The 71,652-nt window shown below is 41.6% G+C and overlaps 3 protein-coding genes across 8 annotated transcripts in view; all 3 read right to left on the bottom strand.

The window, feature by feature from the left end:
• LOC309534172 (uncharacterized protein) overlaps window positions 1-2,497 on the bottom strand; it is a 4,146-nt gene extending 1,649 nt beyond the window's left edge. Inside the window, exons 1-2 of the mRNA XM_082226251.1 lie at window positions 2,201-2,497; window positions 1,984-2,041 (exon numbers count right to left, since the gene is read on the bottom strand). Of these exons, the coding sequence (XP_082082377.1) occupies window positions 1,984-2,041; window positions 2,201-2,335 (193 nt within the window). The 5' untranslated portion in view covers window positions 2,336-2,497. The remainder of the gene's footprint in view (window positions 1-1,983; window positions 2,042-2,200) is intronic.
• Window positions 2,498-16,408: 13,911 nt separating this feature from the next.
• Window positions 16,409-33,052, bottom strand: RAE1 (ribonucleic acid export 1). Of its 3 annotated transcripts, none has more exons than XM_082226358.1 (13): window positions 32,924-33,051; window positions 29,817-29,913; window positions 29,016-29,120; window positions 27,410-27,502; window positions 26,727-26,813; window positions 25,982-26,068; window positions 25,024-25,095; window positions 24,685-24,792; window positions 23,678-23,784; window positions 23,477-23,552; window positions 21,851-22,045; window positions 21,533-21,618; window positions 16,409-16,582 (listed from the first exon to the last, which is right to left on the bottom strand). In XM_082226358.1, coding segments are annotated over exons 2-13 (1,107 nt in total). In that variant the 5' UTR covers window positions 29,907-29,913; window positions 32,924-33,051; the 3' UTR covers window positions 16,409-16,581. The 3 variants fall into 3 exon arrangements, with proteins under 3 accessions (XP_082082484.1, XP_082082482.1, XP_082082483.1); XM_082226356.1 differs by lacking the exon at window positions 16,409-16,582 and adding an exon at window positions 18,753-18,771 and having other exon boundaries at window positions 32,924-33,052; XM_082226357.1 differs by lacking the exon at window positions 16,409-16,582 and having other exon boundaries at window positions 20,144-21,618.
• A 1,514-nt stretch (window positions 33,053-34,566) lies between these two features.
• SPO11 (SPO11 initiator of meiotic double strand breaks) lies at window positions 34,567-58,863 on the bottom strand. 4 transcript variants are annotated; one of them, XM_082226321.1, is made up of 13 exons: window positions 58,543-58,863; window positions 54,317-54,430; window positions 51,170-51,264; window positions 49,772-49,838; window positions 47,024-47,132; window positions 45,068-45,154; window positions 40,425-40,458; window positions 40,111-40,208; window positions 39,893-39,992; window positions 39,154-39,191; window positions 37,488-37,564; window positions 37,101-37,212; window positions 34,567-34,933 (listed from the first exon to the last, which is right to left on the bottom strand). In XM_082226321.1, the coding sequence occupies exons 1-13, from the start codon at window positions 58,680-58,682 to the stop codon at window positions 34,814-34,816; spliced, it is 1,191 nt and encodes a 396-aa protein (XP_082082447.1). In that variant the 5' UTR covers window positions 58,683-58,863; the 3' UTR covers window positions 34,567-34,813. The 4 variants fall into 4 exon arrangements, with proteins under 4 accessions (XP_082082447.1, XP_082082446.1, XP_082082448.1 ...); XM_082226320.1 differs by having other exon boundaries at window positions 40,111-40,220; window positions 58,543-58,861; XM_082226322.1 differs by lacking the exon at window positions 58,543-58,863 and adding an exon at window positions 57,146-57,216 and having other exon boundaries at window positions 40,111-40,220.
• Window positions 58,864-71,652: the final 12,789 nt, after the last annotated feature.

The raw sequence follows: 71,652 nt of genomic DNA, 5'->3' as shown, positions 1-71,652 counted from the left end.
TATGTGTCCTTGAACTCTGATAATGCTTCTTTTTTCTTTCTTCTGCCTGGATGGAGTGTGTGTGAGATCGCGTGTAAACACTAGCCTGCCGCATAAAGGGTAATATTCACATTTCCGCTTTTGCTTCTGGACCCAGTCATGACTGACACGCAGCCCCCAGAAAGTTTACCAGAATGGAAAGCGGACTTCAGGCTGTAAAAGTGGACCTCACCCCCAATTTAAACTTTGTAAGTTAATTTACAGAATCCCATATCAAGCAAAGCCTGGTTCGCTTTCCTGAGCAGGCTGTTTGGTGGAACAAGCAAAGAAATGATAATGGAATAGGGGGAAGGGTCCCAAGGAGAGGGGTGGGGATGTCTCAGAAGTGAAGAGAATTTGAGAGCCCAATTCCCAGGACTCTTTGAGTGAAGCCATGGTAGTATACAACCATAACTTTGTGTCACGGACTAGCTGGATGACAAGGAGTGGTGGGAGGCACCAGTTGGGGAACCCCCTAAGGAAGCCTCATAGGAGGAAGGCTCAGAGGCCAGGGAGTGGTGGTGGGACACTGAGCACAGGTCGGAGGGAGGAGTGGTTGGATGCTGAGGAAGCAACAGGCTTTAGTGAGTAAGAGGAGCCAGGTGCAGAAAGGAGTTCAGACTCAGAAGATGAAGCAGAGGAGGAGGGAAAGGAGGCTGCAGAAGCATCCCAGGAGCTTTCTGGTCCTACTGTACTAAACTCTTCTCCCCCCTTGTCTCCAAGGACAGGGAGGGCTATGTGTGTCACAGAATAAGTGGCACAGATTCCCTCCCCGTCCCCACCCCACATAATCTGAAGCTGCTTGGAAAACATCCAGCAGGGCAGGAGACTGAGAGGGAAACAGCAGGCGGAGACCTTCAGTCCTGGCAGCTGTTTCGTAGGGGCCAGCCCTGTTTGTAGGGATTGCTGCCTTGTATGGTGTTTCCTTGAATAAAGAGTTAACTTCTCTGCTCGTCTCTTGAGTGCTGACCTGCATCTGAACCAGTCCTAAAACTTTGTAGGGGAGGAAAGGGAAGGCTCCGGATTGAATGGCACCCTTGGCAATATGCCCCCTGGTGCACCCCCCCCCCGTATATAGGTGACTGCCCCCACCCCGCTGTCCAAGCCATGGGCTAACCTGGTGATATTGGAAAGAAAGCTGTAAGCAGCCGTCTGAGCTTTCCCAAAAAGCTTTCATTGGGATAACTGTAGGGAATTTCAAGTGGCTGCTTGTTGACCCAGCCACTCTGCTAGGGGTTCAGCATCAGTGGGCCTTGCCAGAGTGTTGGTGATGCAGGGCCTGAGTGCAGATCTGCGCAGGGGTACTCAACACAGATGATAGGGACTACAATGCCCATCAGCCAGGATGCCCAATGGGAATGATGGGAGTTGTAGTCCGTAATGTTTTGGGGGTGGGGAGAACCACACTAGCTATCCCTGTGTGGTAAGACATTTCTTTATTCAGTCTCTCCTCACCACTCTTGCCCTCTTTCAGTTGTGCTAGCTAACGAATTATTAGCAATCGAGTCTTAGCTAACAGACTCCAACTTTCTAAGCATCCCAGAGTAATAAAACTGCACATTTACAAGTATCTAATTTCTCTTTCCAGTTTTCATTCTCTCTCTCTCTCTCTCTCTCTCTCTCTCTCACACACACACACACACACACACACACACACACACACACTCTTCTTTGGCCAAAACACCAGGTTGTTTGGTATTGTTGGGAGGTTTGAGCACCCAAAGATACTCAAGCTTTTCCCACTTTCGACTGCTTCCTTGACTATTAACTTTCCCCCCCTTGATATTTCTAGCTGTGTGGGTACCAGCAGATACTTTTCCAGTTTCAACACTGTGATTTCCGTGGCCTGGGAGAAACAGAAGAGCTGGAAGACAGGACAGGAGCATAATCCTAAGAACTTGAGGGACCAAAGGAAACAGGATATCATCCTCATCATCACACACCTCTTTCTCATCTAAAACTTACCTTTTTTGAAGCAAGAGTCATGTATTTTCCTCATTAATGGAGAGATGCTAATCCAACCCTGGAGAGAAGAAAAAGGCAAATGTCATTGTACTGCTCAGCAGCCACTATTTAGTGGCTGTTCCGCTTTGCAAACCTTTCATTGGCGTTCACCCTTGGTGCTTCCAACAGCACACCCAAGGACACCCATAACGCCCTCCATCTTTGGCCCAGAGCTTACCAAGGAAATCAGTCTGACGGCATATTCCAGTAAAGCGAGAAGTCCCAGCACGATCAGGATGGTGGCTAGCAGCTTCTGGTGCGTCTCGCCAAAAGGGAGGCAGCTGCTATAGACCTTGTCCCCTGGCACAGCCATAGCTGGAAGGCTGGGAGAAACCGGTAGCTGGAAGTCAGTGCAGCATCGTTCCACTCATCTCCCCCTTGCCCTGCTCCCTCTGCCGCAGCCAGAGCAAGCAGCCGCTGCAGCGGTGGTGGGTGGTGGAGGGTGCTCAGAGGGTTGCTAGAGCCGGTGTGTTAGCAGCACAGGCCTTTGTGACAAGAGTCCTGTGTCATGGGATTGTCTTGGATGGACCAATCAGGAGCGTTGCTTTTGAGGGTCACTGCAGTCAGTCAGGCCCTGGTCTATGCATTTTGACAATATGGATATTGTACAATTTTCTCTCTTTTTTCAATTTTTTTTAATTGATTTTCAAAAATTCAAAACAAAACAAACAGACACACAGACAAAAATACATACATCCTATTTAAATCTTGGTAACATTATTAAGTGACTTCCTCGAATCCCCTTGGTCTAATTTCTTTATATATCATTTTAACAGTTTTCCAAAATCGAATTCCTCAAAAAATTAACTTGATCACTTAACATCTTTCATTCTTTCAAATCTGACTTTAAACATCACAAATCTTATCCTTACATATTTGAATTCTAAGCCTATCTATTATTTGCAAGCTTTTCCAATTAAGTTATCTTAACATATTTAGCTAAATAATCTTTAAATTTCATCTATTCTTCCTGGTACTCCTCCTCCTTCTGGTCGCGGACTCTTCCAGTCAGGTCGGCCAGCTCCGAAAAATCCATCACCTTCATCTGCCAATCTTCCACTGTTGGTACTTCCTGTATTTTCCAATTCTTCGCTAACAAAATTCTTGCTGCAGATATTGTACAATTTTCAGCTCATTCTATATATAAACAAACTATCAATCTAGCTCAGACGATAGACTGTCCGACTCTACATCGCAGAATTGTGGGTTCAAGCTCCACACTGGGCAAAAGATTTCCTGAACTGCAGGGCTTTGTATTAGATGGTTTTTGGGGTCCCTTCCAATTCTACAATTCTGTGATTCTATGAAACACAGCGATCGATACTGTCAGGGAACTGACATCAGAGGAAAGGGAGGTGGTAGGGCTCCCAGAGGCTGGGAGAGAGTCAGCAGCTAAAGCAGGGACCAGCAGGGGGAGCGAGGGGTCTCTGGAGGAGGATCTCAGTAATGCTGAGAGAGACGCAGCAGCCCAGGCAGGAAACAGCAGGGGAGAGAAAGGGGTGAGAGACACGTCCAGCGAAAACAGCGGGGAGGTGTCAGAAGCAACCGTAGGGAGACCCATACTTCGCCGGAAGCTGCCACGTCGTGAGTCCAGGAGACGCGTTTCCGTTAAGGAGCTTCTTTGCTGGAAGCGCTTCCGCAGGCAGCCACTGTCAGACTCTACTAGTGACTAGAGCAGACATGTCTGAGGAGCTCTGTCACACACAGAGGTTTGTGGAGCCGCACAAACTCTGAGGGGGCACAATTTTAAGCACAAGCAGCTAATCATCCCCTCACAGCAGTCTGACAGACTTTGTACGCTGCCTGTGCAGGAGAAAGCATCATGAGCAACCCAGCCGGAACCGGAGAGGCAGGGGTTGGAGCTGGTCCAAGCTTGGAAGAAAGGTATCAAGCTTTGGAGGTCCAACTTGCGCTGCAGACGGCGAGGCTCGAGGAGAGAAGGGCTCAGGATGCAGACAAGAAGGGGAGAACCACTCAGTTCCCCAGAAAGGTACCAGGATTGGTGCAGAAGTTTGGGGGGGACCCCAAGGATTACCATGCCCTTAATGTGCAGTTTGATGAGTTCCCTGATGAGGAATCGCGAGTTGCTTTCGTAATTGGGCATCTTGAGAAGGGGGCGCGAGACTGGGTTCGACCCCTGATGGCAACGCACAATGATATCCTAAAGGACACTATGAAGTTCTTTCGTGCAATGGATATCATGTTTTCCAGCGATATTGAGGAAGGGGTGGTGCGCAGACAGCTAATGGCTTGCAAGCAGGGAAGCCGATCTGTCCGTGAGTACTGGACTGAATTTACCATGCTGATTCACAGATTGGGGTGGGATTTATCGGCGGCACCCATTCAGATGCTATTTGAAGAAGGTCTTTCTTCGGCTGTGAAAGACGAGCTGTCCCGGAGCCCCAGGGCGGTGTCTATGGATCAGCTGACCAAATCTGCGCTGACCATTGGAGCGCGCCAGGAGGCAAGAGCCTTGGAGAGGCGGGAAGGGAGAGGGGAACGTTGGAAGGAGTTCCGCATTCCAGACATTCCTGAGCCAGCTTTCCCGCCAGCAGAGCCGATGGAAGTCGGAACAGCGCGCGCGCGCGCAGTTTCAAAGCCCAGTGAGGGGGCTAAGAAGGAGGGAAAAGGAGCCCGGAAATGCTATCTCTGCGAACAGCCAGGCCACTTTGCCAGAGTCTGCCCCCAGAGGAAGGAATGGCAAGGGATGGTGGGAGCTGTTGAGGGGGGAGAGCAGGGAGAAACGGAGCAGGTAAAAGCCAACGCCTGGTTGCCACCGTCAGGGCACTGCAGCCAGGCCAAAGAGCAGTGAAAGTGCCCGTGCCAGAAGCTCCTCGACCTGCTCTAGTGATTGAAGTGTCGCTAGAGCTGCAAAATGGACACCCCCTAAAAATAAAGGCGCTGTTGGACTCAGGCAGCTCCTGCAATTTTATGAGCAAGGAGTTTGCTGCTGAACACCAGATACAGACGATCCCTTTAAGCAACCCCCTGCAGGTGACCACGATCGATGGCAGGGAACTGTTGGGAGGAGGAGTCAGCTTGCAGACCGTCCCAATGATAATGAGGGTGGCAAGGCACACAGAACTGATAGCGTTTAATGTGGCCACCTTGGGAGGCGCTCCCATTATTTTGGGAATGAGCTGGCTAGCCCTACATGATCCGCTGGTGGGCTGGCATCAAAGAGTGGTTTCCTTCGGTTCAGCACATTGCTTAGAACACTGCAGGGGGGAAAAGGGTTCAGCAGGGGCCCAAGCCACCCTGGCAGGGACTGAAGTAATGGAGAAGGGGAAGGTGCCACCACAGTATGCTGATCTCAGCGACGTGTTCAGCGAGAAGGAAGCTGACCAACTACCCCCGCATAGGCCCTTTGATTGCCAGATCAATTTACTCCCTGGAGCACAGCTTCCTGTAGGCAAGTTGTATGCCATGTCAGACAGGGAAATGCAGGAGTTGCGAGAGTTCATTGACAAGAACCTGAAGAGAGGCTTCATCAGAGAGTCCAAGGCAGCGGGGGGTAGCCCAGTGTTTTTTGTGGATAAAAAGCACACGGACAAGCCGAGACTTGTATGTGATTTCAGGCGGTTAAATGCAGTGACAGAGCCGGCGGCTTTTCCTATGCCCAGGATTGATGATATTTTGACCAGGGTGCGGAAGGGAAAGATTTTTACAAAGCTGGACCTAAGGGGGGCGTACAACCTGATACGTATAAGGAAAGGGGATGAATGGAAAACCACCATGTTCACCCCTTTGGGGGCATTTGAATACCTCGTGATGCCTTTTGGATTACAAACAGGCTCCGCGTGTTTTCAATCATTCATGAACCACGTACTGGGGCCTTTGCTCTACAAGAATTGCGTGGCCTTCCTAGATGATGTGTTGGTGTATTCGGAGAATGAGGAGCAACATGTGAGAGACGTCAGAGAAGTGTTGAGCAGGCTGCAAGCCAACAGGCTGTGGGTGAAACTGGAGAAATGTCAGTTTCATACCAAGGAGGTGGAATTCCTGGGGTACCGCTTGTCAGACAAGGGGTTGGCCATGGACCCCGGCAAGGTTCAAGCAGTGCTGGAATGGAAAACACCCAAAACCAAGAAGGATGTGCAGAGGTTCCTAGGGTTTGGAAACTTTTATCGTAAGTTCATCCGAAACTTCGCCTACCTGACGGCGCCCATCACGGACTGTCTCAGCAGTAAAAAGAAGTTTGTTTGGACAGCGGAGGCGGAGCGAGCGTTTGAGGAACTGAAAAGGGCCTTCGCCTCTGATGAACAACTTCTGCATGTGGATTTACAAAAAAAGCTGAGGGTCGAAACAGACGCATGTGACAGAGCCATAGGGGCGGTGCTTCTTCTGCAGCCGGGGAAGGAGGAGTCAGAGTGGCGACCGTGTGCCTTCTTTTCGCGAAAGCTGAACAAATCCGAGAGGAACTACACGGTGTACGACCGGGAACTTCTTGCGATTCATGAGGCTTTCCGGAGATGGAGGCACCTGCTAATTGGTGCACAACATAAGGTGCAAGTGTGCACGGACCATAAGAATCTAGAGTATTGGAGAACTGCGCGAGTGCTCAACCAACGGCAGTTGAGATGGGCCCAGGAGTTCTCCAAATTTAACTTTGAGATTTGTTACGTGCCAGGCCCAGAGAACGTTAGGGCGGACGCTCTCTCACGCAAACCTGAATATTTGGAGGGGGAGGGAGCACCCGAAGAGACCCATGTCATTCCAGAGGACCGCTGGGTGTGTGGGGCGGCATTGGTGGGGCAAAGGGAACTGGTAGAGGGAACGGTGCAGGATGAATACGCCCAGGACAAACTCAGGGGTCTCAGGAGGGAGGGAGACAAACCCGGGGGTTTTGAGGAGAGAAACGGGGCGTTGTACTACAAGGGAGCGTTATATATACCTGAAGGGGAATTGAGGGAAAAGGTACTCAAGCAACTGCACGATAGCCCCACAGCAGGGCATTTTGGGCAACACAAAACCATGTGGCTGGTTACCAGGGAATTCTGGTGGCCCAAGGTCAGGGAAGATGTGCGGGAGTATGTGAGAGGGTGTGACCAATGCCAACGAGCCAAGGGGGAGAGGCGGGCACCGGCAGGTTTATTAGAACCACTACCCACGCCGGAAAGACCATGGGAGGCAGTGGCAATAGATTTCATGACTGATCTGCCAAGGTCCAGGGGGAAAACAGCCATCATGGTTGTGGTAGACCTGTTAACCAAGATGGCCCACTTTATAGCCTGCTCACATGCGGTCACAGCGGAAGAAACCGCTAAATTGTTTGTGGAAAATGTGTTTAGGCTGCATGGCGCCCCCTTGAGGGTGGTTTCTGACCGAGGGAAACAATTTACTTCCAGGTTCTGGAGGAAGCTCATGAGCTTATTGCATGTAGAGGTGAATTTCTCAACTGCCCGTCATCCAGAAACCAACGGGCAGGCGGAAAGAGCTAATGGTGTCCTCCAGCAATATTTGAGGTGTTATGTGAATGACAGAGAGAATGATTGGGTGGAGAAGCTGGCGTTGGCAGAATTTGCCTACAACAATGCAGAGAACGTGTCCACGGGGATGAGCCCCTTTTTGGCTAATCACGGGTGTCATCCCCGAGCCTTCCCAGGGGGGGAAGGGGAGAACTGGAGCGTTCCAGCTGCAGAACAGTTCGCTGAAGAAATGGAAGCGATCCATCGCCAGCTCCAACTTAACTTAAACAGGGCTAAGGAGGAATATAAGAGGCAGGCAGACAAAACCAGAAGGGAAGGGGAAAGCATTAGGGTGGGGGACCAGGTGTGGCTGTCCACCCAAGGGTTACCATTCAAAGGGGGTTGTAAGAAGTTAAGACCCAAAAGGCTGGGCCCATTTGAAGTCACGCAGCAGGTCAACCCAGTGGCTTTCAGACTCCGGTTACCGAACCACATGAAGCTGCACCCAGTGTTCCACAGGTCGTTGCTGTCACCGTATAAAGGGGACAGAGAAGGGAGGGTCAATAGGGGACCAGCTATGGAGGAAAAAGAACACAGCTACCATGTAGCGGAGATTCTCGATTCCAGGTGGAAGGGAGATCAAGTAGAGTATTTGGTAATGTGGGAAGGGGAGCCGGAGTCGGAAAACACCTGGGTCATGGCAGAGGATGTAGATGACGAGGTTTTGATAGAAACTTTTCATCAGAGATTCCCTCGTAAACCTCAGCCAGTGGCGAGGTTCCGGAGGGAATACTTCGCCACCACCGACGAAGAAGAAGAGTTGGAGGGGTTCTCTGATTCCGAGGCGGAGGAGGATTCAGCGAGCCGGAACGAAGACCGATGGAGGGAAATGTTCGAGACGTCTGAAGATGAAGAGGATTCTTTTCGGGGTTTTAGCTCCTCACCGCCCAGAGGAGAGAGTAGGGGCGGGGGGGAAGGGGGCCCTGGAGGGGAGGTGGATGTCAGGGAACTGACATCAGAGGAAAGGGAGGTGGTAGGGCTCCCAGAGGCTGGGAGAGAGTCAGCAGCTAAAGCAGGGACCAGCAGGGGGAGCAAGGGGTCTCTGGAGGAGGATCTCAGTAATGCTGCGAGAGACGCAGCAGCCAAGGCAGGAACTAGCAGGGGAGAGAAAGGGGTGAGAGACACGTCCAGCGAAAACAGCGGGGAGGTGTCAGAAGCAACCGTAGGGAGACCCATACTTCGCCGGAAGCTGCCACGTCGTGAGTCCAGGAGACGCGTTTCCGTTAAGGAGCTTCTTTGCTGGAAACGCTTCCGCAGGCAGCCACTGTCAGACTCTACTAGTGACTAGAGCAGACATGTCTGAGGAGCTCTGTCACACACAGAGGTTTGTGGAGCCGCACAAACTCTGAGGGGGCACAATTTTAAGCACAAGCAGCTAATCATCCCCTCACAGATACCATACCACAATTTTATTACGGCCGTAGGCCCATACAGATAAAAACAAGACATAAATAACAGCTTGTGCACGTGGGAAAAAACAGCCGCTAAAACACTACTATAACAATAAAATACTATGAGATGGAATGGCATACTACGCCTTAATTAGCTTGTGGTGCTCCTTGGCAACGCTTTTGGGTAAGGACAGCGACCAGAAACCTAGCCACTTTCAGGGTCGTATGGGTATCCTTATCCTGCAAGATTTGGGCAAGGTGGAATTTTGGTGGGGTACCCTCTAGTTTCTGTATGATTGATCCCAACAAATTTGCCCGTGGCACATTGAATAAGGGGCAAGTGAACATAATGTGCTGAAGCGTCTCCGGCGTCTCCTTATCACATTCGCACATGGCGGAGGCTTGGCCCTTTGAGAATCTATGTCTCAGGACATTGGAGGGAAAAACGTTAAACCTCGCTTTGGTGAAGACAGCGATCGATACCCGTTGGTTAAAATATAACGTGTGTTACCTTGAGTGCGGGAAATTGCAGTCAGAACTAGTAAGCTCAACTCTTAAGAGGTCAAGACCATCGAGTGAGCTGTTTTCTCAGACTTACCTAAGTCAGGTCTCCTCCTCATTCTCTCCCATGATGTGAAGTTGACCAGGCAACAAGCCCAGGCCTCGTCCTCTTAAGTATTTTTCTGTATTTGGTAACCCAGGAAGTTTCTGCATGTGTTCCTCTTGCTGAATCTGACCAAGAAATAATCTGACCTTTGGAGTTTGTAAGTAAAGCATTTAAACTTACTAATGGTGTGGTCTGTTCATTGCAAGAGGGGTAGTGGCGGGTGGTGGTGGTGGTGGCTGTAAGTGGACCAAATGGGATACTGTATTAAAAGGGTCTAACAGCCTATATTCCTAACACTTCAGTGTTGCACATTTTATGACTTTTAAACTCTGCTGGGGCTCTGTTACAGGGCTTTGGATCTAGGGATACAGCCAAGTCTTTTATTAATTACCCCATATGGGTGATCTATATTTTCCCGCCACACTGTGCTCAGTGGAGGAAGAGGGGGAATTGCAAGGGTTGGGGATCAAGCCTGTGATTTTCTGCATGAGGCGCATGTGTATCAGTCCCCATAAATACGGTGTTTTGTACATTACACAAAGGCCAACTGGCGTTTGCCCGTGAAGTGTATTTTGTGCTTGTAAATAGCATTTTTACTTTGTGAACTGCCCTGAGGGGCGCTCTACAAATTTAATAAACAAATGCTTGCTCAAGAGTCAGTGCTAACCAACAATCGCTTCTGATGTCTTCTTGCACAACACACGTGTTGGCAAACACGTCTCTCTTGCATTCCATTTTCCATTGTTACACTTTAAAGATCTCAGGTGCCTGACGAAAGAAAATGGAATTTGCGAAGTGGTTTTTCCGTGCACCCAGTGTCATAAGGGCAAGCGTGTTCCATGCGGATTGGAAACGCCTGCTGCGCAAACCTGTGCATGTTCCAAAATTTCTGATCCGCACCATCATGTCTGCAACCTCATTTGTTTAAGCCAGACAAAAGATGCAACAGCCGGCGTTGTTGGCTTCCTAAAGGGAGCACATTTTCTCCTACTGACTGATTAATTACTTGGTGAATGCATTCAGCTTGAAGAGACACTTTAATTATTCAGGGGCTGCATGGATGCTAATGTAGAGTGTGTGTGTGTGTGTGTGTGTGTGTCTTTTGAGTCTGCCGGATCTTGTCACATGAAGCCAAGCCCCTGGCTTTTGTGTAGGCAAGGAAATGTTTCTGAAAGCTGCTTCCCTGGACCAGGTACCAGGCGAAAGTAATGCAACAGCTCTAGAGAGGAAGGGCTTTGCTTATTCTTCCACTGCCTTTTGGGAACTTTGAAAGGAACAGCTGGTGTGGGCCTAAAACCCTCCTATGATATGTAAGAAAGTGCCTTAACTCTGTTCGTCCTGGAGAAGCAGGCATGGGGGAGATAACACACTTTAGGGTGGAGAGATAAGATTTCCCTTCCGGATTTACTTATTTATGGTGTATAAATAACGGGTGAGTAGGCACGACCGTTTTCATAGGGCTCGGGTTCCCAACAAATAACAGGGATCCTCCCTTAAAAATGTATTTTCCCCCATTGGGACTGGCGTGGTGGAAAGCATGGATACCAACAGTATTGTCATTATCATCACCGTTATTAAAAAATTGTATACAGCCCTTCATCTGTAGATCTCAGGGCAGTTCATAGCAGCAGAAAAATGCAAGATTAAAAACTCAAAATACATAAGAACAAAAGCAAAGCAGACCAACATTAATAATAATTTTATTATTTATACCCCGCCCATCTGACAGGGCTGCCACAGCCAATCTGGGCAGCTTCCAGCATATATAAAAACATAATAAAACATTAAACTTTAAAACTTCCCTATACAGGGCCTCCTTCAGATGTCTTTTAAGGTTGCAGAGTTACTTATCTCCTTGACATCTGATGGGAGGGTGTTCCGCTATTGAGAAGGCCCAATAACCCGCCCTCCCCCAGTAGCCAATGACAGGCAGAGGCAAGTGTTTCTGCCCCTATGCTCATCGCTGCTGAGTTCTTTAAAGACAACACTTGAGATTTAGGACGAGCGTGCCATACAAATTTAACTACGCAACAAATATAACTGTCACCTCCATTGTCTTTTAGGAGACGTTATTCTTTCTCCAAGCCTTTGAGGCAGAGCTTGCTATCCCGGTTGGTACCCGTGTTGGATTGGAAATGGGTTATAAACTGTTTTCATTGCTTTATATGTAATTGTTAAAAACTTGCTTTTACACATGCAATTGTTTTATATATATTTTTATTGTGTTGCATACTGCTTTGAGATGCCCCATCAGAAGCCATTCATTCGTCAATGAAATAACTAACCTATGTATCCTGTTGTGATTACTGAAGATGCCCCTTCATGACGTTGTAGTTTTTTATAAGGTGGGGTGCAAAGAGAGTAGAGGTCCCTCCACCAATAGGGAGGGCATGTGTCCTACCTTGCAAAGGGCAGTCCTCTATTTGAAGGGTTGTCTGGTCCAAGTCCAGATTTAAACATACCGAACCGTAAGGAAATATTCATCAGAGTACCTTGGAAGTTGTTCATCAACAGCCGCAGGCTCTCCTGCTGCGGTGTACTGTTTTTATATTGATAGGAATTGTTTCTAAATTTGCATCTATACAGATACACTAATACATGCAATTTTTTTGTAAATCTCTCTCTCTTGGTGATGCCTACATGGCCAGCCTGTTCACCAAAGTCCAGACTTTATCACCTTTTGGAAGTGTGGCAAGACCCACCTGCTTAGGAACTGGATTGATTTTATTTTCTTAGTGCCATTTCCCTTTCTGGTTTTGATTTTCTTCTCTCCATATGCATCCAGGGTTTGGTTTTATAAAATAAAAATGTGTATACAGATAGTGAACGCTGTATGACCATCCCTTATATAGCCAAAATAGCACCATTCAAGCATGAGGAGGAGGTAAAAGCAGGCTGTGGGGAAATCCCAAGTTTTTTCTGAAGTGCAACAAACACCATCTCCCTTTAAAAATAGGGCCATGGGAAGTAGGAAGGGTGTGGGGACTGCAAACAGACTAGGGAGGACTGAGCGTGCTCAGCAGTCATGGAATGCTAGCTGGCTGCTTGGGTGGGTGGAGAGGTGGGAAAGCAGTATATAAATACCCAAAACAAACAAAAATGGTGGTGGAATGGAATATCCTGAAAGAGGACTGGAAACCTGAATAGGAGCACCGCAAGTCCCACTTGTAAATATATATTGCTCTTTGAATACATCAACTTTTTTTTTTTTTAGCACAGAGGGAGAGAAAGGAATACTTATAATAGCTGCTGAAGGAGTTGGGAGCTAATCCTGGAACACAATGGGAAAGCACTTGACGCGATTGCAGCAGTCACCTATAATTATCAGGAAAATAAAAATAAGGCATCTAACTTCAGAGGGGGCTTGTTGTTTCCTGGTGTCAATAAAGCCAAAAGTCATGGAAGTCTGTGTTGTCTTTTTTTCTCCTTGTTTCATTTTTTGCTTTTATTAGCACCCAATAAACTGAGCCCTCCCTCCAGAAGCATCAACTCAGTTAAGTTTCAACGGATACAAATGCTGCCATCTTCTGGCCCAAATAAAGGTTTACAACTGCCAATGTAAGGTCATTTATTTACCCAGTGCAAGATGCAGCTTTTAATCATCGTCTGTTGATGGAGAGTCCACTGGTGCCCAAGGAAGTTGGTTCCATTGTGAAACAGCGCTTACCTTTCAAGAAATTCTCCTAAGGTTTAGCATCATGCATCTGACAAAGTGGGCTGTGACCCATAGCAGGTTTTATGCCGCAACAGGCTTATTAATCTTTTGAGGTCCCTCCTGGATTCTTTGCTCTTGCAGAGTAGGAGCGGCTATTTCCCTTCTGCAAAGCTTATAGAAAGCTAAAAGGCAGTCTGGCCATGTGACTGTTCTGATCGCACTTGTGCTTTTTTTTGCAGGGTTTGGGGCTCAATCCACACAGCCACCAGAGGGATATGGGGAGTGAACCGGCAGTTGCTACTGCCAGGAGGGCAAGATGAGCCCATTCAGGAAGAATGCTTGCTGAGGATTAAGACCCACACAAAACTAAGTGGGCCAACAATGTATTAAAAAAATAAACTTTAAATAGCTTAACAGTGCAATCTTATGTCCACTCCAAAGCAAGCCCCATTGAGTTCAATGGGTCTTACTCCCAGGTAAATGAACATAGGATTGCAGCCCAAAAGTCTCTTTAATGCAATATTTAAAGATAACTGGTATTTGTTCACATCTTAAGATTATGTATCTATAAATGCTAGATCAAATTTCCTGTAACTTTTCCAGCAAGCAATACACTGGATTCCAATATATTGTCTTATAATACTTTGTGTTACCGGGTAGGCCATTTTGGCAAACACATTTGGGCGATGTTATAACATGCCTTTAGGGGACACAGGTGGCGCTGTGGTCTAAACCACTGAGCCTAGGGCTTGCCGATCGTATGGTCGGCGGTTCGATTCCCCACGGCGGGGTGAGATCCCATCTTTCGGTCCCAGCTCCTGCCCACCTAGCAGTTCGAAAGCACTCTTAAGTGCAAGTAGATAAATAGGTGCCGCTTTATAGTGGGAAGGTAAACGGCATTTCCATGTGCTGTGCTGGTGCTGGCTCGCCAGAGCAGCTTCGTCACGCTGGCCACGTGACCCAGAAGTGTCTTCGGACAGCGCTGGCCCCCGGCCTCTTAAGAGAGATGGGCGCACAACCCTAGAGTCGGACACGACTGGCCCGTACGGGCAGGGGTACCTTTACCTTTACTTTACCTATAACATGCCTTAATTTTTTGTCTTTAGAAGGTGAGATGTAATTTCATTAAATTCTCTAAGAAGAGGAGATAAATTGGTAAAGAGTTCAATGCAATGCACTCTCTTCTCTCCTCACAACCACTGGGGGAGAAAGCACAGAATTAACGAATCTTGCACATTTTATTTTGCTATAAATTCAAGTGACATGACGGACTGCTTTTTCTAGCAGAAATAGTCTTAAACCAAATAACCCAGGGATCACAGTTATTCCTAGTTGCATATTATATTCACGCCACAGGTCAGATTTATACAAGAAAATCTCATAAATTCAAGTTTTACTGCTTGCGACCAGTCCTGTGATCCATTTCTTTTTGTCATCAAGATTACAATGTGTGGCATATTACATGGGGTGGAGGGTGGGGTGTGTGTGGGCCAGATTTTTTTATAAATGAAGGTTGTTACTTCTCGTCAATTGAAGTCATAAATTTGACTACTTTCAATCTGGATTAAGACTGGATTCTTACATACGTCAAAAGATTGAGAATACTCATTTGGAGTGCAAGATCACTGGAAAATGTGTTTCGAGCATTAATGCGCTAGTGGATAAAACCTTTTCAAAAGGTCTCAAAATTAGGTCTGATTCACACCAATAGTCGAAGAGCTGGTAAAACTGCAGTGGACTGTTTCATTTCAGACTGAGAGCACATGGCTGAACATACCTTCATGAAAGAATAGAAAAATCAAGCACACAGAAAACCAGCATATCAGAGATAAGGGTGGATTCTGATGCACAGAACTTATTATAATGATTAAGGGAAGGACATTTGGTTATGATCCATGATCTACAATCTGTCGTAGTACAGTCCACTTACCACCTCATAAACCCCTTGTAGATCACATAAATGTATTAGAAGGCAGGGCTTACGCAGAGTTGGTGGTAGAGGACCTCAGCTAACCCTTGGACAGCGCAGGAATATTACCATAAATACAACCTAGAACATGTACAATGGATCACAAAGATTGGTCCAATTGTACACCACCCACTTAAATGTGGCTAGCTGCAGAAGGCCTTTGAACATCCAGCCCAGATTAACTAGGAATACTATTTTGAATGAAAGAGCAAGGGAGCATGAACAACATTCTTTTCCTCTTTCTCCTTGCAATAACCCATTTTATGGTAAGAAGCAAGGCCTGAATGATGAAGGGAAGGGAACGCCAGAGGCTTTTCCTCAGGCATAAACTAAACCAATACACATTAGAAAAGGCTAGGATTCAGCTTCGGTGTCTTTTTGTCATGGCCGATTCTTATTGTGACTGGCGTAGAGGGTGGTCGCACACAGCAGACCTTAAGGCAGAGCAGTGAAGATTCAGGAATGTATTGCAACAGAAAATGATTATTTTTGGCGAAGGGAGGGGTAGGGGAAGAGGGAGACACAAGGGATGGCAAGCCTCCAGGCATTCTGCAAGTAGGGAGCCTTCTTCAGATTAGCCAGCTTGCTGAGGAAGAGCTGCTTTCTTACAGCATCCCCTCCCCCTTCATGCAGGGTGCTTGCTGGAACCATTGAGCCTCACCATCACATGAAAAGTTTGTTATGCAATACAGATGATTCTACATGCACATTGCAGGGGAACAGCAGTAATCCTGGGCAGACCATTATTCATCTCTTTAACATACTGTATTTACATCTCACATTTTTCCCATCAGGAAACGCAAGGTGATGCACATGAGGTTCTCAAGCAGTTTCCTATCCATGCAGGCACTGACCAGAACAGGCCCATCATGCACCCTCAGACTATGTCAGGGATAAGGATGCTTTTACACCTTTACTGATCATGGAACGAAGCCCCTTGCTAAGCCTCCAATGAATTTTTCAAGGTGCCTGGGAAACTACAGAGCTAGGGAAACGAACTGGAGGCTGTTTTGTTCTTGGCAAGGATGGAGAAGGCAGATGATACAATTTTGCACCCGTTGTTCAGCTATGTGAGCCTTTGGGTACACATTTTTAAGCTACAGGTGATTGTCTGCCTGTTAATGTTCTATAGCTCAGTTTAAAGCGTCTGCTAGTAGTATCATGTGCCATTACTGTGCAATCCTATGCAAGTTGACTCAAAAATACGCCCTTGTAGAAGTGGGTAGAAACGTTGACATAGGTCAACCCATAGGAGGAGAGTTTAAGGAGAACCAGAGGCAGTTCCCACAGAACAAAAAACATATCGATAAAAAGGTTTAGGAGGAGAAGAAAAATAAAAACCCAGCAGTATAGTTTAAGCATTTTGGCTGCTACAGGTAAGATGACACAAGGAAGAAGCCCAACTGGCAAGCAAGGCTAGCTAACTTCTGGATAGAGAGACACCTTCCTCAGTTGAAGTTCCTGTGGTACCTTCAAAACAAAAAAAGAACAAGAGGACTCATAAGGGTGCTTATTTATAAAACTCAACTCCAGCCCTTCAAAGAGCTTAGATTACAAAGAGAATAGAGGCACTCCAGAGGCTAATTCATTCAACCTTGTTCCACTAGTGTCCAAGCAAACACTCAAGGAGCATGACAGCTCTGAAGAGTTGTGTATGGATAAGATTTCTACTGAAACACTGGAAAGGAGACAGCGGGGAAAGAACATTTTACAGCATAAATCCTAGCACAAAGGTGAACAACAGTGCCGCTGTTTTGGTTTTTTAAAGGAAGCACTAACAAGCCTGTAGGGCTTAGAAATAACTTTGCAGACAGACTGAGCCACACCATGCTGCTAATTCAAACACTTTGGTTTAACAGGATGGCAAAAGGGGCTGGCAGTTCCTACCTTCCCTTACTCACTTTCCTTCTCTGCTTCTGGCTATGCCAGGGATGCTACATGAACTTATTGTTTATTTGCTGCATTTAGAACCTTAACAACTCAATACATATAAGTTTCATAAAATACATTTCATTTATTTTACAAAATAAATAAATTTATTAGCCACAGGCTAATCTTCCCTACTGTATAGGGACCGACTCCTATATGTTTGATTCTTTAGGATATTTCTTATTTTAGTGGTTTTCATGCTGTGTTTGGGAAAATTCTACAGCTCTTTTTGAAGCCAGTTCCTTAAGATGCACAACAGAGAACAACTTTCCTGAAATATAGGTTGACATTTCAAGTGATCTTCTCCCTGAAATCTGGAGTTCCATGGGAATGACAGGAGTATTGATTGATGTGGGGGGCAATGTTGACGTTCAATAGGCCTGGGCAGTGTCCTGCATAAACTCAGCACGCACTGCAGAATAAATTCCAGAATCTCTTACAGCAAGGTGGAGATGTTGCTAAATAGCTGAGAACTAGTAGCTGCGCTCAGAAATTTGGTTTTGGGACAACATGGAAGTATAATAAATAAGCAATGTATTCTGTACCCATTTGCTAAAACACAAATGCTAATTTTTTTTTTAAAAAAAACAGCAATATAGACCCTTCAATATAGCTTAAGAACCTTATTTAGTTTTAAATCAAGCTTTCAGTGATAACTATTTTTTATATGAAATATCTGGTATGCAAATGGGAAACTTGATTTAAAACTTCAATTTAAATCAGTCCACTCCTAGTTTTATCACTTTCATCTCAAAATAACTATGAAGGCTACAGGAAGAATCCACTCTCATTTTCTGCCTCATCCATAAAGCCAAGACACTTATTTTCAGAAAGCTACGTCAGCTAATGCACAAAATGCTCTAACAGCATACGTAAAAAGGCAATCAAACTCTGCTTAACTCTGGACTTGCCCTCAAATTGTTCTCCTCACACACAAAGCACAGAAATGTAATGCAAGTGATACTCCCTGCAGGTGCATCAAAAGGTAAACAGAATATAGATTCCTGAATGAGGGCATTTCTGAAGGAATGTGCTCATATAATCAACTAAAACTCATACGAAAATAGCAGCCTGCTACCTTGTTATAAAGGTCTTTGGGGAACCAAGTTTATCATTTCAGCTCTATCGGGTTCCTACGCTATACTCATAACTTGCTCCCAAGGATAAAAACAAAGAGGGTGGAAAAAGCAAGGAAGATCTGGATCTGTTCCAGGTTCCCCTTTCAGTATGGATTTGCAGAGTGGCTGTAAATAAGTTGCTTTATCAGGCACAGACCTGGGTTTCACATACACAAAAAGGAAGTAAAAGACTGGTTCATATCTGAATGTCAATATAAATCACCACGCGAGTGCCCCATGAGAAAACAGCAACCATCTCACCAAATGTAGTCAGTCTAGCAAATAAGCATGATGCTTAAAACTGCATAATACAAACATAATGCTAAGCTTTCTTGCAAAAGCGAGCCAGAATTACAGAGTAAAAACCAGTTTGCTCCTGAAACTTCACCAACCATTTTGGAAGGAATATCAATGCTGCATGTGTCGATTGTGGGGTTTCACTAAATTGCCACGCCACTCACTAAAAAAGGGAAATATATACTATGCTCAATTTACTACACAGATAAGCAGGCGATAGCTCAAGTGAAGCCAGGGAATATTTGCTCTGCACAGGTCACACACGTACACACACCGTTGTTACCTGCTAGGGCTTCTGACCTCCACAAGATTTAACTGCAAAATGAAAGATGTTGCTTTTATAATCAGAAAGAATAAGCATTAAGTCTGCAATAGTCCATTTGCAGTTCAGCAGCACACGAACGCTTAAAAAAAAACCCCACACACCCAGCCCTACCAAAGAAGGCATGAACTGCTAGCAGCTAAAAGTTAACTGTACATGACAACTAGAAGCAGCACAAGAGGAGCTTGCCTTGAGGAAAAGATTGAGCTGATAGTCAAAGTAATGAATTTGGCACTTGAAGCTTTTAATTCTGTATCAGTTTCACCTCTTGAGATGTTCGATGCTATCTTATTTACTAGCTATTCAAAGTACTGTAGTTGCATCCAAAGTACTGGGTGTATACCACACTGCCATTGTAAATACAGTGGTGCCTCGCAAGACGAAATTAATCCGTTCCGCGAGTCTCTTCGTCTAGCGGTTTTTTCGTCTTGCGAAGCAACCCTATTAGCGGCTTAGCGCTATTAGCGGCTATTAAAGGCTTAGCGGATTAGCGGCTAAAAGGCTATTAGCGGCTTAGAAAAGGGGGAGGGAGCGGGGAAAAATCGGACCACTTGCAAGACGTTTTCGTCTTGCAAAGCAAGCCCGTAGGGAAAATCGTCTTGCGAAGCAGCTCAAAAATGGAAAACCCTTTCGTCTAGCGGGTTTTCCGTCTTGCGAGGCATTCGTCTTGCGGGGCACCACTGTACAGCTATACATAAGCAACATGCATTTCCAAGGCCTTCAGAGCAGAAAATTCTGGGCTGGTTATACAAAATGCAGGGTATAATCTTGTCGTATGGATGCTGGTTCCCCAGGACCTTCACATATAGAATTGGCAGACACGTGATACATGGCCCTATAGGAAACTATTGCCAGTATTTGAAGAAGCCCATGTTGAGGTTAAGAACCTTTTAAGCAAGGTATTGGTCAAATGGTTTTCATGCATCCTTGCATTTTGTGGAAAGTGGCCCTTTTGATCAGAGATTCCATAGAACCTATTTTTTGTTCTTGAATTCAGGCTATCTGTACCATAATGGAACCATCGTAGCTCATGCATAGAGCATGTGCTTTAAGGTCCTGGGTTCAACTCAACTGGCTCTCCATTTAAAAGGACCTCTGGTAGAAGGACTCAGAAAAGCCTTTCTGTTGCAAAGCCCTGAGAGACACTGCCAGCCAGAATAGGGAATACTGGGCTAGGCGGCCAAATAGTTCAACAGCTCCGTATGTTCCTAAACATGAAAAAGGAGCTACTCACATTCAGCTGCCAAACAAAAAACTATTGAAAAAGAACAGGCCTTTCACTTGTGTATCAGTGAGAGTTGGCCACTGAATTCTTTAGCTCAGCAGCAGACATTAATTTGTGAACAATACAAAACAAGAGACTGGTTGAGATTCCATGAAATCATTTAATAAGAGTGGTTTTAAATATTTTGCCTCTGATCCCTCAGTTCACCAGCGCTGACAACTGAAGTACTTACATAAGGTTTTGTTCAAATTCAAAACAGTTTTATTTCAATCATAGCGCATTTTCCTACATATGTGCTTACAGAAAAAATTCTGACAGAAGCGTATTTGCATACAAATTCAGCCCCCCTCTCTTCCATTCATTATAAAACGGAAATCGGCATCAAGCTTTTTGTAAGAAAATCCTTTGACGTTTTGAACAGCAGATTCCCCAATGTGAATAAGCCTGGACTAGATGCACATTACATAAGCCTCTGCACCATTTCTACTTAGTTGTGTTCCGATGAAGTTTACCCGCCTAACGCTATGCAATATTAGTGGAGTTAGGAATGCTTTCTCTACTTGGAAATAGCTGCATCTGCAGCTTTTTTAAGACACAGATTAGGGCACAGAAGTGGTCCTATTATGTGGCACGTGTATATGAAACTGTTAGCTATGATAAGGCCCTTTCTTTTTCTTGCTACTGCAGACATGGGCACAGAGCAATGCAGAGACATCGTATTGTTCGCCCGCTATCTTGCATCCAATGACCAGGCAAGAGTTCACGGAATCACAGGCACAACAGTATTTCTACATGACACAGAGTCCCTGGGTCTGTAGTCACCTTCTCAACTATTGCATACAAGAGAGGGCTTGTGCTACGCAACTCTAGCCCCCTAGTGAAGTTGCCCACATCTCAAAACCACAACCTAGGCACAGTTTGCAGCGAAATCAGAACGGAATTATTCCTAGAATGCATCAAAACTTTATTTGGGTTTATTCTGGGATATTATTTTTTTTGCCTTCAGTACATAGCCTGCATACATGAGTAGAAAAATATGTCTAAGACCAAAAAAGGGTACACATTGGCAGCAGATTAATATTAAATTTACAATTCTATGAAAAAGAAAACCTCAGAAGAATCTAAAATCACAAAAACTGACTTTCCCCAACACTCATTAGCCCGCAATTCTCAATCCAGTAAGAAAAAAAGGTTTGCTGAGAATTATTGCAAAGCACACTTTTTCTGTAGTATTCATAAAATATTGGCAAGTACTTAGGATGCAACAACTGTTTCTTGGTCCAGTGCAGGGATTTTGCTACTATTAAGAAAACTGGCAAGTCTTCATGCAAATGTCAGGCATTCCTGGGCAGCATGGAACACACTAGTCAAAGGGTATTTTTCCAGCCCATAAGAATGTACGTTGGTAATCGTCACAGAGACCCCTGCTGAGGGTTACCAATCCAAGACAGACAACTGGAAAGAGATCAATGGGGAGGGGGCACGTGGCGAGAAAGCAGTGCTACAAGGGTGGTCTGAATTATACTCACTACTTCTTATTTCTGGGTTTTAACTCTTCGGCAGCATTGCGCAGAAATATATAGTTCTTCTTTTGCGGATTATAGAATTCATGCCCCTGCAAACATGGTTAAATACAGTTGTAATACACAGCAGTAACAAATTAAACCTTAACCAAGAATTTTATTTAACATCTTACAAGTCAGTGGGCCTCTGGCTGCCTTCGGATATTGTGCCACAATACTAGGTGTATTTCCTTCTCTTTCTAGATATTTCAGTTTAACTGAGATGCCGAATTTCTCCAACAACACGTATTAAAAGATGCTCTCTTTACGTTTCAGCCAACTCACCTTTGACCAATCGTAACTAGACGCATATGCAAATATATTGCCGTTGTGGTTGAAGGAGCAAGCAGATATTGGCTGGTCCAGCTGTTCTGAGGTTTTTAGCTTCGTCCGTGCATCTTTATCCCAAAAGCTGAATCTGCCATCAGATCCTACCGTTGCAAGGGTGCCGTGGGCAGGGTGAAAGGCGATCCCATTAACCTTCAAAGTAATCATTTAAAATTAAATTTAAGCATTTTCACGGCACTCTCTGGAAAACATTTCGAGTGACTTACACGGTATCAGTTTGCGCTCTTGGGCTTATAACCTAAGAGACATGATAGCAAAAGAGGGATGAGGAAGGAAGAGGAAAATTTTCACATTCAAGCACCAGTTTCAAAAGTGAACAAAAGTTTGACCAGTTTGAAAGTTAACAGCTGAACCAACACACTTTGGAAAGGAAGCAAATGATGTATTTTTTTAAAAAGTTATCGCAAGCTTTTTTAGTCATTTCAGACCAAAACAACAAAGTTCATTCATGTAAAAAAAAAAAAAAGTCTATTACTTGACAGTTTCCAATACTTTCCCAAAACACTTTATCACCCTTCCCTCACCTCCCAGTTTTATACCACTGAAGCAAACCAGACACTACAACTAGCTCTGCTCACAAAGGCAATGGTCACGGGGAAGGACTGGAGGAGGAAAGGAGATGAACTGTTGTTCTTCGGTCCTTCCTCACTCACCCCACTACACTAAGCACAAGGTGGAGTCTGAACTGCTTTTTTAAAGCTGGCCCTACCGGCTGTTATCCTCAACATCCATAGCCTCCAGGCCCAGAAAGAGGGGCAAGGCATGCTTCCCTCTTTCCAAGCCAGAAACTCTCTCACTGCCTATGCTACAGAATCTGGCTCCTTGTTTCGGCAAAGGTGGGGAGAACTACCAGAAACAAGTTTTCCCTCCACTGACATCTGCTAGAGCTGCATAAGATGAATACTGGTCTCTGTTCCCATGGCATCTGCCAAAAGTGACTAGGACACCCAGTTTTAGGGGTGGGGGGCAGGTTTTGGGTCCAACACTGCCACGTGCAACTTTAAGTTTCCCCCCACGGAAACAAAAGGTGTGTGTGTCATTAGATCTTGTGGTAGAAAATCAAGATATACACTCAAGGGATATCCTTGGCCTGGTAATCCCAGTAATTTTTTTTTTGGGGGGAAGGGGGTTTTACCCCTCCAAAATGTTTCCCAAACCGGGTCCCTAGCTGCTTTGTCCATAACTCTAAGTCCCAGTTACTAAATATGCTAAAGTGGAAAAAAATGCTAGGAGAGAATATTGGAAACTGGCTATTATATAGAGAAGTATCTGACCATCTGTCCCAAGGGCATGGGGAAATGTCATTTTCTTCACTCAAGAACGTATTTTACTGGAATAAAAAAAAAATCGGGTTGAAAATGTAGCAGGCACAAATTCTTCAGCGACTCACATTCTGATTGTTACAGATGTCAGTTTTCTGCCTTTAGACAGAAGCAAAATTTCTCTTTAGGGACAAAATGTCAAAGAACGAAGACTCCAGATTTGACATCATATCTATACTTGGTCTGGATAACTTTCAGCAGCCCTGGAGGATCCTTATTGGATGTCGTGCGAAATACTTACAGCATAGATATCCTGAGGTGCAGATGTGTTTGTGCCATTGGAACGATGACATTTGAAGGTGAAGTTGTCTTTGGCACTGGAAGAAAAAAAAGCATTTAAGTTTGTCATTTCACATTGCACACAATAGATTGCCTACTTCTACAAGCCCATGTTCCATGCAAGCCTAAGTGGGCAGTTTGCAGCCCATTTCAAGATACTTACGGATTTGGTGGGTTAATGTAATGAATGGCTACTCTTCCTTCGATGCTTCCTAGGGCAAACCCTGTTGGCTTGTTCACTTTGTCTTTAAAGATAGCAACACAGCGATGCTAAATGGGGGATAGAGGTTGGGTTTTATGGCACCATCTTATACATGTCTACTCCAAAGAAAATCCCACTAAGGTCAATAGGACTTATTCCCACATAAGTGTACATAGGATTGCAACTTTGGTCAGCTATCAAACAAGCCTAAAGCGTTAGCAGGGACAATGTAACATGAAAGCTACTGAATAGTTAAGAGCACACAGAGCATTTACTTATTAGGAGAACTCTAACAGGATTTTTAAAGATTTTGCCTAAGAATTGTGTATGATTCAAATCCCAATGGGAAGAACAGGTCCAAATATTCAAGGACCTTTGGGAAGTAGTTATTTCTCAGACGTCAATTTCTGGCTGCACTCAAAGGAGGAGGGCCAAGTTTCAAGTCACTCACTTTGGGTTTCTCAAACGGTAGCCCACCATGCCATAAGACAAACCTTTTCAGAAACTGAAGAAATTTTCAAAGTGATTTGCATTATGGCATGGAGGTCTGCATGCCAAAGAAAAGTGTTTTACAATTCCATATGTGTAAGCTCAAGTTCTCTTAAACACTTGAAATAGCATTTTTGAATTCTAGATTATCAAATTTAAATTCCTTGCAATAAGATATATGCTGACAAAGTCATTTTGGGGGGTTCTTCTAAGATGCTATTCTTCCAACCAGTTTTGATTCTTATCCCTCTCAAAAGAACAGCTAAGAATAAAATTTAAGATACCAGTAGTGATAATGAGAGCTATTTATGTAAACAAATTATAGAATTTGGCCCATGATGCTAAAAAAAAAATAAATCTATCACATATATAGAACAACTGCTAGAAATACTATTTTTTAAAAGTATTGATTTAGGCACAACTTAAAGAAGGCCAACTTCCTATAAATCAAGACGAGTTAACTCAAGTTTAATTATTACCTGATGCTTAAGTGGAGAGTCTATTCTTCTAAATTCAGAAGGCTGATTCTCTAACTGATAAACTATTAAGCCTCTCTCTGCAGTAGCTACGACAGCCATGGGGTATACCTGAAACAAGATAAATTAAAGTAAAAAGTAGAAAATAAAACTTTTAAATTATCATCTGAATCAAAATTTACATAAAATCAAAAGGAACAGTAAAAGCACTTGCCTAAAATGATAACGGCAACTTTTAATACAAACTCAGCCTGTTAATTACTGTGGTAGAAAGACAGCTAAACAAATGGCAAACGACGGCATGTTTTCATGCAAACACAAGCCAAAAGATCTCTTACTTACTACATCAGCACAGTAGCACCGCTCAGGCAACTGCAGGGTCATCATTGGCGTGGGTGATCGGGTGTCCCAGAACTAAAAAATGAAAAACATCAACAATCCCACGCATAAGGTATTATACAGGCTATCTTAGCAAAACAAGACTACGTCCATGTCCTTAACTAAGACTGGTTCTGGAAAGCCTGTGTATTGCAAGTCAATACAACAATGAATGGGGTGAGGGGCTTTGGTTCAAAGACGGTCTCAAGGATGAACTGAGTGTATGGGTCCAGTTACAGATAGGTAGCCGTGTTGGTCTGCCATAGTCAAAATAAAAAAATTCCTTCCAGTAGCACCTTAAAGACCAACTAAGTTAGTTCTTGGTATGAGCTTTCGTGTGCATGCACACTTCTTCAGATACACACTTCTTCAGATACACTGAGTGTATGGGGTTTGTCCCAATCTTTGCAAGCTGAAATAATAGTAACTTTGCTCAAAGCATTTCAGTGTGCTTTTACACACTGAAGTCATATTAATAACAGATACTACTATATAAACAAGCACTGTATAGCTGGCTAAGGACTTTGGGCATTTCACATGCGTTCTTTATCATTCTTAGAGCAACCTTTTAAGGGAGGAACTGGGATTACTCCTATGATACAAACTAGGGCACCAAAGGACCTTTAACAGTCATTTATTGAGGGAGCTCATGGCCTTGCGGGATTACAATCAGGAGCTTCCAGTTCATACCTGACACCCTCAAGCAGAAATGTTAGGCACACTTATCTGGAAGAAAGGCCCACTGAATGCAGCAGGGTTTGCTTCTAAGTAAACATGCATACAATTGTACTGCATACAATAATGCTACAAACAAAACACGGAACTCACTATTTTCTGCATAATACATGCTACGCAAAATCTGCTGAAAACATTTTCAAATATGTAGAGCAGCATTAATGCAATCAAAATATCCACATCTTACCTTCAGAGTTTTATCCCAGCTTCCAGTCATCACACAGCTATAATTTGGTGCTTTAATCCAATGGACAGTCTTTACAGGAGCTTCATGCTAAAGGACAAGGTTTTAAAAGATGTCTAGAATAAGGCTCATTCATGCATTTTAGGGTGGGTGGAGACATAACTGGAATGAAGACCGCTGCTTTTTCTTTTTTTGCAAAGCAAGCCTGGTCTCGCCTTGTACCTTCTCTTTTGATGGACATAGTTAGCAATGCAAAGTAAACACTAATCACATTGTTAGCCACCCTGAGCTGCTATTATTATTATTATTATTATTATTATTATTATTATTATTATTACCATCATTCTTGCACTTCCCCCCATTTCACACAGGCATGGGAGGATAGAGCAAAGTTCTGCCTTTTGCAAAACTTAGGGCATATAAAGGGTACTGTAAAGGGTACTGCAGAGCTTTTCTCTCCTATCTTCTTACAAGCTCTGTTTGAAGGATCTATGGATAAAATTGATAGGTGAACCTGGAGTGTACTAAGAATTAAATATCCATGGGAAATAGGTTGTGTAGGCTTGGTCTACTTTTTAGTTTAGCCTACCCACTACAGCTTTCTATTAAGGTAACGCAGACCATGCGTAAGAAAGCTTCCCCATTCTGATGAAGATGGATTAAAACTCTTGACATTTATCTGAATGGAACTTCATTTAAATACACTTCTATTCAGCTTTTCTATAAAAGACTATGAAAAAAATCATACCTGTGCAATTTGTATTGCCTGGTTGCTGTTGAGATCCCACATTTTGGCAGTTTTATCACAAGATGCTGTAAACACTTTACTCCCATCCTATATAATGACAAGAGAAGGTGTGGGTGGGAAATACAAATTCCATAGTATTTTATCTGTTTCTAAAATCCATGTCCAAGTGTGACAGCATATCAAGGGCATAGATCTCCTGATATTGTAGAAAAGAACATTAGAATTTTCAGGACAGGATCATGCCATTTAGTGGATGCAGGTTATTCTAAAGAGGTTTTTCCATCCAACTCTTCCGTCCTTCTCCACTGAAGGAGAAGCTATACAGTGGTACCTCGCAAGACAAATGCCTCGCAAGACAAAAAACGCACAAGACGAAAGAGTTTTCCATTTTTTGAGTCATTCCACAAGACGAATTTCCCTATGGGCTTGCTTCGCAAGACGAAACGTCTTGCGAGTTCTTGCGAGTTTGTTTCCTTTTTCCTAAAGCCGCTAAGCCATTAATAGCCGCTAAGCCGTTAATAGCCGCTAATAGCCGTGCTTCGCAAGACGAAATAACTGCAAGATGAAGAGACTCGCGGAACGGATTAATTTCGTCTTGCGAGGCACCACTGTATAGCCTTCAGATTTCCCAAAGAAACATTACAGATCTTTAAGAATATTTCTTGTGCAATAAAAGGACGTACGTCACTCCAGCAAACGTCTAGCACAGGTCCTGTGTGCATTTGCTGTGCTTTTGGAATTGTCTGCCCGTTATCCTGGACTTCCCAACAACGAACCTGAAGTAAAGAGACAGAATAATTTTAAAGTAAGATTCATTTGTACACCACTCTTAATGTACAGCTGTTCACATTGTTTCCCTTAAAACTGTCAGGAGCTCGTCCTACATTTGAGTAGGACCCTGGCAGAGACACATGCCCGACTGGCATGTTCTCTCCCTCCTGTTCGTTTGTTCGGGAGCTTCAAGCTTTCTTCAGCCCGAACATCACAGCGACCGATGCCAACAGACACTGGTACACTTAGGGATCTGCAGAGTCTTTGCAGCTTGCGTAACAGACCTCAGCAACTCAGCATTTTGGCTAATCTACTTTATTTACATATAAACACACACAGAGCACTGCAACACGGCTCCCTCTTTCTCTAGCATCAGACAGCAAAGAGAAAGAACAAAGGACAATAGTCCCACTTCACGGAACACAGTAACACCAACATCCTGTCTCTGTCACTTCTCACTGTGTGGAGTCAAAACATACACCATCATGTGATAGACAACAATCCTATGACTGCAATCATGGAGCAGAAATTCTAACAAAAACAACCCTGAAGTCTTGTGAGTTTTCCATTTTACATCAAGACAATGGAGGTAGTGAGAACCCTTTCCTTAGGTTTTTAATTAAGGCTTTTGATTTCCACCTTAGCCACTGGCCTGCAATGATTCTCAACATTACTCTAAATATTATTGGGGGTTTTTCAGCTGTTTTGAAAACACTAGGCCAAAGAACCTCCTGGTGAACTGATGCTGCTTTATGAAAGCATCAATAAATCTGTTGCTTTTAAGGTGCCACAGGACTTTTATTTTTGCTACAATAGATGCAAACCTAATCCTATGAATGCTTACTCCCAGGAATAAGTACCACTGTTCAAAAAAGCTGATTAAGTATGAATAAGACTGCAGTATAGCATGACTATTATTTTAGAATTTGCCTTTGAAAACAACTTCATTCGCAACAGATGCACCAACCAAAGCAGGATACCTTGAGGCCGCAATGCAATATCCACTTACTTGGAAGTAAGACCCAGTGAACTCCATGGGACTTACTTCTGAGCAGACATGTATAACATTGTACCATTAGAAAAGAGTGAACAATTAATGCACACAAGGATGTTATGTCAACATCTGTGTGTCCAGAGAAATGCAAGCTAAGATGCTACTCCTACCTCTATTTTTCATCAAATTGTTAATGTTTTTAACAATTAAATTATTTTGTAATGTTTTATGGGAAGTGATTCATATACAAAATAAATCATCATTAGTCTCTATTCCAATAACAGGAGATGTTCCTTGTTAACAGGAGGCAACCAATATTTTTTAAAACAACATTTAAATTGTTAATGCTTTTTTATAGTCTGTCAGTATATTGCAACAGACTTGTCTCAAAGAGTGGTACACAGTTGCTTTAAACATTAAGATTATCACATTTTGTCTGCAAGAAGCAGCTGCCCATATTCAGTATGAATAGTGCAGGCAAAGTGCATGATATGCCTTAATACCTACTTTCATTTGTTACTTACATCATTTGCCCATGATCCTGCAATGAGGAAATTCCCCGGCAATGTTGGTGGGCTGAAAGCTAAACAGCCTATGCTGTCATCAGGTGGTGAAGTAACTTCAATATCCTGGAACAGAAATCAAAGTTAGAAGTAATATATCTGCCTGGAGACATGTCTAAGAGAATATCATTACACTGCTCCCACTGGAGGATTTATTTCCAATTTATTTCACTCCCGATACCATGTGCTATCTTGAACATCAAGTGCCCAGCTCAAAGTAGCAATTCTCAACGGGTATTCTATTAACAGGCAAACACCCATATATGTACATCCATCAATTAAACTTAACCTCTTCCAACTGAACAAGCTAGCTTACAGGCTTGCTCTTAAAATCCTATTCCTCTTATATATACAGCAGCATATATAACCACAGGGGGTGCACGAAAAGGGGGCTGCAGAACACGAGGAGAGGAGGTCTATGTGCAAGGGAGAGTTGAGAAAGAGAGGACGGAAGACAAATCTGAGTGAATGTGAAAACGGTGGGCACAAGGCGGGGTTGCAAAAAAGGAGGGACAGGTGACATGGGAATGGGAGTGAAGATGAAAGTGGGATTATGAAAAGGCTGCAGAATAATGGCTTCATAACTGGATGGAAGGGGGAAAAGGTGCGTAGTAGGTGCAATGTGTAGGAGGAGGAAGATGCAGAAGGTTGCCATGGGAGTGGTCTTTATGAGGGAAGGAGTTTGCACGAAAAAGGGAGGTGGCATGGATAAGGGGGTCAGGTGAAGGTGAAAACAAAGAGATGCAAAGTGGGGCTATATACCTTCATAGGGTTGTGATTATCTGTAGCTGTGCTGCCAAACATGCTGGTACCTCCAGTTCCAAACCCTGATGTTGACCCAAACAAACTCATCTTGCCCCTGTAAAAATAATTGAAAATAATTTAAATAGAAGCATTTTCTATGCGGACTATGCAACAATCATCATCCTCATAATACGACCACTTTTCATTCATTTTTTTACAAAAATAAATTTATGCCCTGAATCACACAAATACAGTGGCATAGAAGCAAATCTGAAGGATCACCTTCTCTCTCATGACTTATCCAAAGTCCTTATCTGGGATTCTCCCTCCAGACCCATCATCTGAAGTTAGGCAGATGGTGACTAGGGAGAAGACCTTCTACAGTGAAACCTTGGTTCCCGAATGGCTCTGTTCTCGAACGTTTCGGTTCCCAAACACTGAAAAATCGCAAGTAAATGCTCCAGTTTTTGAAAGCCGAACGTCCGACACGGCTTCTGCTTGAGTGCAGGAAGCTCTTGCAACCAATTGGAAGCTGTGCCTTGGTTGTCAAATGTTTTGGAAGCCAAATGGGCTTCCGGAATGGATTACGTTCAACAACCGAGGTTTGACTGTATCCTTCCTGAGGATTATATAGTAGTTGTTGACATGGCTTCTGCTGGATTTTACTGGTGCTACTTCTGTGACTTATATTGTTTTATGCAGTGTTTTATTGTCTGTTTTAATTTTGTATACTGTACACTGTCCTGGGAGCCTTGCACTGAAGGGTGTTCTATAAATAAATACCACTGAATTAAGTGGGATTTACAGCACAATCATACACATGCTTACTGAAAAGCAGGTCCCACTTTATTCAATGAGATCTTACTCGTTCTTTAAGTAAATGTGGTTAGGACTGAATCCTTCATTCAATATTCAGATAACACACTGCTCTTTATGCCCCAGAAAGGAGAACTATCACAATGTAAGTGGGGGCACACTTTGTTCTCTACCTTAATGCTGGTTCACATTGTGGAAAATTCAAAATTTTACGTAGCGCAAGCAGTGTAAAAAGGTGCATCTCCAGGAAAAGCATATGGATACTCTGCACATATTCCCAACTAAAAAGGGTAATGAAGCATTCATGCTTTCACTGCTGTACATTGTACAAGGCACATCCCTGTAGCAATGATAAAGATCACTGTTTCAAGGTGACATCCCAACAGTGTAGGGCATATCTATGCTGTGCCTTGGGCAACTGCATAGTTTTTTTCTCCAGAGTTCTCTGGAGTGGTTACAACATGGGTAGGCAACCTAAGGCCCAGGGGCCGGATCCATCCCAATCACCTTCGATGTCTGGCCCGCGGACGGTCCGGGAATCAGTGTGTTTTTACATGAGTAGAATGTGTGCTTTTACAGTGGTGCCTCGCAAGACGAAATTAATTCGTTCCGCAAATCTCTTCGTCTTGCGGTTTTTTCGTCTTGCGATGCACGGTTTCCCATAGGAATGCATTGAAAATCAATTAATGCGTTCCTAGGGAAACCACCTTCAGACCAGGTCCGGGGACAGTCTGTCCCCGGACCTCTTCTGAAGGCTGGGGGGGGGGACAAGGGCTTTTCTTCCCACCCCCAGCATTTTAAAAAAACCCTGGGACAGCGGAGGACTTCTCCGCTGTCCGGGGCGATCTTAAAATGCTGGCGGGCGGCATTTTAAAATCGCCCCGGACAGCGGAGGACTTCTCCGCTGTCCGGGGTGATTTAAAAGCCCCTGGGAAGGCAGGCAGGGGGGACAAAGACTTTCGCCCCCTGCCCACCTTCAGAAGGTGTCCCCGCCCCCCCTCCCCACTTCGGAACAGCTTTCCGAAGTGGGGCGGCTGGGGCAGGTGTCCCCGCCCCCCCTCCCCACTTCGGAACAGCTTTCCGAAGTGGGGCGGCTGGGGTAGGTGTCCCCGCCCCCCTCCCCACTTCGGAACAGCTTTCCGAAGTGGGGCGGCTGGGGCAGGTGTCCCCGCCCCCCCTCCCCACTTCGGAACAGCTTTCCGAAGTGGGGCGGCTGGGGCAGGTGTCCCCGCCCCCCCGCCCCACTTCGGAACAGCTTTCCGAAGTGGGGCGGCTGGGGCAGCTGTCCCCGCCCCCCCTCCCCACTTCGGAACAGCTTTCCGAAGTGGGGCGGCTGGGGCAGGTGTCCCCGCCCCCCTCCCCACTTCGGAACAGCTGCAAAAGACGTCCGGGGGAAGCGGGGAAGCCCGGACCTCTTCTGAAGCAAGGGGCTGGGGGGAGACCGGCCCCGCTGAAAAAGTCTGCTGACCCCTGGATTACAACCCTGGACGGCAGGGGCCACTGTTGGTATCCCCATAGGACCGTTAGCAAGGTTAAGGCTAATAGAATGTGAGCCGTGGAGTTGGAGGGGACCCCAAGGGTCATCTAGTCCAACCCCCTGCAATGCAAGAACCTCAACTAAAGCATCCATGACGGGCGGCCATCCATCTGCCCTTTTCTCTGCCTGTCTGCCTTTCTTTCTTTCTTTCCTTCAGCGTCGAGGGCCTTCTGGCAGTTCCCTCATTGCGAGAAGCAAAACTACAGGGAACTAGGCAGAGGGCCTTCTCGGTAGTGGCGCCTTCCCATCAGATGTCAAAGCGATGAACAACTACCTGACATTCAGAAGACATCTTAAGGCAGCCCTGTTCTGGGAAGTTTTTAATGTGTGACATTTTAGCGTATTTTTGAGCTCTGTGGAAGCCGCCCAGAGTGGCTGGGGAGACCCAGCCAGATGGGCGGGGTACAAATAAATAATAATAATAATAATAATAATAATAATAATAATTTCTGAACTGCCTTGAAGAATAAAGTCCTGCTCCGACAGCACGTGGGGCGGAAGTCCTTCCATTCAAGCGGCTCTACTACGCTGCTTAAAAGGGCGGGCTACCTGCCCCCCCCATACCATAGCTGGGGAAGGACCCCCATGACGCCGCCAACCGAGGGAAAGGCCGTGGCTGAAGGGGACCGAGCGGGCGCGGAGAAAGCCGGGAGAGGGAACCAGGGAGAGAAGCGCGAGGTGCCACGGCTCCAGCGCGAGGGCCTGGCGAGCCACGAGGCCGGCCCCGGACGCCACACGCGGGCCTGGTCAGGCGCAGGGAAGGGGAGCGTACCTCAGACGGGCCGGGGCCGACCGTCCTCCTTCCCCGCGCGACCCTCTCCTCTTTCTCCAGCCGGAGCGCCAAGGGAGACCCGCGGCAACAGAACGCAGGCCCCTCCACGCTGCGCATGCGTCACCGTAGAACTGAACTCGTAGGCGCTGGCGTCAGTTCACGGGTTAAAGGTGGGCGTGGCCTCTGGCGGGCGCTCACGTGCTTTACCCGGTAGGTCCTTTCTTTTCGCAGGCTGTGTCTGCTCGCAGAAGCCGCTGCTTTTAGGTTATTGCAAGGCGGCTTCCGATGCTCGCGCGGTTCCGCGATTAGGCTATTGCTTCAGTTTAGCCAAAGGTAACAATTTTGGCTGAAGGCACGCAGGTGGGGGAAAATCTGGATTTTAAAAATTATTATTTGTGAGGTGTTGGGAAGTTTGCTCAACGACAAATCTGGATGCATCTAGTTTTGCATTTTACCTGCTTTTGAAGGGGGTTAACAGGTGGCCAGGTGTAAGGGAATGGTAAATTTTGAAGTGCAGGAGCTCGTCGTGACGCCCCCTATAGGCACGTCTCCAAGGAGAGTTCGGTTCCTTGTCCTCAAGAGCCGTCCAAAAGAGCAGACAGCTGTGTTACCATTCGCGCACGCACCCCAAACGGCAGCAGTACATAGCATAAAGACCAGACCATTTTACTATATCAGCAATATTATATATCGCTTCCTGGGGAGGAAACTCTGCTAAACTCAGTGATCTTCACTTCTAACAACTCCACTGAACTTTGTGATGCTTTCTTCTGACTATATTGGTTCAACTTGAAAAAAATATTTAATAAGTGGTATTTAATAAAGATCTTCCTCCAGCTGAAATGCAATCTTTAGCACTTAATTAGAAAGCAAACAATTTTGTAGAGAAGTGTTACTATTTAAACAAGTGTAAAGTAGGAAGCCCATCAAAACTAAAGTACTCAGTTTCTGTTAATTTCCCTCATTCTCTCACTTCCTCTATGCCAGTCTTCCCAAACCTTGTTGTTTAGTCGTGTCCGGCTCTTCGTGACCCCATGGACCAGAGCACGCCAGGCACTCCTGTCTTCCACTGCCTCCTGCAGTTTGGTCAAACTCATGTTGGTAGTTTCGAGAACACTGTCCAACCACTTCCCAAACCTAGCTACCGCCAGGGACTAACAGCTCCCAGTAGCCCCAGCAAGCACAAATGTTGCTGCAGCACAGTTGAACTGGAGGACATTAGGGAATGCTGCTCTGGGCTTCTATGTCACAACCACACTTAAAAGCCTCATATTCACCTCATTCACATGCCAAAGCAAGGAAGATCCTTCAACTACCCTGGTGTTCCTACACTGAAAAGTTCTGGCACTGCACTCCCATGCATTGAGCCGCTTGAATACTACTGCAAGTGTCTGTGAAATATTGAATGTTTGCATATGTTTCCATTTTTCTAGGAAATTTTATAAAGATGGGGAATAATCATTTTATAGTTTTTTATCTTGTGGTTAATTTGCAATTGTCTGTAAGCTGAAATAAAAGAATGAATATATGATACATCACATCTTACAGTATTTGCAACAATAGTTTGCATTAAAAATAGCAGTTTTGTATCTTGAATTATGAGAAATTAATCAAGGTTTTAAATTAAATGTTAGAACATATCCTCTTTGCCTTTCTGTAAGAATCACTTTTTATTTTTAACAATTTGCAATTAGTACATATTAGGTGGCTGCAATATAATGTGGATTCATGGAAGGAAATTATCATTCTTTCCATTTTTTTAAAAAAAGATCAAAGGCAAAAACAAATGCACCCCAAATTGTAAAAAAATAATTCTGCAGCTTTTCAATTAGGATTGCATGAAACTTTTTTACAGTGATGCATTAAATGTTTTAACAGTTGACTGAATATTCATATCCATCCACCAAACTGCAATTTATTTGGCAAATACACTCTGGAAAGATAATCGGATGAAAAATATGTCAATGCTTGAATTTCAGCCTTCATTTTGCATGTTGCCATAATATCTAGCTGTAAAGGAAAGCATTGGAAATTAAACTTCTATTGAAATTGATATGATGCATATATTACACTTAACAGTGATCTAGAAGAGTAACTGTGTCACATCAGAAACAAAAGAGTTTTGTTCCAGTTTCAAGTTATTTCATAGTATAAAAACAAACCTTTATTGTACAAGAGCAGCTTTTGGCCACAACTGAATATGTACTGTGTAAGTGAACTGAAACCATTGATTTTGATTGACTTAAGAATGCTTATGTTTGTGTTAGATTATGGTCTTGATCTCTTTTTACTTGTAGTAATTTCTTTTTTACATTATGCATGGCAATTTACAGCTCAATCCTATCAGCTGCTACTGCTGCAGTAAAATCAAAAGCTTGCACTGCAACAAATAAAGCAGCTTACTGTTGAGTTGTGGATGAACATATCAGACGACACAGCGATTCTCCAAACAGCTCTTGTTTATTCACAGGTCAGAACAGAACTGAACTGAAGGGTTCAGCCAGCCTGCTTATATAGAGCTCCAGTACAACATAACTGTAACAACTTTCTGTAGCTATCTAATCACTGAACGTCAGTTTCGATCCCTTCTTTGCATATGTGGACCTGAACTATCTACAGGATCCCCCTGCTGGCCCAGGGTGAGAACTTCAGTACATAACACTTACTATATGAATCAAAGTTGTCAGATATATTAAGATCTGTAATGTGGTCTTTTCTTGTTTCCTGTTTGTAGTTTATTTGGTGGTATAATTAATAATAAACTGTCTTTCATTACAATTACAGTCAGTGGGAGGAAAGGTGGGCAATGTGCTTAATAAATCATGCATTTGTTAGTGAACTGTATTTTTATGTGGCTTTGGCTCACAGGCACATATGACTTCAGTGTAGTTGTGGTAGCTGAACTCCAAGATCACAAAAAAACATGGACAGGCTTTACAAATATGCAGCATGTTTATTGTCCCTTTTATAAGCCTAAATATTAATTTAAATACCAATTTAAATACCAATACTCCACATGCAGCTGCTGGGTGACCTTGGGCTAGTCATACTTCTTTGAAGTCTCTCAGCCCCACTCACCTCACAGAGTGTTTGTTGTGGGGGAGGAAGGGAAAGGAGAATGTTAGCCGCTTTGAGACTCCTTCAAGGGAGTGAAAGGCGGGATATCAAATCCAAACTCTTCTTCTTCTTCTTCTTGATTTATTCTACCTATATAAACCTGGAAGGCCTTGAAAGGACTGGCTATTGGCTATTGCTGAGAAAATAACTAATAACTTAAAAGTGATAAAAGGACAAGCATGACTGGACAAATCTTATGCAATACAGTAGCTGTTTATTCAATACACAAATGAAAGTGGTCTTAAAGATAAACCGTCTGTGATGGATAAACCAACTTTTGTGCTGTATATAACCAATAAAGGTTTTTTTAAATCCAATCTATACCTGTGATCTGTTAGTCTGCTTTTCTTTTCCATTCTCTTAGCATTCACATTAATACACTCACTCCTGTCTCAATAGTGCATTATGTGGAGGCAGAGCCATGGGTTATGTCAGTTGGTAGATTACACAAAGCTAAATGGCAGAAAACATGAACTTTGATTCAAAAGTGCTCTAATAGGTGAAAGCCCTTGCACAGTAATTTCCAGTTGCCTGACAGCCAGCTGGCTGTGGGGTGCTTGGGAAATGTTGTACAAGGGATTTTGATAGGTGAGTGAGATAACACACCTGTCAATAATCTGATGTCATAATGACAGCTTATCGATATATGGGATGTCTCACCCACCTGTCAAATTTGGCCTGTTGGGGTAAGGCCAATCTGGCCTGCTGAACTGGAAAAGGTTCCCCACCCCTATGCTAGCTGTTACACATGAGTTTGTGGAATAGATTTCTCCTCCCAGTTGCTTGGATCCAAGCAATAATTTGGAAACCTAGTTCTGATTTGAGTTTGGTAGTTGATTGCAAACCATGGCTTCCTCATTAAACACCATGCTATTAAACTGTTGTTTGGGATGATGTATGAATTTTCCTCCTACTCTACACAGAAAGAATATGTTATCTCAATTAGAATCACATAATTCTATTATTCTAATTAAGGTAACATATTCTTTCTGTGTAGAGTAAGAGGGAGAATGAGTTCAAGAAGCTCAAAAAATAATAAATAGTAAAAAAATGTACATACTTCTTTTTTCCATGCTGATTGATAAGCAATATAAGGTCTTGTATTCAAACTGTCCAGTTTAATTTGATCTTGTTTAGTTAATGGAATCAGTGCAGTCTTGGGTATACTCAGTCTGAAAGGCAGACAGGTGAATATGACTACTGTATCTTTACTTTTCACACTTGTTTAAAAATATTATTTCCATCAATCACTACACACTGAAATAAAAGGAGTGGGGCACTGATTGAAAAACCCTCCCTCTTACCCTGTAGCTGTCCATGTGTATTTTATACAGAATAATCCAGCAGAAGTTTCCCAGTTTTGTGGGATTTAAAGTAAATGTATTGTTTTTGGTTTCATTTTTGTGAAAGAATGAGGGAAATTAAAGTTCTTAGAAAAGCAACTCACCGGTCAAAATCAGATGGAAGAAGGCCAAGCCATCTTATAGCAGGAACTGTGAGGCGATGGGCTTCAAATGACATAGACTGAAATGTGAAAAAAACACTTCTCATTTTCTCAGTTCTTATGACAGTACTCTCCACTTACCTGTCTGTATCTCGTTGCAAATATCTAGATAAGCTTTATTATTTATTCTTATGAATGGAGCATCCCATGTCAAGTCATGTTTTGATTTTTATGTGTTTGTCTAATGAAGTTATGTTTTGTTATTGGGGTTATATGCATAAAATTCAATAAAAATATGGTTTTTAAAAAAGAAAAATGTCAGCTTGGAAGTTTATCTGACAATAGATATTGGTGGTAGTGGGACTGACAATGGGTAAATTATAGCCTCTTTCTATTGAGATAACTAGTTTTAGATTAGTTTCAGTCCTTCTATTAAAAAACCAGAATCCTGTTTTCTAGTCACATCAATCCAGGATGAGGAATCTCCATCTAAATGTTCACAACCCATGCTCATTTTGGTAGAGATGCAGGTATACAAAGTTATAGGTTTGGGGATCCTCCTAAACCCTAGAAATTAATAAATGGTATGATTTTGATTATTCTGGATGTGAAGGGAGAAGTACAAACTGCAGAAGAATTCCTGGGCTAGCCTATGCAAAGAAAAAAAGAAAAGAAAAGAAAAAGAAAAAAAAGGGGGGGGAAGAGACCCGGCTAAGTCAAGGATATTAAGAAACAATACAGGGCCACTGAGGGCCATTGGCAATGTAAGAAAACTGTCCTTCCCTCCTGTCCTGAGGTGTGAACAGAGACGGGGTTGGACAGTTGCTAGGGTAACTGGGTATGAGGTGACAGTAAAAGAGTATTTTTAGCAGGGTATGCTGGGAACAAGAAGGGAGAAAAAGGGAGATCCACGTTGAGCAGGCTGGCTGAAGGCATCCTACCCCCTCCAGATCCTGGCACTGATTGCTGTGGATCTATTCTTCATAAACTAAGCCCCTCAGGACCCTTTCCTTCTATGCACTTGGCTGCATTCAAAAGCCCACATACCTGGGAGTAAGTCTCACTGAATTCAGTAGAACTTACTTCTGAGTAGACATGGCTAGGCTTACACTGTAAACCCAATTCAACTTTAGTTTACTAGGCAGGATCAGTCTAGGAATGCAGGGCAGCCCTTCCACTGGAGATGCAATGAAGACTCACATTGCCTATATGCTCCAGGGGGAAGTGCCACCCCAAGGTTAAGGGCCCTACAGGAGCCTCATGAGAATGAGTTATAACATCTGATAATTTTGGTTGCCCCACTCTGCACCATTTTTACTTCTACGATGTATTTTTGGAGACAGAGTGAACAGAACTATACAAAATACTCTAAATGTGGTTACAACATATATTTGTATCAGAACTTTATTATACAATTTCATTTTCAATTCTTTCTTTTGTAATTCCGAGCATGGGTGTCATCCTTTTCACAGCTGCTACACACTGAGTTGACATTTTCCATCAACTGCAGTCCCAAAAGATATAAAATTTTGGTCCAGAAACAATATAGACCAAAATAAGACATAACGTATTAGTCCTGCTTAAATAAACCAGCAATAGTTTTCATATATCACATTTTAGCTAGAAATGGTGCAACAGAATTTTGAATTTAAAATTGTAAAAAACTTACCACAGAACCATACTTGTAGATACACATTATTTCAATACCTAATATAAAGATGATATGAAATGTAAATTGAGTTATACCTATTGGGGGCAGATTTGGTTCATAGAATGCCCCATTGCACTTTTGGTTGGGGCAATAGCATTAGTCCACTGGAGGAGCACTTCTGGGCTGGGCAGAAATATATCTCCACTTCATTTAAACTCCCCTCCCCAGGATGTTGGATAGGATTTTGGATTGAGCCACCATTGGTGTTTTGAATACATGGTTGCATTTTTTTTGAAAGGTGAAAATAAATCAATGTATGATTTAGCAATGTATCTTAATTGTAAATCTTTGTATACCAAAATAGTGCTATGAATTATTAATAGATAAGTTGCCTTCCCAATTTTTTTCAGTAGGGCAGAGTTCCTAACTCTGCTTTTGCAGAAATCATGCCAATGTCAGGTAGGGGGCACTTGGAAGGCTGCCAACTCTGCCCGCTTTCGCAGCTAAGTTCACTTTTGTTTTCAGAAGAAAGCTTGGGAGGGATGATGGGTTGCTGGGTGGGAAAATGTTAAGTATCTCATTCCAATTTTCTCCTGAAAGTGTTCATTTTCTCCTGAAAGTGTTCCAGCATCATTTTACAAGGGAGCCATGAGACTGAGAGAACTGTTTCTATCATAAAGTCTTATTCTGCTCTTAGACTATCTTTATAAATTATATGGTGAGGAGGACTATCTTCATTTACATTTCTCACACTTACCATGTGGATCACCATCCATGAGAGCAAAGATAGGCACATGGCATGTATCCCATAACTTTCTGACTAGAAGCCTCGTGTTGACATCCGGCACACCTTTTCCCTAAGGAAATAATGCCTAACTAGAGTTTATATAATTATCAATGTTTTGAATATATATTGAGAAATCATTGCACTACCAGTCAAATAAATTCCAGGGTTACAAAATGTTAGTTACATACCGTAATTATTATGCATGGGGACATTTTACTGCAGAAGTTGTCATCCAGCAGTCTCTGAAAAGTTGCATCTTTTTCAACAATTAGAATAAATTTTGCTTCTGTGATCAAATCTATAAAATTAAGGCCACAAATATTGATGGGATTCCATTGTGCCATACAATTAAGTGCTGAATACTGTAGTAAATAACTTAGTATCAGAGCCAATATTTTAAAGAGAAAAAGAAGTACAAATTTTACAGTATATTGGTCTTTGTCTCTCTTTAAAAGAAAAACCCTCCCCCAGTCTACAGATAGATGTTTTCCTTAAAGGATACTTCTCATTCCTTCTACATTAGATGGTACGGCTACCTAAAACAACAAAAGGCAAAGTACCAAAAATAAAGATATGGAATTTAATAATTAGATAAACAGAAACAGGAATAAATCATTTAAAGGCCTTAACTGTTAATTTCCAATATAGTTTTCTACATTAATAATTGCTTTATAGACTCCATGTGTATTGATGGATACTGCACGTGCAGAAACAACCTTCTTGACCTTCGGACCCACTATTGGTTTTGTCCACTCAATCTACCAGTCCATCTTCATATGCAGGGGAAATCCCTACGTCACTGAGTGTTTGAGACCCATCAGCTACCCTCACCTGGTTTAGCTGGTTAGTTGAAGATATTCCTGAGCACTGCTGCGTGATGACAGCTTCCAGGAGCCACAGTTGAGATCTGACTGCAGGGTGGGACCAAAGGTGGACAAACTGCTCCAGAAGGAGCACAATGTCTCCCCCATCAGAGGTACTACCCCACCCTTAACACCCCATATTGCATTTATATCCCACTATTCTTCTCCAAAGAGTTTAAGGTAGTGGGCATGGTTCTCCCCCTTCTCATGTAATTCCCAAAACATTCAAGGTAGGTTAGACTGAGGGAAGACAGTGACTAGCCCAAGGTCACCCAGCAAGCTTTGTGGCCAACTGGGGGTTCAAACCCTGGTCTCCCAGGTCCATGTTTGACACTCTAACCATGAAATCAATGTGCCCAAAACACTCTTCCCAAATAACAACTTTGTTTTATGCTGAAATTTGCATGTGGCCACTAGAAAGGGCAAACGTTAAACATCCTGATGACAGATGTTTACAGACACTTTAAACTGCTGTATTTTGCATTTGTTTTATTGCCTTTCAGCTATTATTCAACTCAAGTGAGATATGAGTTCCAGAGTTATGGAAGAGGTTGTTAACATTTCATATCTCATATTGGAATTTGTCTCAATATGGCAAACATATGGAGAAAGAAACAGGGAAGGAGATGGGGGAGGGGAGAAATTGGCATAAACACCTATATACTGTAAGCTGAAGTGTGTGGCCTTACTGTTTAACCATTATATCATTGCAGGTGTTCAAGATAGAACATCTGGACATACTAAAATATAAGGATACCCTGAGAAATATTAATCTTGAAGGAACCTTATATTTAGTCCTAGAAAAGAAAATATGTCTTACGTTGCTCATATAGTTATTTTTTCTCAATTGGAATGAATGGGCCAGATTGTGTGCACTAGGGAACTGAATGCATGTGGTTCTCTGAGTGAGAAGCTTATTTTTAAGTAATGTATTCCCTCCTATCTTGCACCACTTGACTTATTAAAGCATCTCCACTGTGTATGGCTGGGTGGATCCATGGTGTGGCCAATGCATCTTTGTGGGAGGAAGTGGTCCTGGTCTTCTTGAAAAAGGCAGTGATTGAACTTCTGAAAAAGCCCACTCTGGATGAACTGTGTTTTTTAAAAAATGTTTTTGTGAATGAAAAAAAATTATATATGGTTTGTTGTTGATATGTATTGTTAAATATTTTTGAAATGTTTCATTAATACAGTGGTACCTTGGTTGTCAAACCTAAACTGTTCCGGGAGTCTGTTTGACTCCCGGAACCATTCAAAAACCAAGGTGTGGCTTCCTATTGGCTGCAAGAGCTTCCTGTACTCAATTGGAAGCCACGGAGGACGTTTGGCTTCTGAAAAACGTTTGCAAACCGGAACACTCCCTTCCAGGTTAGCGGCGTTCGGGAACTGATTTGTTCAGGAGCCAAGCCGTTCAACAACCAAGGTACCACTGTAGAAATAAATAGTGTATTCTAGTCAAAGGTAACAGCTTTAGTAAAAGGAAATTTCAACATTGACTCTGTGTCCATGACCCTGTTCACATGTCACAATACTGTATAAAGTATGGATTGTGGGGACTGTGCAAGCATACTAGCTTCTAGAGAGGATGGCTTAATGTGTCATCCAGACCTGAGACTGTGGTGAAAGAGAAACCTTAAGCACGATCTAAGTTCAGTTGATGGCTTTGTTGCCCTGCTGCACTGAGCTATGAAGCCTGGGGAGGAGCAAAGCAGGTGCAATCTCCTCTATGGAAGCCAGCTCATTTGCACTAAGCCACAGCTTGGCTTAGTGTTATGTGTGAATGTGGCCAGTGTTAATCCATGTTTTAGTAACCTCTGAACTATGTGAACCATATATTGCCCGAGTCATGTGCCCTGGGCATATGCTTTCCTCCTTTGTGTGTAAGGTGAGGAGAAACTTCTGTTCCTGATTTCTTTTTCTTTTTTTAAAATAATATTTATCAAAGTTTCAAAAGGTACAAAAAAAACCCAAAACAAAAAAAGAACAAAGAAAAACACAATAAAAAATTCTACCTTTAAAATCTCATTTTCAATAACTTCTTTTCACGACTTCCTCTCACCTCCCCTTCTTGTATTCCAAATCCAATTATTTGTTCAGCAAGTTTTTATCCTTAATGTCTTAACCTTAATTTGTTAATGTGTTTATTTGTATTAGATTTTAACCCTTAATTCATTATTATATTTAGTTCAATTTATAAATCAACTTTTAGTTTATATACCTTAATCATACGTAAAGAAAACTTTTTCTAAGGTTGACCCTATTTCCCTTCCACGAATTCCCCATTCTTATAATGATAAACAACATGAAATTTAACACAGCATAAAAAAGATCAGGCCCCCTTTGGACTTCCAAACCCCACCCTTCTCTCCCCGGTTTCAATCCCAAACCATAGTCCATTAGTCCATCTATTTAGCCTGGTGACCTTACGTCCGAGGCTCTCAAATCTCTTTCAGTCCCTTTCAGCCGGCTTCTTTGAAAGTCCCTTATGGTTAGCACCCAAACTCGAAGGGGCACTCTCTCTATAATGTCCATGATCTTTCCAGCCTGGCCTACTTGTTTAAAGGTGGAGCTCAAGCTCTGTTTCTTAAATCCATGTATCCCCAAGACTCCAGCTTCCACCTTGGTCGAGCTTGAAGTCATCTTGACAGGCCTCCGGCTCTGGTTTACCTTCTGTGACATTTCGGCCGCCCCTCCTTTCTGCTCTTCCTGTTCAGCAAGTATCTTTTCCTCCTCTTCAGTCTTTGGTTTCTTTTCTTGTCCAGCTGCCTGTGTTTTGAACATCAAGTCCTTTTCCAGCTCAGAAGGTATATTTACTGTTGACTTCGGTTTTGTAGGGCTTGTAGACAAAACATGGCCTTGCTCATACATCTTTCGCAGCCTTCCCATGAGAAAGACGACCTCATCCAGATCTGCTAGAATTTTCCGACCTATTTCCATTCTTGTAATGTCCGTGAATCCCCTCTAGAGGGATTCTGGTTACTTAGTATTCCTTTCACTTCCGAACCAAAAGTCAAATTTATTTGTATCAGTCTTTCTTTACTTTCAATACCTTGTAACGATATAACCGGCTAAACCAAAGCTTTCAGTTTTTTCCGACTTTGACAGCTAATTTGACAGCTGTCAAAATCTTCTGTAAACCCTCAGCAGGCTCCTTTCACGGGTTACTCCCGGTCTCGAGAAGAGTGGCACTTAATCAAAGCAAATAAACTCTTGTCCTCCAGCACAGTAACTTAGACTTTTGAATGCGTAGAATTGATAATTTTTATCCAATCAGGAAAAAAAACAGCTCTTCTCGCAACCTTAATTGGCGAATCCTTGCTTTAAGCTGTTTACAATGGGGCGGAGACGGACTTCCTCTTTGCACCTCCCCCGCTCGTGCCGAATTCACAAAAAAAATAATCATTTTTGGCAAATCATAGTTTGCTATTTCATCTGAACCTGTCAAACAATCATTTGCCAATGGCTTCTTATTGTGGTTTGTGGGCAACTATGGCTTGTGCAAATGATCCCCCACTAGACTTGGATTCCACAGTAAAGTAGTTTGATTCTAGCCATGATGGAATGCTTCGAATCTCATTTCTTTATATGGGTTTAGTATTATATCTGAAATCAAGGTTTAGTGTTATATCTGAACATGGCCTTATAATTTGATAGTATTTTCATATATACTGGATGTTTTCAAAAGACATCAGGAATTTAAAAGGATTTAGAATAAATGTTATTAACTTTATTAAAATGTCATCATTTAATTTCTCTCTCCCAAAAGATCTTGATCTATACATATAGAGTAGAACATCTTCAAAGCATACATTGGTTTATGAAGTGTTGAGATTTTATATGTTTACTATTAACACGTTGCAACATCTTTGAATATTTTATGGATTTGGACAGGCATTCTGTTACGGTTCTAAGAGAAGCAATAGCTAAGGAACAATTGGTTTTAACCCCTTTTCTTACACTGCTCCAACATTTTCTTAGACAGTCTCTGCTGCTTAAGTTGTAGTCAAACATCAATTGCAAACTAAAATATGGATACTATATTAGGACTCCTGAGAAAGAATAGGAGTTCCCCAACTCTTGAGGAAATATTATAATATACAAAATGCATTGAGCAATCATTTATCTTTTGCAAATATTTGAAATCACCTCCTTTATTTGCTCAGCTGCAAAACCTCAATTGCATATTTATTTATATAATATGTAAATTAATTAACCAAAACTATTCCCTTCCAACACTACAAATTCTATGATTCTATTATTCTAAGGAATTAGTAATACATACTGTTGTACTGCAGCTACAATTCACTTTTGTACCATCTTCTTCAACATAACTTAGATTACCAGCAATGCAACCTTTGCTGGTAGACAGCTGTGGGAGAAAAAATGTGAATTAGCTTGTCTGTTTTTGGGCTCAATCTGATTTTGGAATTAAGTTGCTTACTGTAGAACTCCATTCACTTTCCAAGTCCCTTTTGACAACTGGTTTCCCAAAATCCTGCCATCTCACTTACAGGGCTGGCACTACAACACAAAGTGGGAAGAGAAAGGTTTCTTCCTGCCCATTGTTGCAGTGGCACTCACTGTGTATTTTCTGACACCGAAGCAGCCCCTGTAGTTTTTTCAAGGGCCACTGCAATGTCAACATGTTAAGCATAGAAAGGAAAGTATGGCAAGGGGGGTGAGTGGAGAGAGACCAACCTGTCTTCTTGGCAGCCTACAGGAATGCTGCCACCAGACAGAGGGAAAGACCTCACTTTCCTCTTCTGTGTCTTGCAGCTACCACTGCACTGATGAGAATGGTAGGTAGAACAGGTTGGGGACTAAAATGAAAGCTGGAGAAAAATTTAGAAGCTATAATACCATCTCAAATGTGAGGTGAGTCTTACAGGCCTTTGAAACTTGTATTTCTGAGCCCATAAGTAAATGTTTTGTTGTCATCCTTAATGGTTACAGTGTACCACAGAAATAAAGAATAATGTTGCATACTGTAGAAATAAATAAAAGTAATGCTTATACAATTCAGAACACAGGTGTGAATAATAAAAATAGTTTCGTAAAGACATTATAATTTTTTGTTGGCTATGACTTCTGTGATTAGATGATTGAACAAGTAACTCTTGAATCACTAGATCTAGGAATAATTACAGAGCAGACATTGTCAAATATTCAAAGAATGTTGATGTCATGCTGTGTTTGCTTTAGAGAAGTTAAACAGTTCAATGAGAAAGCAATGAAAGTTGCAAAAGAGAAAAGTAAATAAGAATAAATGAAGCTACTGCAAATTCTGTTCCTTATCAATATCTGGGATGCTCACAATCTGGGGGCCTTGAGCTGTCAGAAATATGTGTACTGTGTTAGATATATAGAACATGTATAATGATATGAATATTATAGAAGTATTTAAAATCAAAATTGCTGACTATGCTTAGAGTCAGAACTGCCTGTCCAAAGCAGTGTACGTAAGCAGCAAGAACCTTGCAACTATGTTCTTTAACAGGAGACTAATAGTTGGCCAGATAAGAGGAGGAAAACATATTGGAATGTAATGGTAAGGAGTTAGCACAAACAAGGAGAATTGCCAAGGACAAGTTTGGGAGGGAAAGGTAACAGAATATGCAAGCCAAAACCTGCTGAAAAGGAATGATTGAGGATGACATCTTAATAAGATAACGGGAGTTTCTAAGTGGAAAACAACTCCAAATATGGTGTGTCCAATTGGAAGCCCAGGTAGAGTATCCACAAGCTGTTCACACATTGCTTTAGCCAATAATGTTGCATAAATGATACAGGCAAGAGGATTTCATGTATTTACCTGATAGAAGAAGAGTATATAAGAAGAGCCTGAGAGCATGTACTGTTGTCAGACCATGCTTGTGGCAATAGCCTCGTGGCTGACCATTCAGCGCTGTCTTAATGATTAATAATTCTCTGTTGAGCCTACCTTGTGTACCTGACTCCTCTTTCCTTAGAGGCTTTTGGCAGTCTACTTCAAGGAAGGAGCCCTAGGAATTTTCCTAATAGAGCTGAGACACTAATTGGTGAGGTATTAAGCATTTTTTAATTGTAGCAATGTACCAAGCTTTCTTATTTCTCTCCTTATTGGCATCGTCAGCTAGACGCAATAACTTTCTTGGCCTATTTGTGCCTTCTACAGCTTCAAATGATAATAATTTGCTGTACTTTTCCAAATGTGATACATTTTTACAGATCATGTAATAAAACTTTTTTGATACTTAACAATATGCAGACTCCTTCTTGGGATCTTGAGCATACAGGAAATGTCATTGGTAATGTCGTCCACTACTCTTTGGTTACCAAAATGTGCTGTATCAGTGTAAAATATATCTCTGTCAAGATACAAAATATTGTCATTCAAAAATAAATGAAATAATAATAGAAGAAGAAGAAGAAGAGTTTGGATTTGATATCCCGCCTTTCACTCCCCTTCAGGAGTCTCAAAGCGGCTAACAATCTCCTTTCCCTTCCTCCCCCACAACAAACACTCTGTGAGGTGAGTGGGGCTGAGAGACTTCACAGAAGTGTGACTGGCCCAAGGTCACCCAGCTGCTGCATGTGGAGGAGCGGAGACGCGAACCCGGTTTCCCAGATTACGTGACTACCGCTCTTAACCACTACACCACACTGTAGTGTGGTGAAGTAATACACTGAACTATTACAGTGATACAGTAATAGTACCATAAACATTGATGTTACATAGGGAATATAGTCTAAGTACTTAAATACCATGCATATTATCTTCTACCACCTGCCTTCCTAAACTGATATCAATCCAACAATCATAGCCTTGGTCCAAACAAGTACTTTCCATGTATAAGACGTCCCCATGTATAAGATGAGCCCAATTTTTTTGAACCCAAAATTAAGAAAACAATATTTTAACAGCAAAGCATGGCCCACCAGCTCAGGGCCATCTGAGCAGAGAAAGGGGGGCATCCCTTACTTCACTCACCCTGCAGAAAGGGATCGTGCTACTGAGCTGCCTCAGGGCTGCCTTGCCAGTCTGGCCAAGCTGAAAGCAGCCACCTTGGGGTATTCAGCAACTGCAAGTCAGCTGCGCTTTTTGCAGTCGCACGAATCTGGCTCTGCAACAGGGGGGAGCCGGTGGGGAGGCGCACCCGGGGAGGTGCTGGTGGCCTGGGCACATAGTCCCCACTATAACTGACCTGTGGATCGGGACCACAAGGTGCTCCTCCTCCTCCAGCTCCCTCCCCAGGTGGAAATTGTTGCAACAGGCAAGTGTTAGCCCCACAAGCGTGTTCTGGCATTCACCATCCATGTATAAGACAACGACCACCAATGTTTGACTAAAAAACTTCAGCAAAAAACATTGTCTTATACATGGAAAAATATGGCATATGCTGTGAAGAATGGGAATGAGGAAACCTTTAAATCAACATTTCAAGGTCCATGACAAAATTAAATGACAAGGGCTATGACTTTTCACTGTCCAGACACAGTGCTCATACATTAAGTAGTTTCTGAGTTGTTTGCTCTAAAAGATTTTAAAAGTTTGAAATACTTCATTATATATATTTAGACACCAGGCAAAAACATTAATCTTCTCCCACACCTTTAGCTAATTAAACAATCTTTGTCATTTTAAACTGTGCATGACTATGTTATGCATTTTTATGTTTCTATATTGTAAACTGCCACGTGATCCTCGAATGAAGGGTGGTCTATACACTTAATAAATAAATAAAATAAGTAACCCTGAGATCAGATTCTCCTTCCTCAGGAAATGAGATTCAAGACTTAAGTGCGAAGGGGAACTGGATGCAGGGCCAATCCTAAAGCACATCCACAAGATGTGCCTATGGTAAATCCGCTCCACTTGTGAGTGGAGTTGTGGTGGACTGCGTGGCCACCCACTCCCCACCGGGGGCGGGGGACCTTGTCCCCTGTTGCCTGGGGGAACCCGGCCACGTCAGAGCCTGGTCAACCAATCCGCTGGCCAGGGGCGTGGGCGTGGCTGGAGCTGTTTAAACCAAGGAGCGAGCCAGAGGGCTTTCTCTTTGGCTTGCTTCCTCAATCACCCGCCCTCCCTATTTTGCAGGTTAGGCGATGGCCTTGCTATGGACTTTGGTTGGTCACCTTGGTTGTCTGAGGGGCCTGGTAGGAATTTTTCCACTTGGCAAATTGGCTCTGGCCACTTGGTTTTTGCCTACCTCATAGCAATCGTCACAACTTTTAGGATTGCGGTTAGGCATTGTTTGACCTTGTGTGTGGGGAGGGGAGGTGTGGCCATCACCTGCCCCTCCATGCTTAAGGGTATTCCGTTAAAGGAATCCGGGGGTGTAGATCTAGTCTGAAGTCCGGCTGGGGGCTAGGGCCTTGACACGACCCCGATGGAAACACCAGGGGGAGCTTGAGTTGGTTCGCATTGACAGGGTTCCCCCTACCGGTGGCTTACCCTTACTGGACTTCCTGCACACTGGGCAGGAGTCAGATATAGTCAGGTCCAATCAATGCCTAACCCAGTACTGCTCACATTCTGTAATTTCAATAAAGTTGTGGCCCAAATTTGTCTAATAACATAAACCTAATATCCGTGTCCTTGTGTGAGTTATTTCCAACGAGGGTGTGGCTGCGGGGTCTTGACACTCAACTGTGCCACTTTAACCCAAAGATGTTGTATTGCTGTCCTCTGACTCAGAGGACTCCATTCCAGAAGCTCCAATACAACCAGAGGCTCCCCTGCTCTGTCAACACACTGGTGTGAGCCAAGCCCCTTTAACTGAAGAGGCACTTTTCAGGAAAGGTGGAATTTACTGCTCCTATATAAGACCTTGTCTATGGTTGATTGTTGCTGAAGCAACAGCTGAGTGCTAAAAACATTCAACCTGAGCTCAGCTTACATCATAACAATACTTCACCTATACATACTGTGCCAAATCTGTTATATCACATTTTTAATTTTAAATGGTTATTTCAATTTTGCAGTTACATACAAAGTTATTATTACCTTTTTGTTGCATAAATGTTTGTCTGCACCATCTTGTAGATAATAGATAATATTTTAAGAAATAGAGCTGAAATATAAAATAACAGCTAGTAAATATTACCAGCCATCTGAGTGTTTCTGAATAAAGATTGGTGTGCTCTTTTTATTTTAAAATGTATTATACCATTATGTCTATATATACTAATCAATGAAGTTTCTGCAAGGTTAGAAAAATGTACTTTGCTGTAATTACAAGTATCCTCTTTTTCAAATCGAAATCTTGAGGGTGAACAGGACTTTTGTAGTCCAATATTCCACTCTGTTCAGTGCCTGATTCCTACTATGAGGTAAACTATTCCTACTAAGTATGATTCCTACTATGAGGTAAACTTTCTGTCCCAAGCTTTGATGTGTAGTAGAAAAAAAATGTTCAAACCTTTTTCAAATATTTCCTTTAATCAGTTACCCTGAGTCCAATCTAGTTTCAGTGCTAGTATGGTGCTCATCTTACTGCTAGCCTTGTTTGTCAAGGAACAAAAGGCAGTACACTTTAAGGCTCCTGATTGTTTCCCTGCAGTTGTACCTTTACCTGCCCCACATCAGATCTCACAGTCAGGTGTGGGCCAGGTGGGTGTGGTTTGGAGAAAATGGCCTTTTGTGCTAAATTAAGTCCCCTGCTGAGCCTAATTGGCCCACTTGCCTGGAGGTCCCCTACCTTTGCTCTATTGGGAAAATATAATCTTGGGTTTTCTGGGTGGCCTAAAAATACCTTAACCATTGGGAATTCAACTCCTGGTCATCTTTCCCCCCCAATATATATATATATATTCACATCTACATTATTCCTAAGTTAGTTTGAGCAAAGGACATACAGAATAGTTTTACAGTAAAGGAAAAGTGTTTTAGTTGAATATTATATTGGTGTCTACTGTTCCAACACTTTACAAAATGGGATATCTGAAAGAAGAATCTGTTGGGATTGTTGGACATATGTGCTGCGGAAGCTCACTCAAGTGGTTAAGTTCACTGCAGAAAACCCATTTAGCAGAGTTTACTAGGCCAAAACCAACACACACTACTATACATAAACACACTATTTACAGATGTTACAAGCAGTCTTCTCTCTCTGAGCCCAGAGAGGGATCTTTGTTTCAAAGTTTTTGCTGTGTTGGAGTCCCCTCAGTGGCACTGAAGGGCCTGCTGATTCAAATGTGCTTCCAGTTGATAACCCCAGTACAGAGAAAGTCGCTTTAGCATCACTGACTAACTGATAATACTGTATTGAAACTGTAGAGAGATAGATAGATAGATAGATAGATAGATAGATAGATAGATAGATGTAAAGACATGTTTTTTGTACTTCAGAATATTACATTAAAAAGAAATAAATTAGTATATTGCTCAGTTTCTTAAACTTACCAAATTTTGGTGCTGATTTGGGACAGTCACTTCTTATTTTCCTTGTGGTACAATTACCAGTAGATGTCATCTGCAAACCTACAGAATCTGTAAACCTGTGGATGTGTAAACCAGTTCAGCTGTATGTTACTTTTCAGAATTGGTGTTATTATGTAAAGTTTAACACAAAAGAGGGTTGCTTCATGAATTCAGATAAGCAAAAGTCAAATGCTATTTGAAAGGAAGATGGATTTGGAAGAGTGTAATCAACTCTATAATTTAGAAAAGGGTTTGTCTCTCTAACATTTGTTTTCTATGTGTGTACACCTTCCAAAATACTGTCCCCAAACTCAGCAAGAGGATTTCTAGGGTGGGATGGCAGACTTTCTTGCTGTTTGACACTGGGTGCCATTTGAATCAAAAGGGTAAACCAAAACTTGACTTTGGTGTGACTTTCCCAGATTTTGGCCATAGATTCAGCTTGCCTCTGAATATATTGACACCAAGCTTGGCATGAAAGTTCCTGAGGTAAGGATGGGCAGGATCTACATTGACATTTTGGTGCCAGGGGCCATTCTGAATCAAGATGGTGGACCAAAACATGACTTTGGCATGACTATGCCTGTTTTTATGGCATAGGTTAGGCCATCACTCAAGATATCATCATGAAACTCAGCATGAGAGTTCCCAGAGTAGAGCATTTAATTGATGGTGGTAGACTGAAATGTCATTTTGATATGACTTTGCCTGTTTTTTGGCATAGGTTTGACTGTCTCTTGACCAAATTGGGAAGAGGGTTCCGGAGTGGAAGGGTATTTTTGTTGATGTTTAGATGTCAGGCACCACTTTGAATCAAATTAGTGGACTAAAATGTGACTTTGGAGTAACACACCTGTTTTTGGTGTGATAAGTCAAAAACCACAAAATTCAATAATCCATTTAAAAATCACAATATTGTTTGGTTTCTAAAAATTCCCATGCACTCCTTGCTTGTAATTATATAAATGCTCTGCACATGGTTAAATTAAACTGACATATTGTCAGATCTAGGTAAGGAATTAGAATAAATAAAATCTAGAGTCATGTAAACTGCCCTGAGATCCTAAATGTGACTAATAAATAATTTATTTCAACATGTACTTGAAATTTGGTCACAATGTTTATTTGCCATCCTGAATATTGTACTATATTTTCTAAATCTGGTGTGCCATGGTATGTGTGTAGCATTGATGAATAACAATCATAATTAACAAATTGTTGAAAGGTATAATCCCAATGAAATTTGGAGTGGTATTATTAGGGAAAGGTTATATTGGTTTCGTTGCGCAAATGTGACATGACTGCATTTTCACTTTTTAAATGCACTGCTTTTTACGTCCTTAAGGTGGCAGAAGACACTGCACTGTAAAGCTACAGAAAAGCCTATGATCCAGGAAAAAAACCTGACTTTTCTCTGCAGACTATTTCCATTCTTATCTTGCTCTACCCCTAGAAAAATACCTAAAGGTCAGCTATCATCTAAATAAAGCAGGTAAGATGTACATAGGTCATATCTGAAAGTATTTCCATACAAAACATAGATCTAATTTTAGACCAGTTGCACACAATCTAATCTCATGGTTTAAATTAGCATATAAAAAGTCCAAATGGGCTACATCTGAGACAAGTCATATTTCGAATATGCTTTCTTTACAATCATATCTGCAATTTCAGTTGTGGAATGCTGTGATTAAGCAACACAATTATTACATAGGAAGTTATTTTGGTTTACTGTGTAAGGTTCCTAAGCAAAACCTGTTGGGAGAGTCAAACCTTGGAGCCTTCTGCATACAGTGCATGTTTGCTATTAAATAACTAATCACAGTACAACACATTTAAGTCAGCTGCGAGTTAATTTCCCAAGTGTCTCGATGCAATATATGTAAAACTTGAGATGAATTGGTCTGGAATTGTTGCTATTTGGGATATCCTTGTAAACCAGCTATAAGTATGTAATTAGCTATTCAAAAACATCACTAACAGATCCTGATTCCATTGATTGATTGCATTTATATTCCAACTTGCCTCCAAGGAGCTCAAGGTGATGTACATGATGCTCCTCCTCCTCATTTAATTCCCACAGCAAACTTATGAGGTAGTTTACACTGAAAGGCAGTGACTGGCCCAAGGTGACCTAGTGAGCCCCATGGCTGAATGGGGAATTAAACCCTGATCTCCCAGATCCTAGTCCAACACAGACTACTACACCACACTGTGTAGTGTAGCATCTTTGTTCAATAGAAGTCCATGATTTCCCTATTACTTTGTAGTTTATGAGATATCACATATATTGGCAGTCCCTATTTCTCTTTCTGATGTCTGTGAGTTGTATTTATGAATGGTTCTGCAGTCGTGGCTGCTTGAAATTTGGTATTGTTAATAACCATGTCAGTCCAGCACTGTTAATTTACTTCTACCAATTCCTCAACTTTCTGGGGTTCATAGCAGAGGGTTTAGGGTTGCATGAGTGGTGTGCACACAGCGGGTGCTAAGCCAAGTGAGGTGCCTTCTCAAAGCCCAGTAAGTTAGGCTCTGGGTTTGGGGAAGGAGACAGGGTCCTAGAGTCTCTTATCCATCTTTGGGAATGCATCGCAAGGACTTAGGTGGGTGGGTGTGTCAAATTCTGACCTTGCAGAGGGTGCCATAGTACCCAAGTCCACTGAGAGGTATAGACAGTTAATTTATTTATTGCTCACTGTCTGCTAAGATTCTAATGTAGTGCTTCAAAACTTGTATTATCATCCACAGTTGGGACCTGTTCTTGGGACTTTTTAAAAAACTCTGTAGCATTTGTGATTTTCATTGAAGCCATGGTGACCTTTAGCCAGATTGTCAGTTCATGCATGACTGAAAACCACACACAGCAGATTGTAAGAATAAGTGTACAATTTTGTTGAAGATTTTTTTTTTCAGGAAAACATTGTACCATGGCACAGGGTTTCATGAAACATGAAGAGGCAATAATAAAAGTTGTTAATGTTTTTGTATTTGTTTTATGCAGTACACCACCTTAATACCTGGTGTGATTAAGATGATAGTATATAATGTTATAAACAAACAAACAAACAAACATTTGTTACACACACACACACACACACACACCACACACACACGGTAAAATATACCTACTGTATATTTCCCCAGTTAGATCTGTTATTTAATATGAGAACGGGTGCTTCATTTCTGGATAGACTTGTGATAACATCTTCAATAACATTTTCAATTGCTCTAAGAACATCAGTGCTGAAACAAGTTATGACATAGAATTAAAGACTGCATCTATACCAGTTCCAAAGTCTACAATAAAATGTTGACATGCATAACTGCCTTAAGTATGTTAGATTTATGAAGCTGCAAGAAACATTTTACTGTACTTTTTTTGTTTCAGTACCCCTAGAAATCTTAATTTGCTATTTCATGTGTGTACACTTCAAGCATTAGAAAGTACACTGCCTACCACTTCTCATGATATTTCTTTTCAAGCAGCCAAACATTTGGATCAACTGGTTTAAAACTATGATTAATGTTTTAAATCAAATGATGTAACATTAACTTTGGCTAGGGTTTGACTTAACATGTTTTCAAATGCTGTAAACTTCAAAAAATGTTCAAGGGTATAATATAAGTACTTCCTCTCTACCATAGCACATTAACCTTTTGATCTGACACTTTGAATGAGTGCCTGTGGTTTTTAATTATATGTAGGTTTTGGCAGGATAACAACATTGTGTGTGTGGCGGGGGGAGATAAAGTGTGCAATGAACTGAACTAAGAACAGTAGTAATGTAATGTTGTTCCCCATATAGCAAAATAGCAGATTGTGTGGAACCCCCTATAAACAAAAGGACATTTTTGCTTAATTTTATCAGCTCCCTTGCTCTCCAGCTGTAGAGCTCTGTATGTTATACAGAGCTGCCAGTTCATAGATGCTGTATGAATTTGTTAAAACTCTACCTACAACTTGTATCCATAGCCCAAGATATATAAGCTGAGGTCTGGGGGGGGGGACCCAAAACACCCTACATTAGGCCCTCACAATAACTTCCTTTAGCTCAGTGATTTTTTTTTTTACTTGAAAGTACACACCCATTACATATCACAAACCACTTTAGAGACTCTCCTCAGTTTCAAAAAATGATTTTTCATGAGAGTGGAGGTGGTGGGGTAGAAGGGAGTTTGGCTGAAGTTTAAAGAACACAAGTCCAAAGTTCCTCTTGGCATACAGAAATACTTGTGTGGTTCTTTGGATCCTGACCATAAACTTCTAACTCGGATGATCACATTCAGTTGTGGATAAGAATGTGGTCCTTTTCTTAAATGGGAGCACATTGATGTTATATATCACAGTGAACCTCAGACACTCATAATATGCTTCCTCTCTATTAAGGAAGTATAGTATTAAGTGCTTTTTGAAGATGATTGTATATTACTCATAATCTTACAAAGGAGGAAACTGGAAATGTTTTTGTTTTGTTAGAAAACTAGCATTTATCAAAATAAGACGGGATTGATATAGGCCCACACAATCCTCAGCTTTCAGATATATTTTCTCTAAAAAGTGGTTAATGTGCCAGGTTGAAAAGTTTCAGAATAAGATTATTTGATGATTCCATTTATTCAACAGACAAGGGTCATCAGCACTGCTCATTTGCTATGTTTCCTACTGGTACTTTTTATTATTGTATTATTATTTCTTTAGCACATTTATGCACCATTCCAGTGGCTTATTTGCAATCAATTAAAATAAGGCATCCCTGCAAGCAGATTGAAAATCTTAAAGACAGAACACAAAAGGAAAGAAGAAGAAGAAGAAGAAGAAGAAGAAGAGGAAGAAACAAATTCATGCACCAATTCTTAAAGTTAAATAATGATTCTTGTTCCAGCTGGAACTTGGTAACTTTTTACCAAATTAATTCTGATTCCTTCAGTTTTTGCAGTTGCTGCAATGATCTTTTATGACCCATGTGCATTGAATTTTATCATAGTTCTGTATAAGGCAGATAATTTAGCCAGATAGGTTTTTGTTTCATCTTTAAAAATGTGTGGGTAAGTGAGCAGTGCCAAATGGTAGATCCAGGTTTCACATTCAGGCTTATTGTCTGCTGTTTGGGGCCAACATAAGTTGAGAGTACTTTAAAGGAGAAAGAGAAGGATTTGAATCGCATGCTCATTGGAACAAATCACATATGTTCTTTCTTTAATTTTAGCTCCCACTTCTTAAAGATGAAGTAACCTTTAAGAAGAAAAAGATACATTACTCGCCAAACATGCCAACTTAAAAAGCTCTCAGCATTAATTACAGAGAAATCTAAGCTGGGAACAGCAAGGCACTGCAGATGTATCACATGAGGATAAAGCCTGTCAGCTCATTTCCAACAAGTCACAGCATGAACATTATTTTTTCTTTCTTTTTTCTTTTGGCAGCACAAATAGAAATGCACTTAAATCATTATTTCACAACAGGAATAAAACAAACAAACCAAGTTACAGATATAATCCTATAGCGTGTGTGTTAAGTGAACAGTATGCACGTAGATTAGAATTATTTTAAATTAAATTTGGAAAACCATATGTTGCTTAAGACAAAGCTATTAAAGTGCCAAATTTCTTATGCTAAATATATCCAGTGCATTAGTATGATAAATGCATACCGCATCAGAAGCACACTATTTTATTTGTGTGTGTGTGTGTGTGTGTGTGTGTGTATGGAATCTGGTTATTATAGTGTATCCTGCAATTGACTTTTGGGTGAAAACCCCCCAAGAAGAACATTCTACTAAATATGTATCGGTTCAGAGCCTAGAAAATCAGTCTGTGATTCCAGGTTGTTTGCTACATATATAGATGAAATTAATGTGAAAGAATGTGAGCACTCTAGATGTTCCTGTTTCCACTCTCAATTTAGCCATGGTCTATTAGACTGTGGGCTTAGGAGGTATATTTTTCCCAGTCTCAGACCTTTGCCGGTAGAGTTGTCCGGTCACATCCCAGGCTGCACAGATCATGTGTGGTTCTTGAACAGTTCCACAGTTGTGGACTCCCCTGTGAGGGATGATTACAATTTCTGGGGTTTTTTAGTTTAGAAAAAAAGGCAGGTAAGGGGGGAAGTTCAAGCTATGTAAAATTATGCATGGTGCAGGAAAAGTGGATAAAAAGATGTTTCTTGCTATGCAGGATGGACAAAAGGAAGTACTTCTATACACAGCACATAGTTAAACCTTTAAATATGCTTCCACAAGAGCAAAAAGGATAAGCAAGCATTTTACTGGGGTGGGTAGGGAGGGGGTAAAAAAAAAAGAGCAAATATGCTTCCACAAGATTACGGACACCGGCTTAGATGGTTGTATTTCATTAATTAATTAATCAATCATTATTATTGTAAACTTAATTGCAATATGAGCTTGTTATGTTACCTATCTTGAGGAGGGTTCCTCAGGGGAGGAGATAATTGTGGGCTAGGAAAACCAATATTCAGCAATTAATTGGTTTAGAAAATGGATATCCTGCTTTTCAATGGAATAATCTTCCAGGTGGTTTGCAACAAATTGCAATAATACTAAAACAGGCAACACAAAACCCAGCAGCTCTCTGTTGTTTACCAGTGAGCAGGGCTTACTTTCAACTTTGTAATGCCAAATATCCAAAGCAACTTCATATTCTCATAATATAACAGTTTAGAAGCAGTTCTGTGGTAATAATGTTGTCTTTTATTCATGTTACGCCTGGCATTGGGGTAGGTGCTGCCACTGGGACTAAGCTGAAGAGTCAAGCATTCATTATTTCAATGTACTTTTGAGGAAAAGATCCCAATAATAATAATAATAATAATAATAATAATAATAATAATAATAATAATTTATTATTTATACCCCGCCCATCTGGCTGGGCCTCCCCAGCCACTCTGGGCGGCTTCCATAAAAACCAAAAATACAATAAAATATCACACGTTAAAAACTTCCCTGACACTCTAATATCTCCCAACTGTTGGAACTAGAAAAGAGGAAGCATTAAGTGTATAAAAATGCAAGTGGTTAGCTCCAACATGTTTCAGTTACAACCTTCTTTGGGATCACAGGACTGTGAAACAAAAACATCTTTGCTCTCCAAATACTTTGTTGCAAAACAGCATAGAAGTACTACAGATAAACTGCAGTTTCCGTACAGTAAAGCTAGTTGCATGCTAGTAGCTGGGGTACAGTTTCGCCACAGACTGAGCTAGGTAGATGCCCCTCATTTCAGAGCACGAGTTTCATATTAGGCGATGACAGATCAGAAATCTCTTTCCCAATCCTTTGTGAAATGGCCATCCAATGGATGTCTCCCACATCGATGGAGTGAACTCTGTGAGTCTTTACCTGGAGATCTCACAGCTCTGGCTGGCCACAAAGGGGCCATGCCTGCTTCCAAGTGTTACACCAGCTGCTTCCCTCAGTGAAAGTCGGTGTTTGTCCAATAAGGTGAACAAGGACCAGTTCGTCTCTCCAGGGAAGGTCATGGCTAAAAGATGGAGCGAAGGCACTAAATGGAAGGCTAAGAAAATCTGCTATTCGTTGCTCGCCCCTCTCTGCTGATCCTTTTTTCGTGGCGTTCCTGAGGCAGAGAGGTTCGCGCGCAAAACCAACGGTCTTTCCCGCCTTCTCCTAGATATTTTGGCGCGCGGTTGGGGGGGGGAGAGAAAATGAGGTAGCGCGCGCACCTGTCCAGCAAAGACGGTTTTGTGTCAGTCTTCAGCAGGACTGAGCCAGACAACTAATCAAATTAGGAGATATAGGCGGGCTCTCCTCTCTCTCTCTCACACACACACATACACCGAGTTGAAGGGAGGGATGAAGACCTGAGGGAGGTTATGAGGGAAAGTTGCTTCGGGGATGCTTTTTTTAAAACAACAACAACTGGGGAGGAAATAAAGCTTCGAGAGAATTCCTGAGGGAAAGCTGCCACGAGTACCCAGCTTTTAAAATAAAAACAAACAGATAAAAGATACTAGGGTTGCTAGTTGTTGCACTAAATGATTTACTGAGTAAACGTTTTGACTGGATGGCAACAAGCTTCACGGTGTCGTTGTTTGTTTTTGTTTTAAAAACGGTCTCCCATCTGCCTCCGCCACAGATAAACAGAAAGTCAACTCCAGGGACGACTTGTTTAACAGATTTGTATTAGTGTTAGAAAAAATACAAACAGGGGAAAGGAGGGAGAGGTGATTATTACTAGCTGCACAATCCTAATAGGAAACCCTGCTGAATTCCATGGGGCTTGTTCCCAGTTTAGGGCAGCCCAAGAAGGCTCCTATTATGGAAAACTTGAGATTAAAGCAGTGCTTTTGTTCCTTAAAAAATGTTTAGGTGTACTCTCATTTTGACTCAAGAAAATCACCATTTTGTAGTTCAAATCGGGGAAAATCAATACGGTAAATGGACAAAAGTACAAAGAGTCACAAAATGTTTAGGAGTATGCGTACCCCTGCGTAAACCCAGAAAAAAAAGCACCGGATTAAAGTATTATATAGACTAAAGATGATGGTGCTGCTTGAAATTTGTCACACATATTTCCCATCCCTCTGTCCATGTATAAATGCCAACTGGAGCATCCGATGAAGTGAAAACTAGTCCACAAAAGCCCACATATTAAACTGGGCAAAAGCATTGTCCCTGCCCTAAATTGTTTGCAATCCTGACATCCTAATGCTCCTTGTGACGATTAGGCTACCATTATTTCCAGAGGGATAACCATATAGAATTGTAGAGTTGGAAGGGACCCATCTGTTGGTGCAAAAGTAAGATTCTTGTGTCACCTGCAATACATAAATATATATTATTGTGGCATAAGCTTACTTATTCTACCACTGGTCCCAGTTTTCCTGCAACTGAAAACATCCCAGTTGCTATTGAATGTTAAATTGTGATAAGAAAAAAAGCCAATATGTCAAGGGGTGCAGAAAATGTTAATGCTGCGATCCTAAGCACACTTACCTATGTGAGGTATATGCAAAGCCTCAGCCTATAAAGTGGATAAATACAGGGGAAAGTCTTCACAATGGGAAACTCCCAAATCATGACAACATAGTATTTAGCAAAATATGGTGAATCTAGCCTAGGAACCAAGAGGTGCATGCATGTGGCTCAAATACAGTGCATGGGTTAGTACTGTATAATTCTCCTAATTTTGTTGTACTGTATAGTAAATCACTAGAGCTAACAACATTTAGAAGCTTTTTGAAAAAGATACAGTACTTTCCTTTTTTCTTCTTGTTGTTATCACTGTCTACAAAATCTTTGTGAAGGAGAGCTTCAAAAAACAGTAACCACAAGGGCAAACAATCCTACCCTCATAAGATTTTTTGGGTGCTATGTTTTGAACATTTGTGTTCAAGAGCAGACTTGATGCCATGATTTCCAATACAAAATTAGCAAGTTGTTACAGAATTTAGTTGATACTCACCATGTGGCATAATAATTGCTTACATTAAAAACTTTGCTAGTGTTTGCAATTGCCAGCAGCAGTTGGTGTGAGGCAATGCCACAAAAACTTATTTGTATAGTGCTGAAGTTCACTTGGATAGAGGTAGGGCAGAACGGCATTGAGATCAAGGAGACTAGCCAAAGGTTACCTGGTGAGCTTCATGTCTTGAGTCCTGATTTTAACCCTAGTCTCCCAGGACAAACCTGTAATCTAAAACCACTGGCAGATCTTGGTGTCTCAAATTTCATTGGTGCCCTGTGCAATACCAAAATTTGGTGTCCCTCTGCCTCTCACCTTCCATTCAACGTCATAGTTGTGGTGTCCACTGCAGCACCCTTGAGGCTCTGTGCCCAGTGCAGCCAAACCAGTCATGCTACCCTAAATTCGCCTCTGCTGCCACCTGCAAAACCTGCTATTTTTGTAAATGCTGTGAACCAATTTTGAGTGGATTCCTGAGTTCCTTTCACAAAAATTACAATGATAGATAGAACTTTGGGGCAGCATTGGATCCATGCCACAGGATCGTCATCAATTTGCCACAATTTCCCATGCAGGGGCAGAATAATTTCCTGTTGATTTCTACCTTTGGGTCTACACCATGGACATAAAGTTCACGACATTGCTTTCACCAATTAGCCTCAACTGAATTATATGAAATTTGAGATTTAGCCCACCATGATAGTGGTAACACAAATCTAAGTTTTTCATTTTAGTAAAGCCTCAGGCTCCAACATGAAAGAAACTGGTGCAATTATCAAAGAAACAACAAAAGAAGAGGGAATTAACAAGTCCTTTTAAATAACACACCTTTTTTGCCTTCAGGTATATTGAGATCAAATGGAAAATACTTATGCAAACCCCCGTGGCTCTTTTTAAGAACTCCATATCAAGCATCTGTGTTTCAAAGTTTATTTGATACACAGGCTGACAAGTATATGTCAGGACTTTAAATAACATTTACAAATGAAATTGTGCACTATAGTAAGATATTTTAAAGACTCCTTTTATTTCAGTGCAGCATCAAATATCCACTGCAATTAGGCTTGACTCCAAAATTGAATATCATTTCCTACATTACTCTTATTGAAATAAATAATGATAATTTAGTACGTATTTAAATTGCCCTTCCAGCTAAACTCAAGTATCAGAATGTTCTCAGTGAAATGGTCACCATTTGGCAAGTTCCCAACATTAGAATAAGAATAAGAATAAGAATAAGAATAAGAATAAGAATAAGAATAAGAATATCTTTATTGTCATTGCCCCCTTTGGGGGCAATTAATTAATAGTCAATTAAATGTAGGTTGTGCTTATAAGTATTATCATTAAAAAACAAAAACAAAACACATGTGGATAGCCTACCAATGTTGTATCAGATGGAATGCCTCAGTGTACAAACAAATTTATCATCTTCATCTTCTGTGCTAATTATTTAATGTTCTAAAGACAAGTGGTTACTTCCACATGCAGCGTGTGATGCCGTGAATTACACACATTAAGAAATTAAAACTAAATTAAAACTATGCTCATAATGATTTCATAATCCTTAAAAAAGTAACTTTGTACTCCACATTATATTGGTTCAATAGTTACAAAACATTCAGATTTATTATATTCATAATTATGGGTTTAGTTTTTTCAAAGAATCTTATTGAATAATACGTATTGTCTCATATTAGACAATGCCACTTACAGTATTTCCCTTCCTCTAACAGGAACAGGTTATTTTCCTACTAAGAAACTCTCTAAGAATAAATTATAGCAATTTGGTAACATATAGGAATCCAGTTGCTTTTGTTAACAGAATGAATGAATGAATTTATGTCAGTCACCGACCAGAGTGTTAATAGAAATGTGAAGTAGTTGAAAGACAATATAATTGGCAACAAGAATTTTCTGGATCTGTTATTGTATCACTTCTCAGTTTCTCATGGCTGTGAGAAAATGTTGAAGAAAAATGTATTCCATGCACCAGCAGATTTGACTATGAACAAGAGCTGAGTATGGGAACCAGACCTATCACCTGCTGCTTACATGGAAAGATGTTGATCTTTTTTAATGAACAGGGCCTCTAGTATAGAAATAGGAGATGAAAAGTCATTCACAGCAAAGAGCATAAAGAGGGCATATCCTTTCTGATTTGACATGCCTTGCTTAAAGAATAAAATCCAATACGTTTTTAGCTTACATAACGTTTGAATGAGAAACACCTGCAGGTAATTTAGTATCATGGCAGCCAGGCCAGTACAATAGAGGGATTTTATTTTCTGACCATTGTTCTTTGTTTTGACTCTTTCAGCCACATATAAATCTAGCAGATCCTTTATTTAGCGAGAAGGAAGCTTACGCCTAATCTCTGTCACAATACCTTTGGAATCTAACATTGAAGATATTTATACTTTTTCTAGCATGAGATAGGAGACTGTAACACCAAGCAACTATCATAAAGTGCTCATCACACTTATATAATTGCAAAATTGTTTTATGGGTTTTAAAGCTTGTATCTTTTGTATTTTATTTTAACTTTATTGTTGTAAACTGCTTCAGTTCTTCTGCGTGAATGTTATATGTGAATGATGTGGTTTTAGGAAAGAACTGCTATTTTTATTTGTTATGTTTAGTATTTATTTCATGTGCATATTTTTGAACTCTGAAAACAAATATTAAAAACCACCAGTGGGCGCACTCACACATGCTGTGCACATTGCATGATTTATCTTCCTCTAGTAATATATGACTCCAAACTGAATGTGTGAAATGACTCCATTTAAAATAATTGGCTTGTATTCAAAGCTCCCCCATCCCTTCACAGAGTGGATTATGGGAGACAAATTTTCATAGACTAGGGGGAACTTTTTTGATAATATATAGGAAAAGAAGAAATGTAATATGTGATGTTATCAATGTCCCTAGACCAACACCACTTCACTGGCTGCTCCATTTGGAAGATGAATGAAACATTCATAGAATCATAGAGGGACCATGAAGACTGTGATGATGTAATGTGATGTGTAACTATGTGGCTGCCACTGACCTAAATACATACATAGACATGACCACTACAATTAGTTAGGATCTCAATTAGTTAGGATGCTGGGGTTTTTTTACCCTTTGCTAGGGAACATACCTATTTTCTTGGCTCTTGTGCTATGTGATTAAGGGCCAAACTGCCCCATGATGTTGGTAAAAAACATTACACAACACTGTTGGGGGTTCACTGCACCAAGGAGAAATTTTTATTCTAGGGGATTAATTTTGTTCCAGGTTGACTTTGTCTTGACACCCATAGCACCCTCAGTGCTGCAGATTGGCAATACTGATTTCTTATTTTTTTATGCTATTTTGAAGGGAGGAGGGACCCATTAAGCTATTGGGTACATAACATAATGAAACCCAAGTTAAATCACCCTGAAGCTACTATAACCCATGATGGGGTGGAGCAGGAAGAGGGCTTGTATTATGTAAATACCTATATTTTCCTCCACCACAGCTAATGGGATAAGCAATTTAAGAAAGGGAAATAGCACTTGGAAAGGGGCTAATCCCTCCCAAAGTGCCAATCCAAATCAGCACAAGTGGCTGCTTTTTAATAAAAAAAGAACAGAACCTCTTGGGAGATCACAGATCATATGTAATTTGCCCCTAAGGTTATATAGTCTAAGCAAACTTTGAAATATGTATCAGTGAGGTGCCTTTCACGTGCAGTCTACCAAAATCTAGTCTCAATAACAAAGAACCTTCAAGAACTTGTTTTTGTGTGTGTTTGAAACTGCCATCATGCTTTTCACACACTATCTTTTTAAAAAAATAAAATTCAAATTTTCAAAAAGAAAACATTTTTTTTAAACACACACACTTATACATATACACACAGACATATACACTTATTTTCACAAAACCATATTCATATCAATGCCTTTATGGGGTCCCCTGAATCCCAGGACTTTCTTCCACCCCAACCCTGGCTTCCAGAATCCTTCCCCTTTTAACTGCCTCTAATTACTTTATCTAACTTTGTTATACTCCATTTTTATCCTTTGTTGATTTAAATTACAAGCATTATGTGAATCCTGCTAATGTTTTTAAACTCTTATAGTGTTCTTTAATGTATTCAATAAAATTATACCATTTTCTACAAAACTTATCGTCCTCTTGGTGCCTGATCTTCCTGGTTAACTGTGGCATCTCCGCAAATTCTATCATCTTCAATATCCATTCTTCTTTCAATGGGGCTCTTTCTTCTTTCCATTCCTGGGCGTATAATATTCTTGTCACTGTCATCACATATAAAAACAATACTTTTTTATCCTTTGGTATTTTTTTCTCTTGCTAAACCTAATAAAAAGGCCTCTGGTTTTTTAATGAAAGTTATTTTGAACATTTTTTTCAGTTTGTTGTAAATCATTTCCCAGAAGGCCTTAGCTATTTTACATGTCCACCACATATGGTAGAATGTAGCCTCCTTAACTTTACACTTCCAACATATGTTGGTTGTGTTCTTATACATTTTTACAAGTCTTGTAGGAAGTCAGATACCATCTATATACCATTTTAATAATGTTTTATTTTAATGAACAACAAGCAGTAAGTTTTAGATCTTTATTCCATAACTTTTCCCATGAGGTAATTTGTATGTTATGTCCCACATCTTTTGCCCAATGAATCGTTACAGATTTTACTTACTCATCTTTTGTCTCCCACTCCAGCACCAATTTATACATTTTTGACAGATTTGTTTCATTATTTTCCAACAGTTCTCTCTGCAATCTTGATAGTTCTTTACCAAAACCAGCTCCTTTATCCAGCCTTAAAATATCATTTAATTGGTGATATTGGAGCCAATCAGTTAACAAGTGTCTTATATCTTCATATTTTTTTTTTTACTTTCAATTGATTTTCCTCCTACTCAATTAACAATTCTCTATATGTTGCCTGTTCTTTTTCCACATTAGTTTTTTTTACTGACAATGCTTCTAATTGTGATAGCCACTCTGGGGTTTTGTTCTCTTGTATTTTTCTTGTGTTTTTACCATACAGCATTTTTTATTGTATTTTTTGTATTTTTACCATACAGCATATGACGAAAACTTTTCACACTTTCTCAATGTTTTCCTTTAACATTTATTTATAATATAAAAATATATTTTAAACCCCACTTTTTTAGCACCAAAGGGACTCTCCATGTGTTTTATATTATTGGTAAATAAAACTGTAATCTACGCCCCCCCCCCTTTGCTGGGCTATGGGGGGGGGGTTGGTTTGTGTGGAGGTGTTACTCCACCCAGTCCTACCTACCACATCCTGCCCATGGAATGACTTGTCACTGCACTACCATGAAGCTTTCCACTCTACCAGCTGAACTTGCAAGCCCCCAAATGGAGTATTCCAGGGGTGTGGAGAGGGAGGGACTGAACCAGATCTGCTGCCTGCCCACCCACCTTCCTTCCATCCAACCAACCGTGCATGAGAAACAGGGCTAGGGATGTGGTGGTGACTCCACCCCACTGTTACCAAGCTGGGATTTGGGACTCAGCTATATTAGTCAAATTACAACATTTTAAACATTATAAGAAGAAGAGTTTGGATTTGATATCCCGCCTTTTATGGCAGCCAAGAGGCCAAAAGGGCCAAGAGTGCCAATAAGGCCAAACATGGAGTCCGGCACCCTTCCGTTGCGCAGCTTGCTAACTGTCCGTGCCGATCCAAAAGTCCTTATGCCTCTTTGGCCGGTAGCAGAGTGAACACAGCGGCGAGAAGCAATTGCAGCCAGTGGGTAATAATTCAAAACAAACACAAAGGCGTTCCTTATCTTCTTAGCCTTTAATCATGTAGTATAACAGCATAAATCAGACCTGGCGAAAGCTCGCCCATCCTCCCTCTCGCATAGCGTACCAGAGGCAGACTGAGACACTCAGAGCAAACCACTCCCGTAAGTGTCTTTGACCACGCCTCAGGAAAGAGACGTCACTCAGAACTCTTTAACTCTGCGAGTTCTGAAACCCATAACACCTTTCACTCCCTTTAAGGAGTCTCAAAGCGGCTAACATTCTCCTTTCCCTTCCTCCCCCACAACAAACACTCTGTGAGGTGAGTGGGGCTGAGAGACTTCAAAGAAGTGTGACTGGCCAAAGGTCACCCAGCAGCTGCATGTGGAGGAGTGGAGACGCGAACCCGGTTCCCCAGATTACGAGACTACCGCTCTTAACCACTACACCACACTGGCTCTCTACCAGTGACACCAGTGACACCAGATGGCTCTGTAGAGCTGAAACCGCAACTCAATATTTTCCATTGTGAACTTTACAATGGGTTATTCCAGAGCATTTTCAGGACAATTTTTTTTATAGCTGTGTAGATCTAGCCTTGGATTGTCCTCCAAAAAAAGATAGCCAGTGTAACAAGCACATTGAAAAATCAGACAAATATGCTGTTAAGTCCTTCAAATGCCTCTTGAGATAAAAGCCTTTTAGCCAATCATCTTAAAAACACAAGAGGGTATTTGGTGGGCCTCTTTGGGCAGGGAGTTCCATGTATGCACCCTAACATCAAAAGGGGGCCTGCTTCATGTCACTATATTTCTAACCTCACTAGGCCAACAAGCCCTCAGCAGGGAAGGTCTCAGAAGGGATTTTCTTCTCTTTAGCTGTCTTCTACTGTGGTACTTTTTAAGAATTGCACTGGAATATGAAAGGGAGTAGAGCATGTGCTTCAGGCTCTAACAAATCTGCTTGTGGTCTCCTGCCTTTGGTACTTCTGAGGAAATGACTGCATGTTACTTACTAACTACCGTATTTTTTGCACCATAACACTCACTTTTTTCCTCCTAGAAAGTAAGGGAAAATGTCTGTGCGTGTTATGGAGCGAATGCCTGCGGGTGGCGGGGGGGATCTGCTGCAGTCGTGAGCAGAGGATCCATGGTTCCCCTTCCTTTCCTCCTCCGTGGTTACAAAGCATGGATCCACATGGATCCTCAGGATTTTTGCATTGGGCTACTCCAAACTCACTGTCAGATCACATGTCTGTGGCAACAGCATGAACCACAAAAATCATATATCCACTATTTCGTTTAGAATATTTTTTTTCTTGTTTTCCTCCTCTAAAAACTACGTGCGTGTTATGGTCTGGTGCGTGTTATAGAGCGAAAAATACGGTAACTAACTAACTAACTAACTAACTAATGTATCTGAAGAAGTGTGCATGCACACGAAAGCTTATACCCTGAACAAACTTAGTTGGTCTCTAAGGTGCTACTGGACAATTTTTTTATATATTTCGACTGCATCAGACCAACTCAGCTACCTACTTGTAACGAAACTAACTACTCATCTTATTTCTTGTCTAATTAGGCCCATAAAACCTAAGTAGGGCCTCAACATACAGAGAAGGGCTCATATGGAGGGGAAAGCAAATCTTGTCTTATCTTCAACTGCTTTCTATTCTAAAATGTGGTGCTCAGAAAATTAAACAATTATATGGTCTACCCACTGTTAATCAACACAGTGTTAAGTAAAGCAATGTATTGCATTGAAATCTCAGCTAGTGTACTGCAAATTAGCTTATTTTTCCCTGCAAGGAAAGCTTGCACAGTAGTTGCATTATATCTGTTTCCAGTTAGAAATATGATCTCTTGTTCTTTTCCAGTTTTCCATGTTAGCATAATCTTACAAAATATAATATTACTCCAAGGACCCCAAAAATAGTCTAAAAGAATTTAAGATGCAGTCTGCTTACAATTGCATGTCTATCAAACCACTGAAATGAAGGGTGTGGTACCTTTAACATTTATGCAGTTAGAACTCAGGGTGGAATACAGGCGTCTCCCCACTTTTGCGTGTCTGACTCGTGTGCCACCATGTATACATGTGACACCAGGAAATAATTAAATAAATTTATGTAAACTGCAAAAGGACACAAAAAGTGCAAAAATGACACGATAAGAGCAGGAAAATGACACGAAAAGACCAGGAAAATGACTAGCAAGCCCAGGAGCCTTTGCAATGGCAATCTCAGAAGGCTTTGCACTGACATCTGAGTTCTGTGGAGAGTTGGAGTTTGAGAAAGGAGATTTGAAGGGAGTGATTGTGGTGGAGTTTGGCAGATTTTTGTGGATTTTTGGCAGAGTTTGGCTTTTTAGATGATGTTTCCCACTATGCAATTTCACGTACTGTATATGTGCAGTACCTGGGAACATAATCTCTGTGTATGTGGGGATAAAAGGAAAATGGACAAAAACATTACAACATTATTGCCAAAGATCCTTGATTTTATTTTGCTCATCATGAAATGCAGTGGAAGGACTCCTATCAACCTGTTATGGACCTCCATATTTTCTGTTTCTCTTATTTTGCTTAATAAGTATTTTAAATGTCCCCCCCCCCCAATCCAGTCTTAAAAGTTAGGGAAAATGCATGTTTTTACATTTCCATTTTTTCAGGACTCTTTCCTATGTATGTGTAGGTCATTCTTTTCTTCAGGTTCAGAACAAGCCCAAATGAGTCGGATTGATGTCATCATTGTAAATCACATGCTGTATTTGGGTATGCGGGAAAGCATGACTTATTGCTTTGTGGTTGGCAATGGGAACTGTGAATGACCTGAGTTGAATTCTGCTTCCAAATAACATTTCAGTTCTTGAATTATTAACTGTTCTGTCAGTGAAATTGCAAAAAGAATGATATGAAGACAACTAACTGAAGTATTGACCTCTTCCTTATTGCAGTGAGCTCAACGCACCTTTGAAATAGCGAAATAGACACATTGTGTGTGAATTTGCCAGGTTGTGTTGGGAGAAAATGGTTACCTGATGTATTATAAGTTGTCTTTCTGTTATAAGCTACATTTATTAAATACAATATCTACACAAGGTTCCTTTAGGACCTAGATAAACTGTATTTGTGACAGATGTACCAAAAAAGTAATCATGAGGTCAAAACATACTTCTCACAGTTCACGTGAGGCCTGAGTACCCGCTTAAGAAAAAGTTCATTCAGTAACTTTGACTTTAGTTTGAAATTATCTTCTTTGAATCCTAACCATGCATAGCTGTCAACTTTTCCTTTTTCTTGTGAGGAATCCTATTCGGAATAAGGGAATTTCCCTTAAAAAAAGGGAAACGTTGACAGCTATGTAACCATGCCCAACTGAAACAAACCCATTCAGAATGTTCAAAAAAGGAGCGAAGGAAATGGAAAGTAAATTCCGACTAGAAATTAAAGGGTGAGGAATAAGATGGAGCCCTTTGAGGAAGGGTATGAAAAGGCCAAACTCAGATCAATACTGTGAAGTAGTCCAGGCTGTGAGATATTACTTCTTGGCAGTATCACTAGCACTTTACCTTTTAATCTACCTAGAAACCAGATTGGTATGTGCACCTGAGATGTGATCTGAAGGGAAAGAGAAATAAAAAATACCAGCCGCCAGGAAAACCTGTTATTCTATGAGCAAGGGTGCAAGGGGAATTGACCCATTAACCAGAGGCCTTGGAAAAGGTGAGAAAGTGGTGATGGAGAGTAGAATGGTCCTGACCTAACAACCAGAGGCCTTGGGAAAAGTGAGAAAGTGATGCAACCTCAAGTTATGGATGTGATACTAAGGAGGGGGCCCTTATCTGCAGGAGTTGATGATTCTCACGTGATATTCCAGATTAATGAATAACCGGGTATAAAATGCACTTCCATTTTGATGAGAAATATTTCAGGTAATGTCTGAATGTAAGATAAATAAATAAATAGGTTAATAATACATATTTAATAGTCGTATGGTATATAGAATTATGTACAATAAACAGTTATGTATTAGGTAAAATTACAGGTACTAGTATATATAAGGATATTCATGGAGGAAATATTTAATGCATAATTAAACGTACAGTATATGTATTATTTCTGATACTGTATATAGGATAATGTATATATTATTATTTCATGGGGTAAATCAGTTAATGTTCTATATACATAATAGTATTAAGATCATCACCCCTTTTTGTACATCTTGGGGTGGCTGGGTGGAGGAGGAGGCAAAAAAGCTGCTGGGGGCGGCTGGGTAGAATGGACAGAAGATAGTTTAATAAAATTGCTAGTTTTAGGGCCGGCAATGAGGGGTTGTGGCCTTCTCTTTTGATGCCCTAGGATGATGTGTTCTCATTTCTGGCTTACAGGACCAGTGCTTTAGATTATTTAAACTACTAGGGCTGGTTATCATTTAAGGAGTTTGTTTTTGATTATAGCGGCTATAGGCAGGAGGAGGAGAAAGATTGTGAAGTATAGTGTTGAAGCTAATTGGCTGAATAACGAATGGGTGTTCTACAGGTTGGTCCTCAATTCATGTTAAAATGATGATGTCTGAGATCAAAAGTCAAAATAGTATTTGGGATAGTGGGCAATAGCAGTAGGTGTGTTGTTTTGATAAATGGGTTTTTGGCATAGTAAGTAGGATGAAGACTGAAAATAGAAGTGCTAGGTTGCCACCCAACTTGTTAGGGATTGAGCGAAGAATGGCATAAGGCATAAGCAAAGAGGAAGTATCATTCTGGCTTAATATGTGGTGGAGTAACTAGAGGGTTTGCGTGGCAAAGAGATCCAGACCTGCAGTAGTTTCATTGGTTTGAGGGGGTGAAACATTTCTCCAGACTCCTGCCTTCTTAAAGGTAGTTAGAATTCAATCAGCAATTCTCATTTTCACTCTGTCTACTCCAGCATTCTAATTCAACAGTCACACCAGAAGCTGCTTTATTCTGAGTCAGTTCATCGGTCTATCTAGTTCAGTATTTGTCTACATTGCCTGGCGGAAGCTCTCCAGGGTAATTCCAGGTGGGTGTGTATTGTGACATCAGCACCCCTCAGGCAAGTTCCTAAGCAGCAATATTGTCATAAAAATGCCGGCTTCTATTTCCCTTCCGCTTCATTTAAATTGGAGTTACCTTTCTGGGAGAAATCTGGGTTTGTTTGGTTTTTGTTTAACAACCTGTCGCCAACTACCCAGTTAAAATATTAAGTTGCATCTTGGAG

This window comes from Podarcis vaucheri, assembly GCF_965113315.1.
Source record: "Podarcis vaucheri genome assembly, chromosome: 6".
Lineage (NCBI taxonomy): Eukaryota > Metazoa > Chordata > Lepidosauria > Squamata > Lacertidae > Podarcis > Podarcis vaucheri.
The sequence above is the reverse complement of the archived record's forward strand: the minus strand, read 5'-3'. Positions and strand labels throughout refer to the sequence as shown.

Excerpts from the sequence above, each read along its gene's own strand:
- RAE1 (XM_082226356.1), bottom strand. The coding sequence starts at position 29,906 with ATGAGTTTGTTTGGGTCAACATCAGGGTTTGGAACTGGAGGTACCAGC. Across the intron at positions 26,069-26,726 it reads AGGCAATACAAATTGCACAG|CATGAAGCTCCTGTAAAGAC; the intron begins GTATGATTTTTT and ends CTTGTCCTTTAG. Across the intron at positions 23,785-24,684 it reads ACTCTCCACTTAAGCATCAG|CATCGCTGTGTTGCTATCTT; the intron begins GTAATAATTAAA and ends TCCCCCATTTAG.
- SPO11 (XM_082226320.1), bottom strand. The coding sequence starts at position 58,682 with ATGACCTTCCCTGGAGAGACGAACTGGTCCTTGTTCACCTTATTGGAC. Across the intron at positions 51,265-54,316 it reads TCTAACTGGGGAAATATACA|GTTTACAGATTCTGTAGGTT; the intron begins GTAGGTATATTT and ends ACACATCCACAG. Across the intron at positions 39,993-40,110 it reads CCCCATGCATAATAATTACG|GGAAAAGGTGTGCCGGATGT; the intron begins GTATGTAACTAA and ends TTATTTCCTTAG.